Below are 72,089 nucleotides of genomic sequence, written 5' to 3' on the forward strand. Positions count from 1 at the left end.
GATCTTATGGAAACAAGATTCTGAGGAGCTTGACAGGGTGGATGTTGACTAGATCTTCCAGCACCAGTGAAGTCTCAAACAAGGGAACATTCATTTTAGAAAAAGTCAAGATTTTTTTCTCTCAGTGAATGGCTAGAATTTTCTCACCCAAACTTTGTGGAAGTTAAATGTGGGAGGGGAATGGTTGGATTACTCTTCGGAGGGTTGTTCTGGCTTGTTGGGCTGAAGGGCCTGTTTCCACACAGTAGGGAATCTATGATTCTATCTCAAATTATTTTAAAAGAGGGCAGATAGATTTTTGAAATATTGAGCAGTTGAGGGCTATGCGGATCAAGCATAAAAGAGGTGTTGAGGTCTGGGTTGGCCCAGCCATGATCTGACAGAATGGGGGAACAAGCTGAAAGGGATGAATTGCCTACTCCTGCTCCGATTCCTTGAGGCTCCATTTCATTTTTTTTTTTGTCTCCAAAGAAGAGCGTGATACAATGTGCTAAAGATTTTAGACGTTGTGAAAATGGGGTGTTTTTGTACTAATTCAGATAACATTGATTCATCAATCACAGCTATACAGTCATGAGTAGGAAGGCAATTCCCTCCATGAATAAAGGAAATCTACTGCAGAGCTCACGCAAAGGGAATTCTTACCCTCAGTAAACTCTCAACCCACCCTACCTCTTGCAAAAATGCCATCCCGTTTTCCAATTCCTCCGCCTCCGACGTATCTGCTCCCAGGAGGACCAGTTCCACCATAGAACACACCAGATGGCCTCCTTCTTTAGAGACCGCAATTTCCCTTCCCCCGTGGTTAAAGATGCCCTCCAACGCATCTCGTCCACATTCCACACCTCCGCCCACCACACCCCACCCCTCCAACCGTAACAAGGACAGAACGCCCCTGGGGCTCACCTTCCACCCTATAAACCTTCGCATAAACCAAATCATCCACCTCCAAAAAGACCCCACCACCAGGGATATATTTCCTCCCCACCCCTTCCCGCCTTCTGCAAAGACCGTTCCCTCCTTGACTACCTGGTCAGGTCCACGCCCCCTACAACCCACCCTCCCATCCTGGCACTTTCCCCTGCCACCACAGGAACTGTAAAACCTGTGCCCACACCTCCTCCCTCACCTCTAACCAAGGCCCTAAAGGAGCCTTCCACATCCATCAAATTTTACCTGCACATCCACTAATTTCATTTATTGTATCCGTTGCTCCCGATGTGGTCTCCTCTACACTGGGGAGACTGGGGGCGCCTCCTAGCAGAGCGCTTCAGGGAACATCTCCGGGACACCCCCACCAATCCACCACACTGCCCCGTGGCCCAACATTTCAACTCCCCCTCCCACTCTGCCGAGGACATGGAGGTCCTGGGCCTCCTTCACCGCCGCTCCCTCACCACCAGATGCCTGGAGGAAGAACGCCTCATCTTCCGCCTCAGAACACTTCAACCCCAGGGCATCAATGTGGACTTCAACAGTTTCCTCATTTCCCCTTCCCCCACCTCACCCTAGTTCAAACTTCCAGCTCAGCACTGTCCCCATGACTTGTCCGGACTTGCCCTACCTGCCTGTCTTCTTTCCCACCTATCCACTCCACCCTCTCCTCCCTGACCTGTCACCTCCATCCTCTCCCCCACTCACCCATTGGACTCTATGCTACTTTCTCCCCACCCTCCTCTCGCTTATCTCTCCACGCTTCAGGCTCACTGCCTTTATTCCTGATGAAGGGCTTTTTCTCTGCCCTTTGGATGCTGCATGAACTGCTGTGCTCTTCCAGCACCACTGACCCAGAATCTGGGTTCCAGCATCTGCAGTCATTGTTGTTACCTCCCATCACATGACCCAACATCTCAGCACAAGCAGGACACACTGCGCATGCTCCAGCCAACAGTGACCCCGGGTGATTGATGTCAGCACCGGACCAATGAAAGGACGGTGGGCGGAGCTGGAGGACCTAGCGGGAGGTTAGTCCTCCAACCAATCACAGTGAATGAAGGGCGGAGCTAACGTAAACCATGTGATCACCCTCGCGCCTGACTCAGAGTCTGTAATGAAAGCTCGGGGAGTTATAGAGCGAAAGGAGACGGTAAGGAAAGAAATAAACAGGGAAACGGGAGAAAAACTGTGTTGCTATGAGCGGAGAGGATTTACAAACAAATTGTGCATGTCGGAAAACACAAATTTGAACGTCCCAGTCCCGTGTTTGCAGTAAATGGGGAATTGCCTCAGCGGCTGCAGGCCTGAGTGAGCGCCGCCATCTTTATTCGGGACAACGATTCACTGGACACGTGCGGAGCCGCCATCTTTGTAGGGGGCAAGGTGCAGCCAGGCGCATGTGCAGCCTCTCTCTGGTACAGAGTCATTGTGATGACAGCAGCCAATCCTGCTCTGATTCACCTCTGGGCTCCCTCAGGACCACTTTGTCAATGTCTAGCTTCCTCAGTCTCCAACCATGGGGGTATGTTTGGTCTGTTTAGTACTGTATTATTACTTTTATAGACCCTTTGTAAATGAGTTTTTGACGGTGGCCCAGCCCCTGACCATGTGCTGCTCTATTATCAGATTACTTTTATCTTGAATATTTTTGACAGTCAAGAATTCTTTTTTCCAATAAGCAAGTGTATTTTCCTTCCATTTCTGACTATCAAATTCTGCACCATTTTCATTCCCTGTAATTCATTTTGCACTCCCTGAAACATCAACTGTGTTTCTCCTTCCACAGATCCCAGTGATTAATGCCAAAGCCCTGTTGCCTGGGGAGAGGGTGATGTTTGACTTTCTTGTACAGCTGCAGTTTGTGTGGTGAAGGTGCTCCCACAATGTGGTTGGGTAAGAGACATTACAGATTATTCATTACAGCAACAGTGATGATTTGAAGATAATGTCCAAATCAAGAACAGTTTGTAGTTTTATTATCATGCTTTCACAAAAATATTATTGAGGACTTTAGATATGAGGCCAGAGATGGAGATATTTGGTCAGGTGACCAAAAGCATTGCCAAAAAGTAGGTTTTGAGGGATGTCTTAAAAGTGGAAAGCAGACCTGTGAGGTTTTGTCTGCAAATTCCAGAACATGTTGCTTTAGCAACTGTAGAATCAGCCACACAGATGAAGTAATGAATTAACAAATCATTGGGAGTCTCAAAGAAAATGGGTTGTCGAGGTCTCAAAGGATGTGTGGTGAAGGGAGCTAGGGATGATCACAGCCAGGAATTATATGAAGAGTGAGTTTTCTAAATTGTTGTTGCTTATGAATAGGAGCCTTTTGATGGATCAACATGTTTTGGGAGAAGTGAGCACATGGGTGACAGTTTTCAATTTTTCTTGAGATAACAGAGAGGTTGAATTTGGGAGGCTGGCTAGGAGTGTGTTTGGATAATTAAGTCTGGAGATAACACACGATGGATGAGAGTTTCAGTATATGAGCTGAGATAAAGGTGGAATCAGCTAGAAATAGTGGTGTTGGAGTGGGACTGGGCTGTCACCCTCACCTCACCTCTGGGATTCAGCTGGTTGTCAGGTTGTGAATCAGGCGGTAATACAATTGGGAGCTGAGTGGCCCTGGTGGAGCCTAAAATGAGTGTCACTCAGCTGGCTGTTGCTGAGCAGCTGCTGCTTGGTCGTCCTGCTAATGACTACTTCCATCATTTTACTGCTGATCGAGTTGGACTGATGGAGGGAAATTGCCTGGATTGGATTTGCCCTGTGTTTTTATTTGAACATCCCTGGGCAATGTTCCACATTGTCAGTAGATTCCAGTGCTGGAGCGGTACGTGGCTTGGTGGGTGGCAAGTTCTGGAGCACAAGCTATCAGTATTATTGCCAGAATGTTAGCAGGACCCAAAGCCTTTACACTACTTAACCATTTTGTTGATATTATTCAAACTAAATCGAACTGGCTTAAAGCTCACATTTGTGATGTTAGGAACTGATGGAGAATGCTGTCATCTTATCTTTTGCATGGATGTTTGAAACCCCTCCATCAGTAAGGGTGGGGATATCTGTAGTGCTTCCTGCAACTAGTTGTTTAATTGTCCATTACCATTCACAACTGGGTGTGGCAGAACTGCAGAGCCCTGATCCACTCCATTGGATGTAGGATCACTTAGCTCTGTTGCTTGCTGCTGATGCTGTTTGATTATGCAGATAGTCCTGCTTGGTAGCTTCACCAGGTTGGCACTTCATTTTTAGGTATGCCTGGTGCTGCTCATGGCATGCCCTCCTTTCCTGTCCATTGTGATGGGTGAGTGCAGGATGTACAAACCCATGAGATTACAGATTGTGCTGGAGTACAGTTCTGCTGCTGTTGTTATCCCACAGTGCCTCAGAGAGATCCAGTGTGAGTTCCTACATCTGTCCCATTTAACACGGTGATAGTAGCACTCAACACAAGGGAGGTTTTTCTCAACTTTATGGCGAGGCTTTGTCTCCAAAAGGACTGTGGATGGTCGCTCTTACCGACACTGTCATGGACAGATGCATTTGCAGCTGGTAGATTCATAACGATAAGATGTAGTACCTTGTTCCCTCACCACCTGCTGCAAACCCCATTTGAACAGTTATGTCCTTGAGGACTGAGACAGCTCAGTCTGAGCTACTCTCTCAGCTACTGAGTTAGACTCACCTTCCCAGAAGTCCTTCGCTCCTACCTCGCACCTCTAATATTCCATGTCTTTTTTTTCACTGGAGAAGGATGTGGAAGCTAGAGAGTTTGGAGAAATGAATAGTGATAACTTGAAAAGTGTCTGTTACAGAGGAGGAGTTTCAGGATGTCTTAAATTGCATCAAGGTGGATAAAGCCTTGGGACCTGATCAGGTGTATTCCAGAAATTTGTGGGAAGCTCGGGAAGTGATTGCTGGGCCCCTCCCTGACATATTGGTATTATCGTTCGTGACAGGTGAGGTGCTGGAAGACGGGTGCCATTCTTTTTTTTTAAAAAAGGTGGTAACAAAAGGCCAAGGAACACGAGAACAGTGAGCCTGAAGTCAGTGGCAGGCAAGTTGTTGGAAGGGATTCTGAGGGACAGGATTTACATGTATTTGGAAAGACAAGGAATGATTAGAGAGTCAGCATGGCTTTGTGCGTGGGAAATTGTCGCTCTAACCTGATTGAGTTTTTTTTGAAGAAGTGCTAGGAAGATTGATGAAGACAGACTGTGGACATTGTCTATATGGGCATTGAACAAGGTTCCACAGAGCAGACTGGTTAGCAAGGTTAGATAACATGGAATGCAGGGAGAACTATCTATTTGGATACAAAACAGGCTTGAAGGTAGGAGACAGTGGGTGGTGATGAAGGGTTGCTTTGTGGACTGGAAGTCTCTGAAAAGCAGTGTGCTGCAGGAATGGATATTGGGTCCTTAAATAAATGACTTGGATGTGAATATATGAGGTAGGTTTACAGAAAATACAAAATTGTAGGTGTAGTGGACAGTGAAGAAGGTTAGTTTAGAATACAACAGGATCTTGATCAGATGGGCCATTCGAGTGAGGAATGGCAGATGGAGTTCAATTTAGACAAATGTGAGCTGCTGCATTTTGGTAAGGCAAATCAGGACAGGACTTAATGTATTTAATGGTAAGTTCCTGGGGAGTGTTGCTGAAAAAAGAGGTACATTGTTCCTTGAATGTAGAGTCGCAGGTCGGCAGGTAGTGAAGGTGGTGTTTGGTATGCTTATATTTATTGGTCAATGCATTGAATACAGAAGCTGGGACGTTATATTGTGGCTGGATAGGACATTTGACAATGAGAACCTTTTTCCACGTATGGAGTCAGCTATTACGAGGGGGCATAGCTTTAAATTAAGGGGAGGGAGGTATAGGACAGATGTTAGGGGTAGATTCTTTACTCAGCGAGTCGTGAGTTCATGGAATGCCCTGCCAGTAGCAGTGGTGGACTCTCCCTTTTTATGGGCATTTAAACGGGCATTGGATAGGCAAATGGAGGATAGTGGGCTCGTGTAGGTTAGGTGGGCTTGGGTCGGCGCAACATCGAGGGCCAAAGGGCCTGTACTGCGCTGTATTTTTCTGTTCTTTGTTCTATGATAAAGCCATTTCAGGAATTCCGTTTTCAGTTCGAATTTCCTGTTCTGAGAAGGATGTTGTGAAACTTGAAATGGTTCAGACAAGATTTACAAAGATTTGCTACAGTTGGAGGATTTGGGCTACACAGAGAGGCTAAATAGGCTGGGGTTAATTTCCCTTGAGAATCAAAGACTGAGAGGTGACGTTTGGGAGATTTATAAAATCACGAGGGGCGTGGATATGGTGAACAGCTGGGGTCTTTTTTCCCCCCAGGTTAGGTGAGTCCAAAACAAGACCACGTGGGTTTAAGTTGAGAGGGCAAAGATTTAAAAGGGATCAAAGGGGCAACGTTTTCAAGCTGAGTGTGGTGTGTGAATGGAATGAGCTGCCAGATGAAGTAGTGGAGACTGATACAATTACAACATTTAAAAGGCATCCGATTGGGTACGTGATTAGGAAGGGTTTTGAGGAATTCAGACCAATAGCTGGCAAGTGGGACTCCGTTAGTTTAGGATTCCTAGTTGGCATGGGCGAATTGGTCCATTGTTTCTGAGCTGTACATCTCAGCACAGATAATTCTTGGACCTGAGAAGGTTAAGCAGTGATTTCGACCAGGGGGAGATTTGTTTCTAGGATATTTTAATTTGCAGAGAGAGGGGAATTGTTAACAATGTCACAATATTAGTAACTACTTGAAGTTAAATGGAAAATAATGTGAATATGTGACCTATATTTTACTGAGTACATTCTGAGCATCTGGAACAGTCTGAACAGCGGGTGGACACAGATTCAGCAGGTGTTCTCAAACAGATTTGCAATTTTACTTTTTACGGAAAGATTGGGAGGCTGTGGGTAAATGCGAGGGGAGTTGGGACGGATTTGCAGCATCTCCAGAGGGAGAGCGTACAGCCTCAATGGGCTGAATAGCCCCCAGCCCCTGTGCTCTGTGATACTGCCCTATTCACTGTGAATGATGAAGCTCATCCCAAGGCAGAGAGAGCGAGGAGCCCACCACTCACCACACAATGGGGGATGGCTTGATTGATGGCAGCTCCAGACCAATGGGAGGAGAGTCTGTGTGGTCCTGCAGCCAATGGGAGTGAATGAGGGGTGTGGCCAGCAAGACGACACCTGTCCATGAGCTGTGCAGGTGCAGTGTCACTGGGTGGGGGTGGGAGAGACAGCAGAGACTGGGACAGAGGCTGTTGGACCTGAATTACAAACTCCCGGTAAATTAAAACCAAAAGAACTGCAGATGCTGTAAATCAGAAACAACAACCAGGAGGGTCTGGAGAAGCTCAGCAGGTCTGGCAGCATCTGTGACGAGAAATCAGAGTTAACGTTTCAGATCCGGTGTCCCTCCTCACAGCTGATGTTACTGTGAGAACAAATGTTGGTTTATATGCAGAAGGTAGGGTTTAGGGGAGGATGTAAGGAGTAAAGGATAGGTAGGGATAGAGCGAGAAGAACGGTTGGATAAAGGAGTAGATAACGATCTGGCTGGGGGAGGGTGACTAGCTGTTAATGGAGACTATTAGTGGCTAACCATAGGTAGTGTGTAATGACAGGCTGTGAGAACAAGGCCTAGTGTGTGGGGTAGGGGGCTAGGACATGGGGTTGTTAAGCTGTGGTTAACCACTAACTGTCTCCGTTGTAAGCTGTTCCCCACATACATCACTCCACGATTGGAGCTGCAGATGGGCGGCACAGTGGTTAGCACTGTTACATCACAGCGCCAGAGACCCGCGTTCAATTCCCACTTCAGGCAACTGTCTGTGTGGAGTTTGCACATTCTCCCCGTGTCTGTGTGGGTTTCATCCGGGTGCTCCGGTTTCCTCCCACAGTCCAAAAGTGTGCAGATTAGGTGAATTGGCCATGCTAAATTGCCCGTAGTGTTAGATGTAGGGGATTGGGTCTGGGTGGGTTGCTCCTTAGAGGGTTGGTGTGGGCTTGTTGGGCCAAAGGGCTGTTTCCACACTGTAAGTAATCTAATCTAAAAAAAACCTCTTGAATATCTTTCCTAACCCCCTCTGTCCTCCTTTAATATGTATCTTTAGGGCAGCACGGTGGCACAGTGGTTAGCACTGCTGCCTCACAGCACCAGAGACCCGGGTTCAATTCCCGCCTCAGGCGACTGACTGTGTGGAGTTTGCACGTTCTCCCCGTGTCTGCGTGGGTTTCCTCCGGGTGCTCCGGTTTCCTCCCACATTCCAAAGATGTGCGGGTCAGGTGAATTGGCCGTGCTAAATTGCCCGTAGTGTTAGGTAGGGGGTAAATGTAGGGGTATGGGTGGGTTACGCTTCGGCGGGTCGGTGTGGACTTGTTGGGCCGAAGGGCCTGTTTCCACGCTGTAAGTAATCTAATCTAATCTAAAGTTGTTCTCTTTAATCAATGTTTCCAGCATTCGTGAAACACTTTAGGAGAATTGTCAGTGTGAAAGGCTCCATAAAATGCAGGTAGTTGTTGTTAATGTCTGACATCAGGAGAAACAGGAATGAACCCTCACTCTTATACCTCTTATAAGAAGATGGGGCTGGGACTGGAAGACCAGGCAGTGCCTGTCGGTCCTCCAACCAATCGGAGTGAATGAGGGGCGTGGCTATAAGCAACCACGTGATCAGCTTCACTGGCAGCACAGTGTGTGTTGTGACCAAGGCATTGGGAATGTGTGAAGGTGCAGGGCAGGGTTAAGGAAAGACATATTGACCAGGAAGAGAAGGAAATTTTAATGGAACGTGCTGAGACGTTTTACAGAACTTAGTGCACATCGGAAAACACAAATCTGAAATTCCCAGGACCGTGTTTGTGGCAAACGGGAAAATGCTTCAAATGGTGAATGGTGCGAGTGAGCGCCGCCACCTTTATTGGGGGCAGTGATTCATGGGACATGAGTGTGGCAGCCAACTTTGTGAGGGGCAAGCTGCAGGGGGACACATGCACAGCTTTGCCTGGCAGGGAGTGATAGGGCAGGGTTTAGAGTGTCAGAGTCAGGGTGTTTTCAATGTCAGAGTGTGATGCTGGAAAAGCACAGCAGGTCAGGCAGCAGCCAATCGGTGGGAAGGAAGATGGACAAGAAGGTGGTGCCGAGTTGGAAGGCTGGATCTGGGATAAGATGGGGGGGAGTGGAAATGAGGAAACTGGTGAAATCCACATTGATCCCATGTGGTTGGAGGATCCGAACACAGAAGATGAGGCGTTCTTCCTCCAGGCATCAGATGCCTGGGATTTGGCGGTGGAGGTGGCCCAGGACCTGCATGTCCTTGGTGGAGCGGGAAGGGGAGTTAAAGTGTTGGGAAAGAGGGTGTTTTACTGTTCCTTTCACACACCTTTTGTAAGTTAACTTTCCTCTGCTGCCCAACCCCTGACAACGTGCTGCTCTCTAAACGGACTGAATTTTCCACAATCACTTTGCCAGTGAATAATTCCTTTTTACAACAAAAGACTGCATTTTCCTTCCATTTCTGACCATCAAATTCTGCAACATTTTCATTCCCTGTAATGCATTTAGCACTCCCTGAAATATCAACTGTGTTTCTCCTTCCACAGATCCCAGTGATTAATGCCAAAGCCCCATTGCCTGGGGAGAGGGTGATGTTTGACTTCCTTGTACAGCTGCAGTTTGTGTGGTGAAGGTGCTCCCACAATGTGGTTGGGTAAGAGATGTTACAGATTATTCACTCAGCGACAGAGAAAAGTTGAAAATGTATGTGCAAATCAACAACAGTTCGTATTTTTATCATTTTTATAATTTCACAGAAATATTATTGATAATTTCTGACATTAGGCAACAGATGGGTATATTAGGTCAGGTGATCAAAAGAATTGCCAAATAAGCAGGTTTTCAGGAATACCTTAAAGGAGAAAAACAGATATGAAAGGGTTAGGATAGGAATTCCAGACCGTGTTGCCTTGGCAACAGTAGAAACAGCCAATCCGGTGAAGCAATGAATAAACACATCGTTGGGAGTCTGACAGAAAATGAGTTGTCGAGATCTCACAGGTTGTGTGGTGCAGGGAGACAGGGATGTTCACAGCCAGGAATTACATTGAGTGAGAATTTGAAGTTGCTTGTAAACGGGAGCCTTTTGTTGGATCAACAAGTTATAGAGCAAGCAAACACTTGGGCAGTAGAGTTTAAGATATTCTTGAGATTATATGTAAGTTGAATGTGGGAGGCTGGCCAGGAGTGTGTTTGGATAATGAAGTCTGGAGATAACACAGGGATGGACAAGTATTTCAGTAAATGAGCTGAGACTAGGGTGGGGTTGGGTTATCTCACGAATGGAGAAATAGAATGAAGAGTCAGGCTCCTCCTCCTCATCATCATCACTCCCCCTCACCAATTCACAGATATTGTTCCTTGTTCTGTCTGTCTTTTCTGGTTATGTCCTGCTCACCCATTCTGCTACTAACTAATATTTGACTTCAAGGTTGTTGGAAAATCCTTCTCCATCTCCACTCTCCCTTTCCTTTCTGAATTCCTTGTATTTGGTGTAACTCAAAGATCTATCCTTGGTCCCTCCAGTTTCTCACCTACATACTGCCAGGAGGTGACATCGTCCAAAACCACTGTTAGGTTTCACATGTACACTGACCATGTCCAGCTCTACCTCCCCATCATCCCTCTCCATTACTCCACTGTTATTCTGTTATCAAACTGCTTGCCACACTCCCACTACTCGATTAGCTGCAATTTCCTCCAATGAAACATTGCAATGGTTCAACCCATTGCCTTCAGTTGCTATTACAAATTCCTTTCCCTTACTGCAGAGCCCCCTCTCTCACTGGGAACTGAGGCAGAACTACACTCTTCACAATATTGCTCTGCTATTCTGACCCCAAGGTGACCTTCTGCTCAGACATCTACACAATCACCAGCAGCAGGAATTCCAATCTGTAAAATGTTGCTTGTCTCCCCCTCGCCCGTAGGAAGCCGATATGTTTGAAAGAGTTCACTTCTCATTCTTCCCAAATCGAGTGAGTAGAGTCCCGACTTCTTCAGCCTTTTCTTCAAAGAGAATCCCTTCAAACCAAGGATCATCCCAGTCAACCTTCTCTGAATGCCTCCGATGAAGTGATGTATTACCTTAAATAAAGGGACCAAAACTTCTCTCATTACTCCAGATGTGGTCTCACTCACACTGTATAAAGTTGCTCTCAGGTATATACTTTAAACTCTTATACTGCAAATCCCTTGAAATCAGGAGCAATATTCCGTTCCCCTTCCTGATGACCTGGTGTAACTTTGTGCTAGCTTGCTTTGTTTCCTGCACATTTACCTCTTGCTCCCTTTGTGGTGCAGCTTTCTACAGTTTCCACCAATTAAATAGTCCTCTGTTCTTTTTATTATCTCCTCCAAAATGAACAACTTCACATTTTCCCAAGTGATACTCCATTTGCCAACTTGTTGCCCACTTCTCCAATGAATCCCTCTGTGTAAACTGTTTATAATCCTTTTGGAACTTTACTGTTATGCCTTTCCTAGGAGATTTTCCCCATCATTCTTCTAAACTTTTCCTGGGAACACTGAACAGTGGGAAGCATACATAGTTGCTGTCTTTTAAGGGATACTCCATGGAATGACTGGGAGGAGCTTGCTGCCTATTTGGTCAGAATGGAGACAACTTGCCCCTGAAGCTGCATGAGCCTTTCACGCCCCCCCCCCCCCCGCCATGTGTTATTGATGAGGCACAGCGGCAGCACAGAAGGAAAGAAGAAGCAGCAAATCCTGCTCTCCACATCTCACTAACACTTGGAACATTCTCTCCCATGTGTCAAAGATCTGCCCTGTTCAGTCACATGAAGTCCCAAGATGGAAACTGATAGAAACCCACATACATTTCCCCCTGAACTGACTGCTGACCTCCACAAGGGGTAATGTGTCCAGTCATCCTGGGCCAGGAGGAGGGGATGGTGCGAGTTTCTAACCTGATCTGACAGTGACGGATTTTATAAACTTGTATTACAGGTGGACATTCAGATGGTAACCTCAGTATTTGTAACACCAAACTCTGACAGAATTACTCAATTCATCAGGACCTGGATATGTGCATTTAGTTGTGAGTATTGTGTTTCAGCTCATTCCTATTTGATGCATAAAAGTTCTCCTTTCAATCAAACCATCCTGTCAATAGATCTCCCCCAAGTCTTTCATATATGTCTTGTCAACAGTTTATGATGAGCTGATGAGTGTAAGCTTGATTATTCTAATGTATAATTTCTGTGAACCCCTCTGTCACAGGGCAGCCACAATTTCCTCTGCTACAAGGAGAACAACCTCAGTTTCCCCAAACCCCTGATTCCCCAATGTCTGTTTGCTCTCTATAAGGTACACATCAGGATTGTGTTGGAACATTCTCCACTTGCCTGCATCAGTGCAGCCCCCAACAATATTAAAGAAAGTGAACATCCTCCAGGACAAAGCACTGTGCCTGAGTGGTGTCCCATCCCCCACCTTCAGCATTCCCTCTCCCCACCCCCGGGGTACAGTGGCATCACTGTGTAAAAGGGAAAGGCAGCATTGTCCTCCCAGACCATAGGGCTGCTCTCTCATTAGGGAGAAATGTCTGGTGGTGGGTTTAACCTGAAGGTTACCCAGCCCAGGCAAGGGGAGAGGTTAGAAAGGAGAGTCCATCTATTGTAGATGGATATTCTTGATCTGTACCATTAACACCCATGTTCCTGCAACTAAAATCCCCCATGCCTTGAACCATCCTGGTAAATCTCCTGTGCCCCCTCACAGGGACCCTGCCATCCTTCCCAATGTGTGGGCGATCTCTGGTTTGCACAGACCCAGCTGCTCTGTGTTCCTGTGGGTAATGTCATTATAGAACAACAGTTGCACTAAACCTCACTGTCTGTAAGGGTGGGAGACACAAATCCCGAAAACATTTATGATGTATTTAGTGTGCACTTGTGATGCCATGATAGAGGAGACTTTTCCACAAGTACTGGAAAATAGATCAGGATAGTTCGGTGGTAGTTTCCTTTCTCACAGATGGATCACCGGAGTCTCTTTCTGTTCTGTATACAGCTGAGATGTTTATGACAGGAATATGACAGGCTCCATTGGACATCAGCTCAGAAAAGGTGATACTAGAATAGATGACACATGGTTGGTCGATGTTTTTGGGAGGTAAGTGAGACGGAGAGTTTTAAGATGAAATTCAGAAGCTCAGCTCAGGAATCAGAAAGGGCCATCATCAAGTGAGAAATAAAAATTGGGTGTCCTGGAGGCTGGAAATAAAGAAAGGCACATATCGCAAAGTTTTCAGAGAGGGGAGGGGATTAGAGATAGGGAGGATAATGAAGCTGGAGGAGATGAAAGTTGGAAAGTATTCTGAGGATGGAGGATGTTACAAAGATAGATATTTATGATAGAAATTTTTGGGGTTTGAGGCTGGAGAGGAATTATTGAGATATGGAAGAGTTGTAAGGCTGGATGAGGTGGCATTGACAGGGAGAGTTCCGAGCACACAGGAATTTGCAGAGGTAGGAGCGTTAGAGTCATAAAGTTATACAGCACTGACACAGACCCTGTGGTCCAACCAGTCCGTGTTGACCATAATTTTGATCTGAACTAATCGCATTTGCCTCCACTTGGTCCAAATCCATCCTAGCATTCCCGATCGATATACGGGTCCAAATGTTTTTTCCTCTTTAGAATCCCATTCCCCTACCCTTTTTACTCTACATTTACCCCTGACTAATTCACTAAACCCAATCATCCCTGAACACGATGGGCAATTTAGCACGGCCAGTTCACCTACCTTGTATATCTGTGGTTTGTGGGAAGAAATGGGAGCACCTGGAGGAACACACGCTGACATGGGGAGGAATATCCAAACTCCACATGGACAGCCACCCAATGCAGGAATTGAACCTGTGTCCCTGGTGCTGTGAGGCAGCCCTGCTAGCCATTGAGCCACTGTGCCACCCTGAAATTGTAATTGTATTCACAGCTTCCACATCCTCTGCAAGTATATTCCACACGTGAACCACTCTCTATGCAAAAACAAAAAAATAAAATCCCAAACGTCGTTTTAAAGCTTTCCTCCTCTCACTTTAAAATGTATATGCCCAGTCTTGAATCGCACCCCCTCCTGGAAAGGGCACCTGTTGTTCACATTACTGATAGTCTTCAGCATTTTATAAATCTCTAATAAGGTCACCCCTCAGCCTCCTACGCTCCAGTGAAAGAAGTCCCAGCCTATCCAGACTCTGCTTAAAATTCAAACCATCCATTCCCATTAACCTACTGGTAAAACTCTTCTGAACCCGCTCCAGTTTAATAATATCCTTCCCATGACAGTACAACCAGAACTGGGCACAGTATTCCAGAAGAGGCCTCCCCAACGTCCTGTACAACCTCAACATCCCGTCCCAACTCCTATACTCTGAGGTCTGAGCAATGAAGATAAATGTGCTAAACACCTTTTTAACAAACCTGTCTAAATGTGACACGTACTTCAAAAATCTGAACACCGAGGTCTCTTTGTTCTATATCACTTCTCATGGCCTGACTTTTAATGAGTGTAAATCCTGCCTTTTTTTAAAATCAAGATGTAATATTTTGCATTTATTCCAATCCAAAACATCCTTCGAGTATAAAGGCAGTAGGAGTATACTGAAGAGGGAAATCAGGAGGGCAAAAAGGGGACAGGATACAGCTTTGGCGAATGGGGTTAAGGATGGGGTTGGAGGGAGAGAGACAAAACGAGTATTTGGCATCATTGTTTACTGTGGAGAAGGACATGGGAGTTATGGAATGTCGGGAAATAGATGGTGACATCTTGACAAATGTCCATATTACACAGAAGGTGGTACTGGATACCTTGAAACGCATAAAGGTGGATAAATCCCCAGGATCTGATCAGGTGTGCCCTAAAATTCTGTAGGAAGCTAGGGAAGTGATTGCTCGCCCCTTGCTGAGATTTTTGTATCATCGATAGTCACAGCTGAGGTGCCAGAAGACTGGGGTTGGTTAATGTGGTGCTACTGTTTAAGGAAGGCGGTTTGGACAAGCCCGGGAACTACAGACGCGTGACCCTGACGTCGGTGCCAGACAAGTTGTTGGAGGGAACCCTGAGGGCCAGGATTTACATGTATTTAGAAAAGCAAGGACAGACCAAGATTGCTGAAATTGTGCTGGAAATTTTGGAAAACATTAAGATTGATAAGTCCCCATGGCCAGACCAGATTTATCCTCGGCTGCTCCAGGAAGCGAGAAAGGAGGTTGCTAAGCCGCTGGCTTACCGGAGTCGTACCGGAGAATTAGAAGGAGGCGAATTTTGTTCCTCTTTTCAAGTAGGGAAATAGGGAAATTGGTGGCAATTACAGACCAGTCCGTCTTACATCTGTTGTCAGCAAAGTGGTGGAAATAATTCTGAGGGATAGAATTTATGACAGTTTGTCAAAGCATAGTGTGATTATTGAGTTCTTTGAGGAGGTGTCAAGACAGGTCGACGACTGCAGAGCAGTGGATGTGTTATAAATGGATTTCAGCAAGGCATTTGTTAGGGCACCCCATGGTAGGCTCATCCATAAAGTCAGGAAGTATGGGACACAGGGAGATTTGGCTATCTGGATTCAGAATTGGCTGGCTGACAGAAGGCAGAGAGTGGTTGTAGATGGAAAGTATTCTGTCTGGAGGATAGTGTTGAGTGGGGTCCCGCAGAGCTCTGTTCTTGGGTCTCTGTAGGATTTATAAATGACTTGGATGAGGAGGTTGATGGTTAGCTTAGTAAATTTGCTGATGACACAAAGATTGGAAGTGTCGTTGATAATATAGAGGGCTACTGCAGGCTGCAGCGTAACATAGACAGCATGCAGAGCTGGGCTGAGAAATGGCTGGATAAATGGGAACTTGAATGCTGAGTATAGGATTAAAGACAGGATTCTTGGCAGTGTGGAGGAACAGAGGGATCTGGGTGTGCAAGTACATAAATCCCTCAAAGTTGCCAACCAAGTGGATAGGGTTGTTAACAAAGCAAATGTTTTTTTGGCTTTCATTAACAGGGGGATAGAGTTTAAGAGCCGTGAGGTTTTGCTACAGCTCTACAAGTCCCAGGTGAGACCACACTTGGAATTTTGTGTCCAGTCCTGGTCTCAATACTATAGGAAATGTACAGAGGCTTTGGAGAGGGTGCAAACAAGGTTTACTAGCATGCGTCCTGGACTGGAGGGTTCCCTGTCTGAAAAAAATTTGAATAAGCTGGAACTTTTCTCTCTGGAGAAAAAGAGGAAGACAGGAGACCTGAGAGGTGTACAGAGACTTTTCCCCAGGGCAGGATTAACTTGTTTGAGAAGTCATACTATGAAGATATTAGGAGGAAGGTATAAAGGACGCGTCCGAAGTAGGTTTTTTACACAGAGTTGTGAATGCTTGGAATGCGTTACCAGTGGTGGTGGTGGAAGCGAAGTCATTGGGGACAAGACATGCACATAGATAGCAGTGGGTTGAGGTGTGCGTAGGTTAAGTTACTATGTTTTACATTAGGATTAAATCTCGGTATAACATCGTGGATGTAAGGGCCTGTTCTGTGCTGTACTTGTCTATGTTCAATGATTAGGGATAGTCGGCATGGCTTTGTGTGTGGGAAATCATGTGTCTCGTACTTGATTGAGCTGTTTTTGAAGAATTAACAAAGAGGATTGATGAGGGCAGAGTGGTAGATGTGATCTCTATGGACTTCAGTAATGCGTTTGGTAAGGTTCCCCATGGGAGACTGGTTAGCAAGATGAGATCTCACAGAATACCGGGAGAACTAGCCATTTGGATACAGAACTGGCTCAAAGTTAGAAGATAGAGGGTGGTGGAGGTAGATTGTTTTTTGGACTGGAGGCCTGTGATCAGTGTAGTGCCACAAGGATCGGTGCTGGGCCCCTGCTTTTTGTCATTTATATCAATGATTTGGATGTGAACATATGAGATATAGTTAGTAAGTTAGCATTTGAAACTAAAATTGAATGCATAGCAGACAATGTAGTATGTTACCTCGGATTACAATGGGATCTTGATCAGACGGGCAAATGGGCTGAGGAGTGGCAGATGGAGTTTAATTTAGATAAATGTGAGGTGCTGCATTTTGGAAAAGCAAAGCTTAGCAGGACTGATACACATAATGGTCAGGTCCTGGGGAGTGTTGCTGAACAAAGAGACCTTGCAGTGCACATTCATAATTCCTCGAAAGTAGAGGTGCAGGTAGATAGTGCACTTGAAGAAGTGTTGAGATGATCACACCAAGCACTACTGATGCTGCCTGACCTGAACACAATGACCAGGATGGATAAGATGTGGGCATTGCTGGAAGTCAGAGTCTATACAATGTGGACCTGGGGAAGTGCAGCAGGTCAGGCAGTATAAGAGGAGCAGGAAAGTTGATGTTTTGGGTCGGGACTCTTTGTCAGTCCTGATGAATAGTCCTGACCCAGAACGTCTGCTTTCCATCCCCATTGTATTCATGCTGGTCATCCAGCACCTATTTATTCTGGTCCCACGTTCTGGCACTCAGCGTGTAATCGATATTGTAGTGCTCGGTGTGATCATCTCAACACTACTTCCAGGCTGCAATGTTTCCTGCATCTGTCACCAATTCAGATGCTGCCTGACCCGCTGAGGATCTCCAGCACTTTTTGTTTTTATTGTGGATTTCCACCATTTTGCTGAGGCACTTCAAGTCAGAGAGTCATCCAGCACGGAAACAGGCCCTTCAGTCTAACACGTCCATGTCGGCCAGATATCCTAATCTGATCCAGCTCCATTTGGGAGAGTTGGCCTATATCACACATGAACACTTTCTATTCATGTTCCCCTCCAGACACCTTTTAAATTTAATTTGACCTGCGTTCATCATTCCTATAGCATCTCATTCCATACGCTCACCAACCTCTGAGTGAACCGTTTGGCCCTCAGGTCCATTTGAAACATTTCCCCTCTCACCTAAAACCCAACGCCCTGTAGTTTTGAACTCCCCGACACTGGGTGGAAACAAAGACCTTGGCTATTCACCCTGTCTGTGATTCTCCGTAAGGTAACCCGTCAGTCTCTGACGCTCTGGGGAAAAAGCCCCAGCTTATTCAGCCTTTCCCTTTAACTCCACAGTCCTAACAATAGCCTTGCAGATATTATCTGAAACTCTCCTCAAGTTTTGTAAAACAGAGTCACAGAGATGTACAGAATGGAAACAAACCCTCTGTCCTAATCGTCCATGCCAACCAGCTCATTTATGCATGTAGCAAGCAAGTTGTCCCTACGGTCCCCTTGAAGTCTTTCCCCTCTCACTTTAAACCTATGCCCTCTGCTTTTGGACTCCCCTATCCTGGGAATAAAGAAACTGACTAGTCACCATGTTGTTGCTCCTCACAACTATATGAAGTTGTATAAAGCCATCCCACTGCATCTCCTGCTCCAGGGAAAATAGTCTCAGCCCCTCCCTATGGTTCAAATGTTCCAATACTGGGAACACCCTTGTAAATCTTTGATCAACTTGTTCAGGTTTCCCAACATCTTTCCTGTAGCAGGGAGACCAGAATGGAAAGCAGTCTGGGGATTCCAAAAGTGGCCGAGCTAATATACTGTCCAACCGAACCATGATCTCCCAACTCCTATACTCAATGCACTGCCCAATAACAGCTAGCATACCAAACACCACCTTCACCGACCTGTCTACCTTCGACCGCACTTTCAAGGAATTATCAACCCATTCTGCACAGTGCTTTTGTTCTGGTACACTTCCCAGGAACTTGTCATTGAGGTTGAGTCCTATTGTTGTAACATTTTTCTCCAAAATCAGGGAGATTAGAATTGAATGTAGTATTCTAAAGCTGGCCTCACCAATGCCCAGTACAGTCACAACTGTAGCTAATTCCTATACTCAGTGACCAAATCCCTACAGTGTGGAAGCAGGCCATTCGACCCATGAGACTATGCCAACCATCTGAACTTGTGTATTTCCCCTATCCATGCCTCTCATGATTTTGCAAATCTCAATTTTGCAAGCCTCTGACGCTCCAGGTAACACAGCCTATTCAACTTCTCCTGGTAGCTCAAATCCTCCAGTCCTGGCAACATCCTTGTAATTCTTTTCTGACCCCTTTCAAGTTTCACAATATTGTTTTGATAGGAAGGCAACCAGAATTGTATGGATTATTCCAACAGTGGCCTAAGCAATGTCCCGTGCAGCCGCAATATGATCTCCTAACTCCTGTACTCAATGCTTTGACCAATAAAGGAAATCATACCAAATGCTGCCTTCACTATTCTATCTACCTGCGACTCCACTTTCAAGAAGCTATGAATCTGCACTCCATGGTGTCTTTGTTCAGCAATGCTCCCAAGGACCTTATCATTAAGTGGATAAGTCCCTACTGCAGCACCTCACATTTTTCTAAATTAAACTCCATCTGCCACTACTCAGCTCATTCGCCCATCTGATCAAGTTCCCATTGTACTCTGAGGTAATCTTCTTCACTGTCTATTACACCTCCAATGTTGGTGTGATCTGCAAACTTACTAACCATACCTCCTATGTTAGCATTCCAGTCATTTATATAAATGACGAAAAGTAGTGGATCAAGCAGCGATCGTTGTGACACTCCACTGGTCACAGGCCTCAAGTCTGCAAAGCAGCCCTCCACCACTCTGTCTTCTACCTTTGAGTCAGTTCTGTATCCACATGGCTGGTTTCCTCTGTATTCCATGAGACCTAACCTTGCTAACCAGTCTCCCCTGAGGAGCCTTGCGGAACACCTTACTGAAGTCCACGTAGATCATGTCCATCGCTCTGCCCTCATCAATCCTTTGTTACTTCTTCAAAAGACATTCTTCCCTTTGGAAAACGTAACAGTTACAGCACCGGAATAATCGGCCCACCGTGTCTGTGCGGATCATGATGCCATTCCAAACTAATTCCATCTGCCTGTACATGATCCATATCCCTGCCACCCCATGCCTGCTTATGTCTGCCCAAACGCCTCAAAAACATTGTGATTGTTTCTGCTTTTACCATCTCCCAGGAGAGTACATTCTAGTCAACTACCACCTTCTGCTTAAGAAACTTGCCTGACATAACTCCCTTTAAACCTGCACAGATATTGTTGGAAATGCCCAGCAGGTCATGCAGCATCTGTGAAGAAAAATGAGTTAATATTTCGGGACTGGTCCCCCTTCCTCAGATACGTTAACTCTAATTTCTCTTCACAGATGTTGCTGGACCTGCCGAGCGTTTTCAGAAACTTCTGTTTCTCTTTCTGGTTTACAGCATCTGCAGTTGTTTTGATTTTCATTTCCTTTAAACTGCCCCCTCTCCTCTTAAATGTGTGGCTCTAGAATTTGTCACTTCCACCTTGGAAAAAAGATTCACGTTATTCACTCTGTCTGTGCCTCTCGGGTTACCCCGCAGCTACTGACTTGCCAAAGACAAAAGTTTTTCCAGCCTCTCCCAATCCAGACAACATCCTGGTAAACCTGTTTTCACCCTCTCCAAAGCCTCCAAATCCCCTTGAAGTCTTTCCCCTCTCATGTTAAACCTATGCTGTCTACTTTTAGATTCCCATACTCTGGGGTAAAAAAGAAACCATGACTAGTCACCCTATCGTTGCTCCTCATAATTTTATAAAATTCTACAATGCCACCTCAAGCGTCCAGTGATCCAGGGAAAATAGCCTCAGCCTATTCAGCCTCTCCCTATGGTTCTAATGTTCCAATCCTGGCAAGACCCTTGTAAATCTTTTCTGAATTCTTTCAAGTTTCCCAATATCCATCCTATAGCAGGGAGACTGGAATTGAAAGCAGTATGGAAATTCCAAAAGTGGCCGAGCCAATAAACTGTACAACCGAAACATGATCTCCCAACTCCTATCCTCAATGTACTGCCCAATAACAGCTAGCATTACAAACACCACCTCACCGACCTGTCTACCTTCAACCCCACTTTCAAGGAACTATCAACCCACACTGCACGGTCTGTTTATTCGTCAAAATTTCCCAGGACCTTGTTATTGAGGTTGAGTTTATTGTGGTAACGTCTTTCTGAAATCAGGGAGACGAGAATTGAATGTAGTATTCTAAGGTCACCCCTCAGTTTCCGACACTCCAGGTAAAACTCCTGGCAACATCCTTGTAATACCTTTCTGACCTATTTCAAGTTTGAGAACATTCTTCTGATCGGAAGACCAAAATTGCATGGAATATTCCAAAAGTTGCCTAATCAATGTCCTGTACAGCCACATTATGACCTCCCAACCCCTATACTAAACACTCTGACCAATAAAGGCAAGCAGACCAACTGCCACCTTCACTATCTTATCTACCTGCGACTTTACTATCAAGGAACTATGAAGCTGCATAACAAGGTCTCTTTGTTTAGCAGCACTCCCCAGGAACTTACTATTAACTGTACGCGTCCTGCTAAGGTTTGCTTTTCCAAAATGCAGCACCTCGCATGTTTTTCTAAATTGAACTCCTCAGCCCATTTGCCCATGTGATCCAGATGCCTTGTACTCTGAGGTAATCTAATTCACTGGGGGAGGATTTTGCAGAAAGTTAACAGAACACATTTTATGAAAATTCAGGAATGTTATGGAAAGGGACAAGGATGGGCATGCAATTAGAGTTCTAACTTGCTTCATTTCAGTTCAACCAGATATGATTTTGCCAGTGTGCAGGATGCAGTGTGTGCAGGATGGTTCTCTTCAGAGGGTGGAGGTGGGGAATATAAATGAGAGGTTCCAGATTGATTTTTCCCCAATGTGATTCCCACCAGGAAGGAAACCCGGGGACCTGGGGGGAGGATTCACCAACACCCGGGAGGCTCAGAGTCAGAATCATTGATTTGGTTCTTAGTCTGCAGACAAGAGCTAGGTAACTGAATTCAAGGAGAGAAGAGAGATTGTGAAAACTGGGTGTGGAGGGAAGGAGTGAGGAGATTGGTTTGGTCTTCAGTTAACAAGAGAGAGAAATTGTGAGACTGAGATTTAAAGTTTTGGGGGGAACAAGGAAACTACAATTTAATACTATCATTATCTTATAAAGTTCCATCCTGTATTAACAGTGATGAGTTGTTTCCTCTGTTGTAGACTACTGAAAGGGTGGATTTGTGAATAAGAAATTCAAATTGCGCTTCATGTTCAGACCTGATGGTTACTGGATCCGTGCCGATCTGAATATCATTGGCCTTTTCATCTGGAAGGAAAGGTGTATATTCTGTCCGGGGACAATATTTCAAATGTCAGTGTGTCTGGAAAAATTACTGCGACACAGCCAAGTCCATGTTGGCAAAGTTTGTAGCTTTGAATGGAGGCTGTTTATCAGGATTACCTCCATGGCAATGGCAGTTTAAAAAGTCTAGTTCAATTCAGCACATTGTTTTCACATCGCACCCCTCCCCCACACCCCCCGTGGCTCACTTCAGTACCTGACAGGTGCTTCAGTTTCAGTCGGATTGTCTGTCAGGATTCTGATGTGGAGGAGACGGTGTTGGAGTGGGGTGGACAAAGTTATAAATCTCACAACACCAGATTATAGTCCAACAGGTTTTATTTGGAAGCACTAGCTTTCCGGGAACGGCGTAATTTTTAACTTTATCAGGTCTATCTCTATGATGAGAGACTTCTTCAGTTAAGTACTTCAATAAATACTGAGGCCACATATTCCCCTCTAGCAGTATCAACTGCTATTCTGGCCCTCGGGTTAGCTACTCGTCACTTTTTATCCCCAATCCCATCTAGCTTTCTGTTGATCTTTAAAGTTTTTCTAATCTCCTCGTTTCTCGGTGATCATTGCCAATTTGTATGTCTTCTATTACAATTTGATAGACTCCCTTATTTCCTGAGCCACCCATGGCAGATTATTCCTTTTCCTACAGTCCTTCCTTTTCACTGATATAAACTTTTGCTCAGCACTTTGAAAAATTGCTTTGATATTTTCCCACTGGCCGTCAACTACCCCATCGTAAACTCTTTGCTTCCAGTTTACATTAGCCAACTCCTGTCTCATCCTATTGTAGTCTCCTTTGTTTAAGCACAGGATCTTGGGACTGGATTTAATCTTCCCGCTTTCCATCTGTGTTCTAAACTCATCCAGACTTATCACAAGACCTTTATCAGATTACAAGGTGAGGGGACGTTTCCTGGATGTTTTGGTTTTCATTGTCAGAGATCTTAACTTTGTAATAAAGTATAGGATGGATGTTCACAACAGAGTATTCTGGACGGTGTGAATGTCCTCACAGTCTAAAACCATAAATCACTGTCTCCCCTGAGTTTAAAATTGTAAAATCATTATCTCCTACATGCTTCCTCACTATCTAAGTTTGGAACACTAATCCACCTGATTATCCTGCATTTTCCAAAAATCTCCTTGGGTGAATGTGGTGATTTTTGGATTCAGTTTTCCAGTTATTAACGTAAGATGAGCACTGGGCACAGGAGAGGCAGTGTAGCCTTTCGATGATGATTGAGTTAGTTTGGCCAATTCACCTAACCGGCACATATTTGGACTGTTGGAGGAAACTGGAGCACCCAGAGGAAACCCACGCAGACATGGGGAGAACGTGTAAACTCCACACAGTCACCTAAGGCTGGAATCAAACCCGGGTCCCTGACGCTGTGAGGCAGTGGTGCTCGCCACTGAGCCACCTCTGCTTAAAATCTGCTCCCCTTTATTAAACTCCCCACCCCGCAATTGGCTGAATCTGTGTTCTTTACATCAGAAATCAGGTTGTGGAAGCAGGTGTCTCAGTAAAACCCAGTGACAGCCTATATGTTCTGTGTGTCTGAATGGGGATCCTATACACAACACCCTCCACCCCACACTTCTCATTCACTTTCCAGAGACAGGGCTCCAGTAGCTTCATGGGGACTACAACTCCCACAATCCCTGAGGCAGGGACCACACGTGTGTGGGGAAACCTGGCATTGTAAATGTACAGAATGTGGGCCGATTTTGGAGCATGTGCTTTGGGGTAACTAGTGGAAAGTACTTCACACTGTGATTGGCTGGAGGACGAACATATCGGTTGGGGGGGGCGGGAGGTCAAAGTGTCACTACACCCATGTGGGGCCAAAGGCCATCCCCAACTCGTCATAACACTGGGAATCGACCAATGGGAAATAAAGAAGGATCTGACGCATTCTCCCAGACTGAAGGTTCCCCTTCTGTCCAGGATCTGCCACCTCCCTTTCTGTTTCCTTGTGTTTCATTCTGCTGTTACATTATTGACTTGCAGCAACTGAAGGGAAAGGAAGTGAACCCAGAAAGGGCGCAGAGTCTAACCAGGGACGGGAAGTGGTGGCATGGATCTGTTTATCAGTAACTCCATGAGAATGGGGAGGGTGTACACTAGGGGGTAGCAGAGTCAGAATGGTGGGAGAGAGTAAGTGGGCTGGAGCGTTACAACTTTTGCGGAAGAAAGGGGAAAAAAGATATTGTAGAGAAACTAGAATTGTCTGGTATGAATTTCTAACCTGTACGTATTTCTTTATACAGGGTGCTAGACGGTGAAGATTTGCAGACTGAAATCTCAAACTCATATGCAGACCGTGATTAAGTTAACCAGCATTTGAAGAACCAAAGATAGAGAATCACTCGGCCAAAATCCTGAAAAACTCTCCTCACAGCATTGTTGGTCTATTTGTGCCAAATGGACTGTGACTGGTTCAAGACAACAGCTCACTACCATCTTCTCCAGGGTAACTAGAGATGGGGAATAAATGCTGGCTGAGCCAGTGATGCCCATATCCTGGAAATGGTTTCTATCTCTAGTTGCTGAACCCCAGTTGATGTTACTGCAGGATGATGAGGGATGCTGAGTACATCCTCCAGGAGGCAGCACCATCACATTACCCCTGCCTACACCCACACAGGAACACAGCAACGTCACTGGAACAAAAGACAGTGAAACCAAAGGAGGACTGAGATATAGTTCTTCGAGGTAAAATCATGAAAGGGGATTGGAGCACAGCAGGAACAGGAGACTGAGCTGGATGGTCAGCTGTTTCCCATTGAATGGTGGAGCAGGATTGAAAGGCCGAATGGCCTCCTGCTGCTATCTCCCAGGTATGTATATAGCCATGGAGCCTGGGTACGAAGAAGGCAGGGCAGGGATTCTGCAGGCGAATGCGCTTCCACATCAGTTTTCAGTGAGGGACAGTTTGGATTTTATTTAACATTGATCTTTAACACAAGGTTTGTGAATTTGGTTTTAAAATGTTGTAGCTGTTTATTCCACAATAAGTAAAACTAAAAGAAATGAAATGAAACTATCTGAATATAACAGTTTTTAAAAAATTTCAAACACCCTGAAAAATAAGTCCTGTCTATTCCCCCAAAGTAGAGTTATGGGGAGGGGGCAGCGGTGGAGATAAAGCACTATATCCCCTGCGGTGCCCACCTCTATTTAAAGGCATCAAGAGCATTGATACACACCACATGCTCCTTCTCCAAGGACACCCGGCTGTGTCGCCTTTATCCTCAATCATAGAACAGAATCTTGACAGTATGGAAGGAGAGCATTGGCCCATCAAACCCCACCAACTATCCAAAGAGCATCCCACCTGGAGCACTCCACCCCTGTAACACTGCATTTCCCATGGATGATCCAACGAATCTGCACAATCCTGGACACTGTGGACAATTTAGCATGACTGATCCACCTAACCCACAAATCTTTGGAGGAAACCAGACCACCTGGAGTGGACCCACACTATCCTGGGGAGAATGTGAGAACTCCACACAGGCTGTTGACCAAGGCTGGACTCCAACCTTGTACCTGGGGCTGTGAAGCAGCAGTGCTATAGAGCAATTTAAATCAAAACAGATGACCCCTGCTCATTGCTGTTTGTGGAGACTCATTGCCCAGAGAGACATCCTGAGATTCAGAAAGAGACAATATGAATTCAATCAACTCCTGCCGAGTTAATGTGATTAACAACAACATCAATACTTCAACACTATCATCAGACCTTGTACCTATTCTATCATTTACAATTTTTAACCCATGGGAAGTTTGTTACCAGCTTCGATGACAGCCATAATGCTCTGACCACTTTGACAGAGCCAGTGCTAGTCAGTTCTCATAGTTATCAATAGATTGAATCTAAACAGGATGCCCCACAACAGGAAGTGCTCTGACACTCAATGCCCGTAAGTCAAGGTCATTTTCCTAAAATCACTCACGTCTGGCAATACCGTTGAATGTATTTTATACAGTAACCTTTCAGTCTCAATTGCCAGTTCCAGTCCATGAAGCAGCCAGTGACATGCCAGTGAATAGAATTCTAACAGCAGCATTGCCCTGGCAGGAGAGATTGAGGAGCTTGAAGCTGTCTTCTCTGGAGTATCTAAACATGAAACACTTCAAATGAACAAAAATCTTCAAGAGCTCGATAGGATAGATACAAGAAGGAAGTGCTCCCTGGCTGGTGTGCCTGAAATGAAATAAACACTAACTACGGTATCTTTACCCAGCATCCCCTTTAGCTGCATTAATGTTGAAGATTTATTTGCTGCTCTCATTCCACTCTCTCCATCACTCCCATTTTTCACTGCTGTGATGTTGATGACTGTGCAAATGTATAAAATTTAATTTAATCCATCCCAAAGCCTCTCTGTACCTGTGTCTCACTTGTGTTCACCGAGACACTCACTCAATCTGACCTCTTTACAACCCTGCTCTGATATTTCCTTAGAGGGCTCAGAATTAATTATTCACAGAATTGTTACGGTGCAAAAGGAGGCTGATTGGCTGATCAGCTCTCCAAAGGAACACCTCACCGAATGCCATTCTTCTCACTTTACCCCATAAACCTTCCCATTCATCCTCTTCCAGTAACACCGGCAAGTTCACAAGTAACCACAGCGATTGGATTTGTTTTGTTTGTTCATGGGATCACGGCATCACTTGCTGGGGCAGCATTTATCATCCATTCTAACTGCTCAGGAGATGGTTCAGAGTCAACCCCATTATTCAGGGTCTGGATTGACATGTTGGCTGGACCAGGTCAGAGTTAACACAGTTTCCCAGGCCCAATGACATGAAGAGTTGTTTTCTGGACTATTATCCTATTTCAGAACTAATGAATAATGTTTGCAGTTGAATTAAAAGTGAAAGACCAAAAGACCAAGTGAAAGATTGAGCACGTCCTCCTGTTTTCTCAGTTATTATTGACAGTCTCATTCCCCCCGCACCAGAACCTGTTCCAGAGAGGGTTACAGAAACAGCAGAATGGTCAGCTGCAGCTGGTCACCTGACCAGTCACTGGACCCAAAGGTTCACTCTCCACAGATGCTGCCAGACATCCTGAAAATTTCCAGCAATGTTTGGTTTTGTTTCTGATTTCCCAGCATTTGCAGATGCAGTTTTTCAATATTCATCTTGTGTATTGCAGAGGACTTTATTGATGAGTTAGGCCACAAATCAGCCATGATCATCCTGAGTATCAGAGCAGGGTTGAGGGGCTAAATGGTCTCCTCCTGCTCCAATGAAAGTTGTCCATCTGCAGCTTGTGGTAACATTTCCCCTCACTGCTCACTTCACCTCCATGTCTAACACACTGTTACTGACTGAACACACCTCCTGTGTTTGCACCAAACCTGCTGATGTTCAGTGGCTCCCTCTCCTGCGACACGGGTTTAACTCTCATCATGGAATGCTGTCTCGTATTACTGCGGGAATGCCCACAAGGACTCAGCCTGGAGTCTGTATCCCCTGGGATCCAAAAATCCCATTTATTTCCTTCTTCCTATTTCAGCCTGGGTATTGAACTCTCGGTTTCAATCCATTCTCCTGTCATGCTCTTCAACATGCCCATGTGGGTTAACTAGAGGCAGCTGGAATGTAATGAAGGGAAGTTGGGATTAGGCGGAAGCACGAGGAGAGGCGACAGCAAAGACAGTTCTCATTGTAACGGCAGTGTTTCTCCGTTACACAGTGAGTGGTGAGGCACCTGAGATTGTGGGGGAGACAGATTCAGAGATTTGGGAAAACACACAGACACTGAATGACCTATCCATCTGATTGTTAACTCAGACAAAAAGACAGAAAGAAAGAGGCACATTTAAATAGCACCTTTGATGACCTGGGGCAATGAAACATGCTTCAAACCCAATGATTTCAACCTCAAATCTCTGAAAATACAGACACAAAGCTTCCTACTTGTACCAGGCTGTCTCTCCAGCGTCCTTTATTTCTTGAGAAAAGAGTTTTAACTGTGTAGCCATTCCTGGTTATTGTAACCTCTGTGTTCTTGTAAGATATATGACTGAACCTTTATTTTCCTGTTCCCTGTAAGTGACATCAGCAGCAGAAACAGGTCCGGACCTGTGCGGGTTCGGTTGGAGTATTTGTATTGACAAATTCATTCTCACCCTCACATACAGTGTGAAATTGCTGTAAAACAGAAGGAAAGGATTGAGTGAGAACCAACAGAAACACCAAGGCAGCGTGTGTACCTGAGCTGAATGAACCTGGCATGAGGAAAACGTGTCGACAATCACAACTAGTTAGAATCACAGAATCCCTGAGGTGCACAAAGAGACTAATTCGGTCCATCGAATCTGCAATGGCCCTACCACCATAACCCCACATTTAGCATAGCTAAACCAACACACTTAACCTACACACTACAGGCCCTGTTAGCACGGCCAATCCAGCAAACCTGCACATCTGTGGGAGGGTCACATATTATGTCTAAGTGCTCAGGATTGTGGATGAAGGCTCACAAATACTTGACTCTGACACAAATGCTCTTTTTTTTTCAAAATAAAATCTGGGGGAAACTGCAACCGGAAAGATTTCTGATTATCTCAGGAGGAAAAGAATTCAAAACTCGTGCCATTGACCCAGGGGGCGCAGTGAAAGTTACAGAGGTCAGGGAACCATCAGAAATGTAACAGGTTGTGAGCAAGGTGGGGGTGAGACAAGGACAAAAAGACAGTCTGTCACTCGGGTGAAGACCGGAGAGATTAAACAGCAGAAATGGTAGTCCCTCAAGGCCACGGGAAATGGAGTTAGGGCTGGGAACGAAACAAGGAAACAAGTTGAGCAGCTGCCAAAGAAATACATTGAAAAAACAAAGATTATAACAACATAGAGGGCAGAGTACACAGTCTGAAATTGTTGCTGTCATTGGTGAGTACAGAACGCTGTAAAACCTGGATCGTTCTATTACATCCAACACATACAGGATGGACCAAGTAGCCTCGATCTGTGCTGGAACTTACTGACAAATTTAGTCTGACGTTTGGAATTCAGGTCGGATGATACTCATAAATTCTGAAAGTGGACTTGAGTTTAATATTCTGGAGAAATGTCAAATAAATCACAATGATCCCATTCTGCAGACTTTAGTCCATAGTCCTGCATGTTCCAGGGTTTCAGTTACATCCATGTCCTTTTATTCTAATGTGATGCTGGCTACTGCCTCTACCACCCCATCAGTGAGTTCCTGCCCCCCACCATCCACTCCCCTTTATCTGAGAATTAGTTTCAATCTAAAACCTCCAGTTTCTGACCTCTCTGTTATGAATAGCTCCTTCCTATTCACTCGATCTGGATTCCTCAGCATCTTATCACTTCAATTAAATCTCAGCTCATCCTCCTCGGAAAACATGCCCAACTTATCCAACCTTTCCTCAGAGCAGACATTCTCCAATCATGGAAACATTCTGATCAATCTCCTCTGTACCCTCTCTGGTGAGAACACATCAACGTGGGGACTAGGAGTGAGTGCAGTACCTTAACCATGGATTAACTCGTGTTCCTGACATTTCCAGTGTCACCTCCGTGTTCTTGTGGTTGTTGCTGATACAAGAAGTGTCCTGGTTTTCCCACATGGAACTGGATGTGCACTCCATGGGGCTGGGATTCCCTACCATTTGTTAACTAATCCTAACTTAACTTCAGATTAAAACAAGATTATCAGTTACTCAACAATCAACTTCTTCCATTATTCTCAAGTTACTTTTTAAAAATTATTATTATCTAAACACAACAGGCTTTAATTTGCTGAACAAGTATTCAGGTATCTTCTCTGTTAGAATCACTTGAAGATTACTCCCTTCAGCTACATTTGGTGAATTGAACACTGATTGTAAATATATGAATATCAAATGGATTTGAGTTTGATGATAATTAATCTAGTCTGACATTCGTGTTGATTAATATCAATATAAACAGCAATGGGGTTGATTCATACCTGCCCTCTGGGCAATTAGGGATGGGCAGGAAATGCTGCCGGGCCAGCGATACCCTCATCCTGTGAATGAATAAAGGAAAATAAAAGTCTCTACCCAGTGTGAATCTGTACATGTTCAACGTTGTTGTGAACATTTCCAAAGCTAAGTTCTCTATATGCAAAAAACTTTATGAACTGCCAATACCATTGTTCATTACTTGGTGTGAATAAGAAAAAAAAGTCCTTCAACTTGTGGTTATAAGTAAATTCATTGGTGTCTCAGCAGGATGGATGCCTGAGTGAATCCCTTCCCCCCATCCCCACACACACAGAGCAGGTGAACAGCGTCTCCTCAGACTGACTGGTTTGGCCAGTTTCCAGGTGGGATGGGTAAAGAATTCCCTTCTGGCATTCCCCACATTTCCAGAGTCTGTCCCTAGTGTGGCTGCACTAGTGTTTTGATTTCAGATAAGTGCTGGCAGACTGTTATACACACCGTTACACACCCCACCCACCGACCCCCACCCCCCCCCCTCCCAGAACCCAGTATAAAGCAGTAAACATTATCTCCTGCTGTGGAAGGACAGCCTGTATTGATCTGAGTAGGAACACTGAGCAGATTTACCTCAATGACAACTTAATCGGTGACCAGAGCAAGTTAAGCAAGTCCAAATAAAATGCATTATAGCACAGAGAGAGGCCCATCAAATCCAAGCTGGCTCTCTGTAGCAGAATCCAATATTCTCATTCCCCATATGTACCCCAAGTTTATTTCTCTCAGAACTGATCTAATTGTTTTTATCAATCATTCATCTTCTCTGCTTGCACCACCATAATAGGCAGATGTTCTGCATATTTCCAGCCAATACAGTCAGCAGAAACACTTGCTCATCTCCCGCTGTATCAAAACTTTACATCTGATCTTAATTCTTGTGCGATCACCTATCGAATACAGATATTTTTGTCTGCTATATCTAGGTGTGTTATAATCTTATACAGCTCTATCAAAAATATATTCAACTAGTTTACTTCAAAGAAAATACAAATTTCTTCAAATCAATTCAGTGACTGCATTTTCTTCATCAGTGAACCACTCCAGTAAGTCTGTACTCCACACTCTGAAGATCACTCATATCATTCAATATTGATGTCTAATTTGTTCCACAAATCCAGACGATGCAAGTTTTCTGCACAACAGCAGTAGCTTTATTATTGGATAGCCGGCGAGAGTTTTAAAGCGTCTCTAAAGTAGCTGAGTGTCTACTTGCAGAGACTGTTCTTCATGAATCTCTGCCTTACCCACAGAGACAGTATATTTAATAGGAATTAGACAAAGACATATCAGTCACATGGGCGATTGCCATTACATAGTTTAAAGCAGGTAATTATGACCTTACAAAGCTTGATGAATGGCGATGTCCTGTGATAACGTGTGAATGGATTACAGAAACTGATTATCGTATTGTTCATGATTATGTGTTGATGGGAAGAGATTAAGGCAGAAGGGTTCTTCCTTCAGTAAATGGGGGATTCACTTACCTATGCTAATATGGAGGGGAGGTAAGACAATGGGAGCGGGAGGCAGTTTAACAGGGTTGTGCCCAGGGCTCTCAGTCTTGTCTGGAAAGGGCAAATTCCTCTGTCTGGGGTTACGGGGGAATCCACATGTGTGGCTGCAAGAGGTTCTATTTCGAAGGTACAGTCCGCCTCCCCCTACTGAGGTGTTCTGTCTGTATTGTAAGAGTACAGGCCTCGTACTGTTACAATGCAGCAGTAAGTCCTTTGGCAGGAGAATGTTTAACCCTTGAGTCGCCAATGCATCCTGAAAGAAAGCAAAGTATGGAACTGGCCCCTCTGTGGTATTTTAACTTCCCCATTCTGATCAGGAATCTGGTGACCAGAATTGGATGCAATGATTGACTGTGACCTAACTAGAGCTTTGTCAATGGTCAGCATCTATTCCATGAGTTTGTTATCATTCCCTCTATTAATGAAGCCCAGTATCCTATACGTTTACTCAAAACACTTTATGTTCTCTCTCCTTAAATGATTTGTACACATTGTCCCCCATCCTGCTGTCCTGCTCCCTGTGTCTGTTCCAATCAAATATATATTCCCTTTCTACATTGCTTCTCTCAAAATGCATCAACTTACTGTGTGTTCTAAAGAAGAGACATATTCCACTCAAAATATTATCTCTCGCTCTACACATTCTACCCCCTGGAAAACAGAACAGGACAGCACTGGGATAATCGGCCCACCATGTCTGTGCGGATCATGATGCCATTCCAAACTAATTCCATCTGCCTGTATATGATCCATATCCCTGCCAACCCATGCCTGATTATGTGTCTGCCCAAATGCCTCTTAAACATTGTGATTGTTTCTGCTTTTACCATCTCTCAGGCAAGTACATTCTAGTCACTGACCACCTTCTGCATAAGAAACTTGCCTGACACAACTTCCTTTAAACTTGCACAGATGTTGTTGGAAATACTCAGCAGGTCATGCAGCATCTGTGAAGAAAAATCAGTTAATGTTTCGGGTCTGGTCACCCTTCCTCAGAAACGTTATCGCTGATTTCTCTTCACAGATGCTGCTAGACCTGCTGAACTTTTCACAAAAATGTTTTTGTTTCTGGTTTACAGCATCTGCAGTTGTTTTGGTTTTCATTTCCTTTAAACGTCCCCCTCTCCCCTTAAACCTATGGCCTCTAGAATTTGTCTTTCCACCTTGGAAAAAGATTCAGATTATTCCCTCTGTGCCTCTTGGGTCACCCCGCAGCCACTGACTTTCTAGTGACAACAATCCAAGTCGTTCCAACCTCTCCCAATCCAGACAACATCCTGGTAAACCTGTTTTCAACCTCTCCAAAGCCTCCACATCCTCCTTATGCGGTGATCAAAACGGCACACAATACCCCAAAGGTGGCCTGATTACAGTTTTATAATCACTCCCCTGACAGAAGAAGGCAAGCCTGCCATCCACCTCCTTCACCACTTTCAGGGAGCTGTGAACGTGCACCTGAAGATCCCTCTGTACATCAATGCTGCTCAGGGCCCTTCCGTTTAGTGTATACATTCCTCTTGCAATGTGCCTCCCAAAATGCATCACCACACATTTGTCCAAATCAGATCTATCTGTATTTTCTCCGTATAACCTTCTAACTGATCTTTCTTGCTGTGTCCTTTGACAACATTCTTCACTGTTCACAGCTTCATCAATTGTACCATCTACAAACTTGCTAATTCAGTTGTTTACATTTTCTTGCTAATCACTGATATATGTTGCAAACAACAGATGTCCCAGTTCTGATCCTTGTGGAACAGATGCACTGGCCACAGACCTCCAGCCAGCAACATGTCCCTGCACAACTGTTGCTGGGAGAAGTATCAAAGAGGAGCCTGAGTTTAGCAGCGCGGTGACCTTTATTCAGCGCTCCTTACTTAAGCATGGTGGGAGAGTTCCCTCTCGAGAACTCTGTGGCTTCCCCAGCCAAGTACAGCTGGGTTTCCTTCATGCTTTCCGGTAATATTTTCTCCCGACCCGATCTCCTGGGTTTGGAATGTCTGCTCGGATATTTCTGTGCTCCCTTTCCCAGTTTCTGATTCTCTGTCCCTCTGCAACTTCCCCTCTCAGCTCATGCAGTTGCTTTGCCAGTTCATTCAAGAATTGTTTAACGCTATCCTTGCCATTGGACATCTCGGGCACTCCCACTGCCACACCCTGTGGCACCTGCGTAGTCCGTCCGGTCACTAATACAAAGGGGGACTGCCTTGTTCCCTTTGCTGGGGTTGATGTTAATTTAATTAGGATGGTGGGGAGTACTCTAACCCATCTCTGCCTGTCTCTGGGAGGGCCTTAGTCAGACTAGCTTTCAGTGTCTGCTTCATTTCTTCTGCTGTACCTGAGCTCTGGGGGTGGTATGGGAGATGGGGTTTCTGTTCAGTACCAAACAGGCCACAGAGCTGTTTAACTATGTTCCCTGTAACATGTGTCCCTTGGTCAGAATCTGCAGGGGAATGCTTCCACCCACTGCGTAAACCTGTTTATTAAGACCCAGCAGGATTTCCTTCCCTGAGATTGGGATGGGAGTGTATGTAAAATCTGTAATTGTTCCCATGGGCCCCTGGGTCCCTGCTGCTGCCTCCATTTTATCCTGATTGCTTTCCCTGGCTCATGTATTGTTTACAAGACTACACCCCTTCAACAAAAAGCTGCTGTATCTCTCCCTGTTCCAGGCCTCCCCCTGTAGTGGAGCATTGTATCCTGTCCAATATGGGCTGACCCATGATATGTTTTTAATAATGTTTGTCTTATACAGTGTGGTGGCACTGCTGGATCATCCAGACTCTGTCTTGTCCTATTACTGCCCCACCCTTTTCCCATTCCTCTTTCTCCTGTTGTGGGACTGTTTCTGGAATATCTTTAAACCTTCCTCTCTCACTTCTGCAGCTCCTGCCACTGCCATCTCCTCAAATGTCTGCACTGTTTCAGTCAGTATTTTACCTGCCTTACCCACATACTCACTGCCCTGTTGGTGTGGGGTTTCTACTTCCCTGTGAGCTCTAATCTTTATTATTGCTGCTTCACTGGGAAAGTCAGCTGCTTCCACTAACTCTCTGACCGGTTCCTCATGCTCTATGTGGCCCCCAGACAGGGTGATGTACCCTCACCGAGCCCAGACCAACACATGGTCATGAACAATACCAAAGGCATGCTGACTGTCTGTGTATATGCTGACTCCCTGACCCCTGGCTAATGTCCGTGCTTCTGTCAGGGCTTGTGATGGTTCTGCCAATCCTGGCCTCCACAAAAGGCCTCCAATAATTAAACAATCTAAAGTTTGCCTTACCCCTTCGCGATGTGCAGATGGATAGTTTTAAAATCATGGTCTTTCGTTCCAATGGGATTATCCCCTCTGCCTTCCTGATTTGATCTCCCTGATATGATGTCCCAGGTACGCCTCTACCTACCTTCCCAGTTGCACTCTCTGTGGGTTAATTTTAAGCCCGGCCTGCCTGAACTGACACAATACTATGTTTAATATTTGGATATGTTCTTTCTCACCAACTGAGGTAATGAGGTGTTGGTAAGATTAAATAGACTAACTCCATCAGCCTTACATCGGTGGGATATACTGGAATATTATGGGATCCCTGAGGTAACTGGATCCAGGTGTACTGTTTTCCTTTGATAGTAAACACCAGCTTATTCTGCCATTATGGACCAGAACCCATTCACAATATCAAGGGCTGAGACTATATCCTGTTGCGATTTCAATCCATTAAATACAGTGGTGTGGTTTGCTACTGTAGGATACTCTTTAGTGGCGGATTTACTGAGGGAGGTATAATCAATAGTGAGGTGGGATGAGCCGTCTGGATTCAGTGAATTAGTCTGGGATACTGTCGGTCTGACTGTTCCCTGCTTCTCTCAATCTGTTACTGTCACAATGACTGCCTCCTCAGCCCCAGCTTTAATGGGATCCTGTGTGTGTGGGGAGTGAGAGGGCCCTCGATCTTTACAGGATCCACAGATAATAACCCACATTCCTGTTTGAGTTCCCCACACTGCTGTTTGGGTCCTAGCTATAACTCCCCAGATTCCCTGACTGTTCCAGTCTCCCTGCAAGGTAACTACTCTGGAGATGTCGCCTCTCCTTTGCTTCCTGTCTCAGGCCTGTCCAGGTTGTTCCCATATTACAGTTCGGGTCTCTACATCAATAGTTGCTCATAACTGTTCTAAAATGGCAACTCCCAGAATGGTCCCTTCCTCAGTTTCACACTCCCATATCTGAGTATATTTTGCCATATCGGTGATCTGCATCGGATTATTTCATCCAGCTTCCTCGATTCCCTCTCCAACTGCTCTCATTTTAGTAATTGAGAGGGTGGGGGCAAATCCATATCGGTAACTGATATAGCTGCTCCTGTATTAATATTTATTAATACAGCAAACACAGCATCAATAAATATTCATGGGCTCTGCATGTGCCTACGTGAGCACATGCCACACACAATGTGAACATCTATCTTCCTCTCTCTGCCTCCGTTCCTTGGCTATGTGCCCTTTCCTGCTTCCCTTGTAATATTGTGGGTCTGATTACCCTCCCTGTATTGAAGCTATTCCTCTGTGTTTCTGCGTTTGCCTCAGCTCTCATGACCAATTCAGCATTTGGTTAGAATTATCTCCCACTGGGAGTCCCATGTTTATAATTACAGTTAAATGGGGTCCCATGTCATCTTTTAAACACATCAAACCTATTTCATCATCACACTTTGGGGTTTGGTAATCCCCCGTGTTCCTTACACACCTCAGGCTTCCTCTCTGTATGATCCTCGATATTACCCTTGGGTCCCTGAGTCACCAAGGTTATTTTAGCCCATTCAGCCTGTCCCCTCCCCAGTGTGTCCCTGTAATATCTGTAAATGCCTGGAGCCACTGATCGGCTGTGCACTGGGGGGACCGGCTCACACCCCCACCCTCTCATTGCAGGGACAGATTCTGCTGTACACGTCAGGGTATCTTGGCCTGAGAGATCTTGGCTGACACCATCTTCGGTGAGACTGTGTACCTCAATTAATTCATCCATATTGTCTCAATAAGGCCCATTAATACCATTTCTCTATCAGGCTGGGTGGTCATTCACCAACACCTGTCATTCAGCCGGGTAAACGGTTCAGGTTTGGTTTCTGTCAGTTCCCTTTGTTGCTCCCTACTGTCTAGCCACGTTGAGCTTTGATGCCGAGCGGTGCCATGGACACGGCCTTCTGGGCCTTACAGGGCGGTGGGTCATCCCACCCATTGCCGTCCCTCTGTCCATACGTGGGCGCTTCACCATCTAACCCGTTCTACCCAGTGTCACCATCCTCACTGCCTTCTGAGGAGAGCGGGGCACTAGGTACATCCCCCACTGTAACTACCAGCTGGCCTTTGGCTTTAAGGCCTCACGTCTGAGAGGCACCACCTTCACTTGTTCCTGTTTCTCATAATAATGTAACATATTCATTCCTGGAATAAAACAGAACAAAATGTGAATTTGGTTTTACTTGAAATATTTATAACTTGACATTCACTTTACAGATCTATAGAGGTGAGAATTGTACTGTGATTATTTAAGTGAATTTAACATGATCATACAGTGAAAATAACTCTTAACGTCAATGACAATGAATGAACTGAATAATATGTGATCATTTGTACCAGTTCTTGCAATGAAAATTCGATTTTATTTTAATGCTTGTCACCCATTACACCATGGGCATTGTTATTAGGGAATAAAGTAATGGAAGGATATCAGAGAAAATAAATAGACTTTAATTTTAGCTTCACTGCAATAATGAACCAAAACAATATTTGGAAATATGGTTAAACTACATAACAAAGTTTCCAGTGTCATTATTGACATGAAAACTATTTTAGTTTGCAAGTTGTTTGGCTCTAAGAATAACTGGAAATGAAATGTGATTATGAATTGACCATTTAAAATGTACTTTGAAGAGAATAATTAGATATATTTTTGGAGGAAATTAGGGATTAATAGTTTAAAAATGTTTGGAGGTTGAATGGGATTATTTGATTGAGAGAGGCTGCATGATTATAAAGACTAATTCACCTTTTTCATTGCATTGTTGGTTTCACTAGAATCTGTTGTGGTCTAAGCTCTTGTTGTGTGCAATGGACTGTCACTAATAGCTTCATTAACCTGCGAGTCTCAGATCAGGTTTCCTTTGTCTGTAAGGCAGTCTGTAAGTACGCGACACACCTGCTTTTCTGAGGGGAAACAGAGACTCTTTTCAAAGGAAATAAGTGGCAGTTCACACACCATCGGCAGGGAAGGGTTTTTCTGAAGAATTTCATTGTCTATCTATAAACCGATGGTACCTGTGTTTGTCAGTTTGTGGAGAATTTAGCCCCTTTGTGCTGAGCTGTTTTATACAAGCAGTAGCTTCATTATGTCTTTGCCAAGAATGTTGTTTACTTTCCCCTTTTACTGTGATTGTGCAGGTTAGAATATTCTGTGAATCAATAATGTTGAATAACTGAACATTGAATAGTTTAGACTCTAACAGAGCAGTTGCCTTGTTTTCAGCTAATTATTCATTTTTTTATTTCCTGGTTGTGTTGATTGTTACAGAAACAGGCTCTGAGCAATGTTTCCATTCACTTGTGTTGGAGTCACTGACAGCCACGTGGTCAGTCAGTTTCAGGCTGATAGATCAGTTTCTCTGTCCAATTAGATGGTGCTCACTTGCTCAGTTTCCGATGGCTCACCTCAGCGTCAGTCCGTCAGCTGCTGAAACCCTGTATCCAGCATTTGTTCCCTCTCACCATGACTATTCCAATACAGTCCCAGCTTGTCTCCCACATTCTACCTCCATTACCTCATGATCACTTCAGATTCTACTGTCTGTGTCCTTGCAGCAAGTTGTGTCAGACACCTGCCTCAGTTTTAAGCTGATCTACATTATGTTCATGAAGAAAATTTCAAAATTTGGTTCACTGCTTTTAAACCTACCCGTGCCTTCACCCTGTCCTCCCTGTGTAGTTCCACACCTCCCTGGGGTATCTGCACTTATCCAATTCCAGCTGTGTGAGGGTTTCTTACTTTGTTCTCCTCCCTGTTTGTGGCTTTAGTTTCAGTTGCCTTGAACCTAAACTTGGTCATTCTCTTCCCCCGTTCCCTTCAACACTGCTTAATTCTCGCAGTTTGATCAAGGTTTTGGTTTCCATCCTTTGTAGCTCGGTAACAGTCCTGTGGTATCATTGCTGAACTGTTAATGCAGAGACCCAGAGAATATTCTGGATTCGAATCCCACCACGGCAGATGTGGAACTTGAATTTAATAATCATCTAGAATTATGAGTCTATTGATGAAATTATTCTCCATTGTCAGGAAAAACCCATCTGGGTCACTGATGTCCTTTAGGGAAGGAAGCTGCCATCCTGACCTGGTCTGGCCTACATGTGACTCCTGACCCACAGCAATGTGGTTGGCCCTTACCTGCCCGCTGGGTAATAAATGTTGCCCACAGCCAGTGGCACCTACACCCAGTGAATGAATTTTAAACAAAGCTCTCATTCCTTGGATCATGTGAGAGAGAAGCAGAAGGTGACCATTCGGCCCCTCGAGCCCAACCATTCAATAAGGCCAGGCCTGATCTGTTAGTGATTTGTCTTCCATCTCCCCCCAACGTCCCTTCACAAGAATCTATCAACTTGTGTCTTAAAAATACTCAGTGAGCCCACCTTCTGTGGCAGAGAGTTCCAAATTTGCACAGCCCTCTGATGGGAAACAAATATCATCATCGCTGTCCTGAAAGGGTGAACCCAATTTTAAAGCAGTTCCCTCTAGTTCAGGAATGACTCACAAGTGGAAACATCCTTTCCACATCCACCTTATCAAACCATTCAGGATGTTAGATACTTCAGTCATGTCACCCCTCACTCTCCCAAACTCTAACTGTAACAAACCTATCCTGTCCAACCCATCCACATTTTATTTCTGTCACTCCGGGTGTGAGTGGGGTTGAAATGTTATGTTATGTTTATTATGCAGTGAATGTGTTGCTTCACTGTGTGGGGTCTAAGAGTCAACATGAGCCATACTCGCTTCCCTGTCTCACTGTATTACATATATCTTACATCACTGTCGTGTTTCCATCCCTTCCTACCTCATCGAACTAAAAAGAATGACAAAGATCGAGAAAAGTTGTTAGAAAATTTGTTGTTGCATAAAAGGTATTTGATCTGTTTGTACAGAGTGCATTGTAATTGGAGTAACCAGTTAATTAAAAGTTACTGACAAAATATTTTAAGAGGATCTACTGTTGGTGGTGGAAATGCTGCTGGTTCATATAAGAGAGGGCTGGGGTGAATACTGTCCTTGGTTTTGATGAGAAAGTTGAGCAAGGTCAGATTAATTTATCTTTGTCAATAAGAGGCAGAGATTGCAGCTAGGACAGTGTGGAGCTGTGTGGATCTTGTAGACATTTTGAAAATCTTTATTTGATGTGATGTGGGTGTCACTGGCTGGGCCCAGCATTTATTGCCCATCCCTAGTTGCCCTTGAGAAATTGGTGGTGAGCTGTCTTCTTGAGCCGCTGCAGCCTACCTGCTGTGGGTATACAGCACAATACCTTTGGGTGGGGATTTCCAGGATTTTGGCCCAGCGGCAGTGAAGGAACAGCTATATATTTCCAATTCAAGGTGATCAGTACCTTATAGGGGAACTTGAAGATAGTTGTCTTTCCATCTCGCTGCTGCCCTTGTCCTTCTCGATGGAAGTGGCCATGGGTTTGAAAGATGCTGGTTCCTGATTTCCTGCAGTGCATCTTGTAGATAGTATACACTGCTGCTACGGAGCATCAGTGGTGGTGCGGGGGTGGATACTTGTGGATGCTGTGCCAATCAAGCTGGCTGCTTTGTTCCGGATGGTATCAAGTTTCTTGAGTGTTGTTAGGGCAGCACTATCCAGGCAAGTGGGGAGTATTCCATCACACTCCTGACTTGTGTCTGGTAGCTGTTGGACAGGCTTTCAGGAGACAGCAGTTGAATTACTCTTGTAGCCACTGTGTTTATGTGGTGAGACCAATTCAGTTTCTGATCAATGATTATTCCCAGGATGTTGATATTGGGTGTTCAGTGATGGCAACACCATCGAATGTCAAGGGATGGTGGTTAGGTTATTTCTTATACGTGATGGTCATTGCCTGCATTTGTGTGGGATGTATGTTACTTGCCCCTTGTCAGCCCAAACCTGGATATTGTCCAGATCTTGTTGTACTTGGACTTGGACTGCTTCAGTTCCTGCGGAGGTAATTAATTATTCACGTTCAGTAACCATGAAATTATGCAAATTCCTTTTTCTATCACATGTCATGGACTGTATCTTGTGGTCACTCTGATATTCACTTTGGGTATCTCTTTACTCTCTTCCTGATTCAGACACAAATGTTGGATCATCGATCAGGATAAAATTACAGAAATTTCTCCTTCTTCACGATGCACTGATAGATTTTCAAAATCTAAGTGTTGCTAACATCTAATTATTGTTCAGTTCAGTAGGGGGTATAAATGTGTAATAATAGCTCAGTACATGAAGTAATGTGAAGATATGGCAGTGTACAAACTCACAATGATTGTGAATATCAATTTTTATTTTAACCATATAAACACAGTTGAATTGATTTAATTATATTTGACTTCAATGCTCACATTCATTGTATTTCTGATCACAATAAGAGTGAACTATTTCTTGTGACAAAATTATTTAAAATTCATGTCACTTTTTTATGGACACAAAATAGAATTAACACCCGTTTGTTCCCTCCTTTACCAATCACAGTCAAGTTTGAATTGTACAATGCTAGCTTGGCACAGCACGGAAAGAGGCCATTCAGGCAGCCCGGCCAGGTTCCCTAAACTAAACTAGCCCCATTTTGTTCCATATCCCTCTGGACGTTTTCTCTCCATGTAACTGTCCAAAACTTTTTTAGATGTTATAATTGTACCAGCCACCGCCTTTCCTCTCACAGCTCATTCCATGTGAGCCAAACACACTTTGTGAAAAAACGTTGCCCCTCAGATCCCTTTTAAATCTTTCCTCCTTACCTTAAATGTAATTTACACTGTAGAATCTTTATGACTGCAAAGTTATTAAAAGTTGAGAGGTACTTAGAAGCAGCATAAGAACATTCATGGTTTAGTCAGTGAACGGAAGCAAATAAATTCAAGATATTGTAAACATTACAATGAACAACAGATACAAGTTGAGAAAATGTTGGATTGAAAAACAATTCAGAAGACACTTAGATATTTTCTAATCAACTCTGAGGTACTTTGACACATCTCTGTTGAAGGTTGGAATTGAACCCATACCTCCTGGTCTTTCAGTACAGACATTACCAGAGCCCTTCCTATGCAAGAAGGGCAGGACTATAATCACTTACTTACTGTGGTTACTCACAGGGAAAACTGCTCAAATATTTATTGTGATAATCAGACTGGGTTGTATTCGACAATTCCAGTGTGTAATGAACCAATAAAAGGAATTAGTAATTTCTAAAGTTTTGGAACGAAGGGACAGTGATCTGAAATAAATATAAATCTCATGATAATCAAGTAATTAAATATGTTTGAAGCACTTATTTATGTACTCAAAATTAAACTGCTTTGTAATGCTCATGACTTGGAAGTAAAGCATTAGTCATTCAATGTGACTATTAATCGAAAGATAATTTCCCTCATTTTCACAAAATTGTGATTTCTAAGAATTCAAGATTTATTGTAAAAGAATAGAGCAAACATTTGTTAATTCTGGTTTGTATACACAAGAAACACGTGAAATTAATACAATGTTTAACATGAAAAATACTTAGCTCTTATTGTAATAATTAGAAATATAGAAATGTTAGCATTGAAATGAAATACAATTAATACAAGGACGCAAAAAACTGTGGATACTGGAAATCAGACACAAAAATAGCTGATAACAAATTTAAGAATGATGAGAAACCCTTACTGCAATGTAATTGTACAATATGTTGGAAAGAACTGAAATATTGATGTGAAAACTAGTTAGTCATCTCTTAATTGATAAGACTGATTAATGATCATTTAATTAAAATGAGAATTCAAATGAAAGAGAATGAGATAGTTACTATGAGTGTTGGGTGAGAAAACTTTGCTTGATTGCAGGTGTGTTGACCTGAAACGAGTGTAAATATTTCATCATGATACTGGCACTAAGAAATAATAGATTCAACTCTCATGATGGTGTGATAATTGAAATTACAATTAAAGAATAATTAATGTTGGAACTAAACACTTAAAACGATTCAATATTTTCACAGCAGTTTGTACTAGATATTCAATAAGATCAGTAAACTGAGAAATAAAATATTGGGTTAATTTCAAAACAAAAATCACACCTTCAGAGATTATTCATCAGAATAGTTTTGTCATTGAAAGAAACCTCATTTATTCAAGAATTCTGCATTTTCCTCATTTTCTGTCTTTTTCCCACAGGGATCTGCACTGGAACCCTTCTGTTTGCGGGACAAATATATATAAGAGACATGGATTAAAATCTAATTTGGTGAGTTAATAAGTTTGCAGATGATACAAAGTTCAGTGCAGTTGTGGATAATGTAGAGGGTTGTCAAAGAATGAAGCTGGAAAAAGATAAATTGCAGATATGGGCAGAGAAATTAAAGGCAAAGTTTAATCTATACAACTGTGAGGTGTCTCACTTCGGGAGCTCAAATATTAAGGAAAAGTAGGTAATGGCAGGACCCTGAACAGCTTTGTTGTTCAAAGGGATCTTGGCGTTCAAGACCATGGCTCCCTGAAAGTGACCATGCAAGTAGATAGGGTGGTCAGGAAGGCAAATGGCATGCTTGCCTTTATTGGTCAGGGAACTGATTACACGAGTAAGGATGGCATGTTGCAACTTTATAAGACTTTGGTTAAGGCATACTTAAAGTATTGTATTCACTTCTATTCGCCACATTATAGGACGGGTATGGAGGCTTTGGAGAGGGTACAGAAGGCGTTTACCAGGATGCTGCCTGGATTTGGAGACGTGAGAAAAACTCAGGTTGCTTTTTTGTAGAGTGGTGGAGGATGGAGGAAGAATTGATGCAAGTCTATACAATCAGGAGATACGGAAATAGGGTTGACAGTCAAAATGCTTTTCCCAGAGTTGAAACGTCAAAAGTATGTGACATGCGTTTAAGGTTAGGGGAGACAGTTCAAGGGGCATGTGAGGGGCAATTTGTTTTTTACAAAAGGAGTGGTAGGTGTCTGGAATGAACTTCCAGGGTTGGTGGTAGAGGCAGATACATTAGGGCTTTTTAAATGTTCATTTAGATAATTTGGAAGGATATGGACCAAGGGTAGACAGAAGGGGTGAGTTTATTTTGCATTATGTTCCGCACAACGTTATGGGCCAAAGGGCCCATTCCTGTGTTGCACAGATCGTTGAGAGAAAACTCATGTCTAACACATATGACATTTAATCTAATCAATATTTAGTCACTGGCGTCAAAAATAGGAATAAAATAAGTAGAGAATGAACTTGACTCTAATCTAAAGATATATTTTATCATTTGGTATTGCTTTGGTATTTTTTTCTGAATTATCAGCTTTGATGGAGATGTGTTGAAAATGTTTGCAGTTACTGATCTGCTGAACCAAAATGACCCCTTTTAAACTGATGATTGGACTAGACACCTTTGAGAAAACTTGAAAATATTCGGTAAGGTGAGATGCACATCATAATTTAATCCTATATTTCTTATTGACAATACTCCAATAAAACTTTTTTTTTACGTCTATACCAAAAAGATTGATTTTCCATCCCATGCTCATTGGAAATATCTGAATGCCACTCATTTCAACAATCAAAGTAACCATAGCCTCATCGATTCAGAGATATCTAATGACATTTCACCAATAATTACTGTTTATTTTAGAACATTGTATGTTCAAACAGCAATGTGAGATTTCTCTTTAATATTCAGTTCACTGTCAGCATATTAATAATTTAGTTATTGCTAATATCTAATAACTGATCAATCCAGTAAGGGATAGAAAAGTGGAATTATGGCTCAGTACATCAACTGATGGAAAGATATTGCAGTGTTCACTCTCCCAATTATTGTGAATATCGATGTATATTTTGATTTGATTTGATTACATTTTTCTTCAACGTGAAGGCTTATTGTATTTCTGATCTCAGCAAGGGTTAAATATTTTAAAGCTAAAAATATTCAAATTTGTGACTTTTTTTGTAAACACGAGAAAAAAACATACATGTGTTTGTTCTTCCCTTTATCAATCAGAGTACATTTTGAATTGTTGGAAGTTGTACATTTGTGTGAGGAAGGGGAGCTGCCTGCAGCTGCATAGTCAAAGTGACTAATTTTTGTTTTGGTAATTCCACCTGGTGCTAAGCATTCTAATTATCTTTTCATTATCAGAAAAATTGCTTTAAACATATTCAGCAGTTGTATTTTTCATGAATTTACAATAAGCGCATGATATATCTATTTACTTTTCCTTCAATTGTCACGATAGTAATTTTTACGTAAGAGCCTATATACTTAGTACCATCATTATTGTGAATTACCATTTCATTCTCAGTCCATTGCATAGAAACAGTCAAATTAATTCCCAGCCCAATTATCAGAGTGAACACTGGTTAATTTTCATTTGAGTAATCACAATTAATTATAATCCCACCCTTCCTTGGTGGGAACATAATGAAAGGAACCTGTGGAGCTCCAGTAGAGTGTCTCCCACGAGACCAGGAAGTGTGCGTTGAGTTCCCATCTTCAACAGAGATGCACCAAAACAGCTTAGAATGGTGATTAGAAAATATCTAAGCAGAGTTTGAATTGCTTTTCAATCCAATTTTGGATTTGCTCTGTCTGTTGTTCATTCCAATAATCACAGATTCTGCAATTTATTATCTTCAGGTCATTAATAAATGTATGTATCACATTACATTGTCTCTAAATTTTAGATTTGAGGACACTGTAGGGTTTTTCAAATTTAAAATATCACAATACTACTTCCACTTATCTCACTTTGTGTATGACGGCTTCAATGCATTTTGCTAAGCAATTCTACTAAACATAAAGATTTTGTTGACTTTAAATAGTATCTTTAGCACTCGCTTATCAATCTATTCCTAAATCAAAGAATCATAGAGTCATAGAATCCCTACAGTGTTGAAACAGGCTACTTGTCTCAACAAGTCCACACCGACCCTCCGAAGAGTAACCCACCCAGACACATTCCCTTGTTCTATTACTCAACATTTCCCCTGACTAATGCACCTAACCTACACATCCATAAACACTATTGGCCATTTAGCATGGCCAACTCACCTAACCTGTAGACTTGTATACTATGGCATTGTTATTGAAATCAATGCTCACACAAAACACTATTCATAAAGCCAGACAATGGTCTCATGATCATTTAATTACTGTTCAGTGGAATAATCTGAGTAACTGTCTTATTGTTCCTGAGATCAATCACCACAGTAAGCATCTGATTATCATTCCCTCCAGTAAATACAATGAGTGTCTTCTGAAATTTCTGTTCTGTAATTACCCAAGATACGTATTGCTCACAGCAGTGTTTATTCTTCATTACGAGTGGCCAAGGATTCTAACAGCCATTGATCTTGATCTTATTGCTACAGAATGCAGTAACCACAGTAAACATTTCATTATAATTCTTGCCAATAAATACAAGAGCTATCCTCTTACTTTTCAGCCCAGCAATTACACATGATTGTCAATGCTACTATATTAATACATATTTGTTCAGGCCAATCCAAAGACAAAATGACCAATAATATCCCTTGCAAAATTATTTGTAAATATCTGATTTTTGCTCAGGTGAAACATAACAATTATCTCAGCCTTTGAAATTCAGAGAGCTCCAATTATGTTTCCCTGCAATATTATTCTTCATTTCTATATATTACTCAGTCTAATATCAAGATGAGATAAATCATTATTCTCAAATTCACGAATATGATTTTTAAAATCCCTTTGTTGCTAATATATCTTATATATAATAATTGTGCAATCCAGTAAGGGGTATAAATGTGGAATTATGTTTCCGTACAATAAATACTGCAAGGACATTGCAATGTGCAATCTCTCAATCATTGTGAATATTGTATTTATTTTAAACTTGGAAACATTTTTGAATTGATTTGATTATAATGTACTTCGATGCTGACATTTACTGTATATCCAATCACAATATCAGTAGATTATAAGGAGGTATCATCGTTCATTCCAATAATCACAGTATCTGCTATATACTTTCATCTGGTCACTAATAGCAAGATGTATCTAATTCCACTCAATCAATATTCCTCAGAAAATATTTGAGAATGTTGCAGTCATAAAGCTGAAATATACAAATCATGATACTCATTAATTTTCTCTTGTTCTGTCGATCTTAGTTAAAACAACACATAGAATTTTATGTTCCAGTGCTATAAATATGAGAAAAGATCAATTTATTCTTCAGTAAAATCAACAAATGTCACATGATATTATTTATCATTTTTTAAATTACTGGTCAATTTATGAATTGTGTGAGATTTGATTTTAGCTTTCCAGTCATTTATTTATATTAAATGTGACATTGAAATGGTGTGAAAATATCAGGTAGTGTTCATTTGAAAGTTGGATTTGCCAACTCTCACTTATCCCATTGATTGCATGATGGTTTCAGAACGTTTCACTCAGCAATCGTAGTAAATATAAAAAACTGTCAGATTTTAAATCAGATCATTCGCATCCAATTATCAATCTGTTCCTAATTCAAGTAAATGTATCAATTTTATTGAAACCAATGTCCACGCTAAACAGTACACATAGAGCTACACAAAGACGTCCATTACCATCTGATTAATGTTCAGTAGAATAACCTGAGTAAGTACCTTATTGCTCCTGAAACCAATGATAACAGTAAACATTTATTTACTATACCATGCAACAAGTGCAATTGATATCTTCTATTTCAGTTCAGGAGTTACAGATGATTTATGTTGCTTAAAACAATGCTTCTACTTTATCACGGATATTGACTGTAATACAATCATGCACACAACAAACGTTTTGTCATTCTAAAAATCTTTAAGTTTACTTATTTTATATTTGTGTGCAAGAGATATTTCAAATTACAACAATTTTTGTTGTATAATTCAGCAAACTTAAACTTTGAATTTGGCAAAGTCTCCATTTTTGCAAAATGGAATTCGTTTTCAGTTTATATAACACAGTAAATGACTTTTTTTTCCAAATCACGCTTTCTACAAAATGATTATTGATTTCAGTTAATTGTAAGAAAAGAACTGCTTTGAACACGTTGATTATTTTTGTCTTTTCTATTCCAACATTATTCATCACTGTACAATAATGACACAATTATTATAATTCCTTGATGTGCCAAATGTCTGCATCATTTGTTCACTTTCATGCTCACTTTCATTATCTATTAACTTTCTTCCAAATTTTGACACAAATGTCTGAAATCTGATCATAATATTAATTACCTGAATTAAAATAACATGTCTCGATGAGGAAACCATTTTAATAGAAATTCATATTTCTTGTGTTACCTGTATTTGGTAAAGAAAAAAAAGTTCTATAATCACTGAATGGCCCATTTGTACTTCAATTCATAAAGCTAGTTACTATATTGTATTCCACAATTTACCAATTTTAATAAATATTCAATCAACAAAACAGCAAAGTGTTTTTGAAATATTGAATCATTTTAATTGCTCATATAACAACATTATCAAGTCATTGTCATGATAATAATTGTGCAATTATTTAAGAAAGTCTTGAACAAGTAACGTGAGATTCACATTTTAATTTAACCAATTGTTTCTGAGTACCAACACTGCAATATGAAACTTTATTTTCAGGTCAAGTTTCCCATGATGGATCCAAGGACTTCCCATCCAACATTAATTATGAATGTCTGATGTTTGCTTATTTGAATGATCTCCATAATCACAGACTTTAAATTCACAGACCTGCAATTACTTTTCACTGCAATAATTCCTGTTTGTTTGCACATTCCTCAGTCACATAGCAAAACGAGATTTCTCACTATTTCTAAATTCATTGATCGAATTTTATAATTCAGTTGTTGCTCATACCTAATAATCATTCAATCCAGTGTTTGCTGTAAATGTGGAATTACAGCTCTTTACATAAATAACTGAATATATTGCAGTGTACAATCTCTCAATCATTGTTAAATATTAATTCTTATTTTACCCACAGAAACATAGTTGAATTCATTTAAAGATATTTCACTTCAATGCAAACATTTATTGTACTTCTAATCACAATAAGATTTAAGTATTTTTCATGCAACAAAATCATTTAAAATGTTTGCGTTTTGTTAAGTCAAATGAAAAAGAATTAACATCTCTGTATTGTTTCATTAAACAATGACAATGAATTTTGAATTTTTCGAAGTTGAGCATTTTTGCAAAGAAGGGATGTTGTCTTCAGCTGAATAATCGCATTGAATAACTAATTCACAGAATCTGCTGTTTATTCTCTTCGAGTTCCCAAGCAACCAAATTAACTAATTTTGCTGGTTCAAAATTCCTGGAAAGTATTTGATATTGTTGCAGTCTTAAAGATGAAGAAGTCATTCTGATTTCACTGATTTATTTTATTAGAAAGAGCTTAATTCAAACATTTCAGGCACATAAATTGCTATTCTGCAGTGTTAAAAAGATGAAAAGAAAATTAATTTCTTCATCAGTGAAATAAACAAATGTCACTTCCCATTATTCGTTAGTTATCTCATTCCCAAATTTGTAATTAAACAATGCAATTCACCTGAATATTGTTGTGTCCTTTGATCATATTAATTTTCTAATTATTGTTCATTCATGATTTGTTAGAGATTTTTATTTTTTGTTTTGCATGTCTCTTACTTATTTTACTTCTTGCATGGGGGCTGGGCATTGAGAACAGAGGATCAGTGGTTAGCACTTGCGTCTTACAGTGTTATGCACTTGGGTTTGATTCCATCCTCGGCCACATGTTTGTGTGGAGTTTGCATGTTCTGGTTTTCTCCCACAATCCAAAGATGCGCAGATTAGGTAAATTGGCCATGCTAAACTGCACGTTCTATTAAGTGATGTGTAGATTAGGTGCATTAGTCAGGGGTAAATGTCCAGAGATTTGACTGCAGAATGGTGCTGAGTGGATTATTCTTTGGAACGTCAGTGTAGACCTGTTTCTACACAGTAGGGATTCCGTATAATTAGAATTGTGTTTCGCTAAACAAAACTGACATTTTAAAAAAAAGTTGCCTTTAAAACTTATCTTTAACAGTCAATTGTCAATCTTGTAAAATATCTCAATGTTACTGAAATCAATGTTCAAACAAAACACTGCACAGGAAGCCACACAAAGATCTTCATCTGTGGGTTTCCTCCGGTGCTCCGGTTTCCTCCCACTGTCCAAAGATGTGCGGTCAGGTGAATTGGCCATGCTAAATTGCCCGTAGTGTTAGGTAAGGGGTAAATGTAGGGGTATGGGTGGGTTGCGCTTCGGCGGGTCGGTGTGGACTTGTTGGGCCGAAGGGCCTGTTTCCACACTGTAAGTCTAATCTAAGTCTAATCTAATCTAATTACTGTTCAGTGGAATAATCACAGTAAATATCTTATTGTTTCTGAGATTAATCACCACTATCACAGAAAGGATCTGGTTATCATTCCCTCCAATAAATGCAATCGTTATCCCTCTGGTATTTCAGTTCAGTAGTTATACACCACACTGGTTGTTCACCGCATGGTTATTCTTTATTATGAATGGCCAAGGGTTCTAGCGGCAAGAGATGTTTTTCGATCTGATTTGTTGCATGTTCGCAAACAGGTTTTCTCTATAAATATTGCAAAAAAATGTGTTAACTTGGTCTTGTTCAAGTGCTGATGCTAACCTTTTCAGTTCACGTTCATTAAACTTATTTGGAGAAAGTGGGGAAAGCTGAAGCTGAAGATCAGAGCCAAGAGTGTGGCATTGGAAAAGGGCAGGCACATCCAAAGAGCAGGAGGATCGACCTTTCGGGCATTAGACCGTCATCAGAAAAGATTCCTGATGAAGGGCTTATGCCCAAAACGTCGATTCTGCTTCTCCTCGAATGCTGCCTGACCTGCTGTGCTTTTCCAGCACCACGCTCTCGACATTAGAAAAATTTGAATATTCAGAGATTATACTAAAAGTTGCTTCTGTCAATTTAATTTACTTTGCTTTCTATTCACTAAAGTTTTCATGTTAATTGTTTATCCTTTTCTTCTTAAATCGGATACAAATCTCAAAATACAGAACACATTAAAATTCACATGAACTATAAATCTGCATTCTCGACAAGAAAACCAATGGAAGGCGAGATAGAATTCTTGAACAGTCTACACATTTAAATGAAAAAGTAATGCCTTCCAAAAATGTTTGCCCATCTGTATCTCTCCTTCAATTCAATAATCATGCAAATAGTTTATAATTGTTAATTGATCTTTCTGAATGAGTACCTAATCAATGTCAATGTAACCCGCTGTAACATTAACAACAGATTGATAACTGGGTGCTATAGATCTTATTTGAAGTCAACAAATGTTTGGAATTTACTCGAATTCCACCAGGAAGCATTCTTCAATCACAATACAAGAAATGAGATATGTGAGAGATGTGCAAACCTTATTTTTAAATGAACAAACTCCAATATTTTCAAAACATTTCAATCTATCGGTCAAAATGAACAGGTGAATGGAAAAGTAAAAACAAGTTTGACAATTCATAAACCGAACAATTACAAATTCACTTTGATAAAAGGACAGAGTAATATTTAGATTAATCACAACATTTAGTTACAAAGTAGGTAACCAGCTGACTGACATGTAATTGGTGGTAGCACTTGTTAGTTTACTGAAGATATCAACTTTATTTCAAATTTATAGCACAAGAGAATAATGTTTAATGTGTTTCAATTGTTTGGTCTTGCCCCTTCATAACAAAAAAAGATCAATCTCATTACTTAGGCATCGTAATCTTTAATTCTGCAACAATTTCAAATATTCTCCAGGAACTTATAAGCAACAGAATTAGATACAGGTATCCCCACTATCCGAAAGTAGAGCGTTATTATGAAACCTCACATAAACGGAAAAGGGGCAAATCGAAGACGCATTAATTTAAATGGGAAACATCTCCCCTTTTTTCGTAAAAGTGAAAATCCTCTTCAGATTTCTTTCAGTTAGAGAAAACAGGGACAGATGTAAGTCTTTTGTAAAAGCAATGTGGCTAAAGTGAAGTTTCCAACAATATTTCTTGGTAACCTGACACAAATAAATATCAGATTTTGTGATTATTGATATAATAGATAATAGATAAAAGCAGATCTAATGTTGAATTGAAAAGCAGTTCAGTCTGTGCTTAGGTACTCTCTAATCACCATTCAGATAGCTCTTGATATATTTCTGGTGAAGGTGTGATTTGAAACCTTCCCTCGGGTCTAGTAATAGAGACACTGCCACAGCTCCACAAGCTCCTTTCATAATGTTCCCACTCAGGACGGGCAGGACTGCAATATTATGTTTAATGTGGTTACACAAATGAAAACTAATCAGCTGTTTATTGTAATAATTCGAATTAGGTAGTTTCTGTCTGTAATGGACTGGAAATTAAACAATATTTAACAATAACAATACAATGGTGGTCTTAAATAAAGAGGAATCTCATGACAATTCTTTGAAGGACAAATTGATAAAACTGCATGATCATTGTACTTTGATTTAAAAATGCAATTTCCCTTCCTTTCAACAATGTACAACTTCCACAAATTCAAAATGAACAGTCATCGATAAAGAAAGGAACAAGCAGATGTTAATTCTATTATCTGTACATAAACGTGCGATGAATTTTAAGTAAGTTATATATATGTAAAAATGAAACTGTTGTTGTGCTTGGAAACACAATAAATGTTAGTATGAAGTGAAATATAATCAAATCAATTCAACTGTATTTTCTCAGTTAAAATACAACTCAATATTCAAAGTAATCGAGTGATTGTACACTGCAATATCTTTACATTAATTCACTGCTAAGATTTAATTCCACATTAATACCCCTTATAGTGAAGCAAACTTGTGCCAGGAGTCAGAGGGGATGGGGAGGTCCTTAATGAGTACTTTGCTTCAGTATTCATGAGTGAGTGGGACCTTGTTCCTGTGAGGACAGCGCGAAACAGGCTGATATGGCCGAACAGTTTGATGTTAAGGCAAAGAATGTGCTGAAAACATTGAAACATCACAGGGATAGATGTCCGCTGGGCCAGAAAGGATATAACTTAGGTTGTTATGGGAAGGGAGGCAAGTGATTACTGTGTTTTGGCAATGATCTTTGCATCCTCACTGTCCACTGGAGTCATACCAGATGATTGGAGGGTGGCAAACATTATTCCCTTATTCAAGATAGGCAATTGAGATAATCCTGATAATCATCGATGAGTCAGTCTTACATCGGTTGTTGGCAAATTATTGGAGAGGAGTCTGAAAGACAGAATTTATGATTATTTGGAAAAGTATTGATTGATTAGAGATGGTCAGCACGGCTTTGTGAGCCGCAGGTTATGCCTCACAAACCTTACTGAATTATTTTGAGGATGTGACAAACACATTGGTGAGCACAGAGCAGTGGATGTGGAGTATATGGATTTTAGCAAGGTGTTTGATTAGGTTCCTCATGGTAGGCTCATTTAGAAAGTAATGAAGCATGGGATACAGGGAAACCTGCCTGATTAGAGAATAAATTAGATGGCCCAAAGAAGACAGGGTGAGATTACATGGATAGTTTTCAGCTTGGAGCACGGTGACCAGTAGTATTCTGAAGGGATTAGTTCTGGGACCTCTGCTTCTTGTGATTTTTATAAATGACTTGGATGAGGAACTAGAAGGGTGGGTTAGGAAGTTTGACAATGACACGAGGGTTGGTGGAGTTGTTGATAGTGTGGAGGGCTTTTGTAGTTGCTAGAGGACATTGGCAGAGCTGGGCTGAGAAGTGGCAGATGGAGTACGACCTGGGAAAGTGTGAAGTTATTCATTTTGCAATTTCAAATTTGAGTGCATATTTTCGGATTAAATGCAGGATTCGTGACAATGTGGAGGAACAGAGGGATCGTGGGGTGCACGTCCATACATCCCTCATGGCTGACATCCAAGGTGATAGGTTTATTGAGACGGTATATGCTGTGTTGGCTTTCATTCGCAGGAAAATTGAGTTTAAGAGCCATGAGGTTATGCTGCAGCTCTATGGATCCCTGGTGAGAATACACTTGGAATAATGTGTTCGGTTCTGATCACCTCATTATACATAGGATGAGGAAGCTTTAGAAAAGGTGCAGATGAGATTTACCAAGATGCTGCCTGAACTAGAAGGCATGTCTTATGAAAAAAACGTTGAGGGAGCTGGGGCTTTGGTCATTGCAGTGAAAGAGGGTGAGAGTTTACTTGATAGATTTTTATAAGATGATGAGAGACATAGATAGAATGGGTAATGAAAGAGTTTTCCCCACAAAGTGGCATAATTTTAAGGTGAATGGGGGAAGTTGTGGGGAGATGTCAGAGATAGATTCTTTATAGATAGTTGTGGGTGAGTGGAATGCACTGCCAGTGGTGGCAGTAGATTCAGATCCATCAGCGACTCTTGGATAGGCACATGGATGATAGTAAATGAAGGGCGTGTTGGTTAGTTTGATCTTAGAGTAGGAGAAAAGGTCGGAACAACATCGTGGCCAAAGGGACTGTACTGTGCTGTACTGTTCTATATTCTATGGAATGAAATGAATAATTATTATATATTAGCAACATATAGATTTTCAAAATTCTATTAGCATACTTAAGAATAATGATAAATTTCATCTTGGTATTTTACTGTGCTATCTGCAAAAACGAACTGGAATTGTTGCAGGGAGAAGTAATTAGGTTTTTCTAAATTTATAAGGCTGGGATTACACAGATCATTCAAATGAGCAAAATTCATATTTTTAACAGTGATGTCAGAGATAGTTTCTTTATAGATAGTGGTGGGTGCATGGAATGCCCTGCCAGTGGTGGTAGGAGATTCAGATCCATCAGCGACTCTAAGCGACTCTTGGATAGGCACATGGATGATAGTAAATGAAGGGCGTGTTTGTTAGTTTGATCTTAGAGTAGGTTATTCAACTCAGATACATATGTTTCCTTTATGGTTCTGTGGGTGCTCACTCACTCCTTCCCTTCAGTTTTACATCAATTTCACACTGAATGTGAGGGTGGGAATGAATTTGCAAATATAAGTACTCCAACCGAAACCCCTCACAGGTCAGGAACTGTTTTTGCTACTTTCATCACTCGCAAGGAAGAGGAAAATAAAAGGTTCAGTCACAAATCTTACAGGAACATAGCGGTTATAATCACCAGGAAAGGCTGAACAACTCAAAACGCTTTTCTCAAGGAAACAGGAGGCTCAGAGACAGCCTGGTACAAGTAGGAAGCTTTGTGTCTGTGTTTTCAGAGATTAGAGGTTGAAATCATTGGGTTGGAAGCATGTTTCATTGTCCCAGATCATCAAAGGTGCTATCTAAATGTGCATCTTGCTTACTATCTGTCTGAGTTAACAATGAGATGGACAGGTCAATGTCTGAGTGTCTTACCAAATCCTTGATTGAATCTGTCTCCCCCAACAAACTCAGGTGCCTCACCACTCACTGGGTCACGGAGAAACTCTGCCGTTACAATGAGAACTATCTTTGCTGTCACCGCTCCTCGTGCTTCCGCCTAATCCGCATTTCTCTTCATTAAATCCCAGCTGCCTCTAGCCCACCCACATGGGCATGTTAAAGAGCTTGACAGGAGAATGGATTGAAACCGAGAGTTCAATAGCCAGAATGGAAGAGGAAGAGGGAAATAAACGGTGATTGTGGATCCCAGCGGATACAGACTCCAGGATTTATCCTTGTGGGCATTCCTGCAGTAATATGAGAGAGCGCTCCATGGTGAGAGTTAAACCCGGGAGGCAGGAGAGGGAGCCACTGAACATGAGCAGGTTTAGTTCAAACACAGGAGGTTTGTTCAGTCAGTAACAGTGTGTTAGACATGGAGGTGAAGTGAGCAGTGAGGGGAAATGTTACCACAAGCTGCCGATGGACAACTTTCATTGGAACAGGAGGAGGCCATTCAGCCCCTCGACTTTGCTCTGCCACCCATGATGATCATAGCTGATGTGTGACCTAACGTACAATTTTGGAAACCCTTTAATTTCATCAATAAACTCCTCTGTAACAGACAAGATGAATATTGAAAAGCTAACCATCTGCAAATGCTGGGAAATCGGAAACAAAACCAGACATTGCTGGAAATTTTCAGGAGGTCTGGCAGCCTCTGTGGAGAGTGAACCTTTGGGACCAGTGACCGGTCAGGTGACCAGCTGCAGCTGACCATTCTGCTGTTTCTGTAACACTCTCTGGAACAGGTTCTGGTGCAGGGGGGGATGAGATTGTCAATAACAACTGAGAGAAACAGGAGGACGGGCTCAATCAGAATAAGGAATTCGCTTACCCCTCCCAGTGGGACACTCACCGACACAGTCACAATGCAGAAAGGCCGCTCACCTGCCCCACGTATGGGAAGGGATTTACTCGATCTTACAACCTGCTGAGGCACCAGAGATGGCACAGTGGGTTTAGACCCTTCACCTGCTCCATGTGTGAGAAAGGATTCATTCAAATCTCTCACCAGCGGAGACATCAGTGCATTCCCACTGGGGAGAGGCCATTCACCTGCTCAGTGTGTGGGATAGCATTCACTCAGTCCTCTGACCTGCTTAAACAGCAGTGAGCTCACTCTGGGGAAGTCATTCACTTGTTCCCAGTATGGGGGGAAATTTACTCAACTGCACCAACTGCGGAGCCCCCAGTGAGCCCACACAGGGGGAGAGGCCATTCAGATGCTCAGTGAGTGAGAGGGGATTCAGTGATTCATCCTGCCCCCCCTGAGACCCCAGTGAGTCCACACCGGGGAGGACCATTCAGATGCTCAGTGCGAGAGAGGGGATTCAGTGATTCATCCTGCCCCCCTGACACCCCAGTGAGGCCACACAGGGGAGAGGCCATTCAGATGCTCAGTGTGGGAGAAGGGATGCTGTGATTCATCCCGCCCCCTGAGACCCCAGCGGGTTCACACTGGGTAGGAGCTGTTCACCCCTCTGTGTGACAAGGGATTTGCTGCGTCTTCAACACGATTGAGAGCCCAGTGAGTGCTCACAGGGAAGTGGTCATCCACCTGCTCCGTGTGGACTGCAGGACTCTGATTCTAATGTTACTGTTCAGCAGAGTCAGGAGTGGGCCTTGTACATGATGACATTATTGATGTTGTGGTTGTTAATCACATCAACTGGGCTGGAGTTGACTGAACTTACATTGCCATTTTCTGAACCTCAGGGTGTCTCTCTGGGCAGGACATCTGTACAAACAGCAATGGGACAATAAACAGGGGTCGTCTGTCTTGATTTAAATTGTGATTGTAGCACGGCTGCTTCACAGCATTAGGCACAAGGTTGTAGTCCAGCCTTGGCCCACAGCCTGTGTGGAGTTCCCACATTCTCCCCAGGATAGTGTGGGTCCCCTCCAGGTGCTCTGGTTTACTCTACAGTCCAAAGATGTGCCGGATAGGTGGATCAGTAGTGCTAAATTGTCCAGTATCCAGGATTGTGCAGAATAGGTGGATCAGCCATGGGAAATGCAGTGTTATAGTGATAGAGTGCTCTGGACGTGATGTTCTTCAGATGATGGGTGCGGTTTGTTGGACAAATGCTCTCCTCCCACACTGTAGGGATTTTATTCTATGAGTGAGGATAAAGACTACACAACAGAGTGTCCTCGGAGAAGGAGCATGTGGTGTATATCAATGCTCTCGATGCCTTTAGATAGAGGTGGGCACCGCAGGGGATACAGTGCTTTATCTCCACCGCTGCCCCCTCCCCACAACTCTACTTTGATTTAGTCCCTTCTCACTCTGTCACTTGTAATGGTTTGCTTGGCCCGTAATGGGCTCTGTTTGGAAATATTAAATTGGTTACACAAATGGTTTACTGCTGGTGATTATATGTCTAGATTAGAGTGGTGCTGGAAAAGCACAGCAGGTCAGGTAGGATCGGAGGAGCCGGAAAATCAATGTTTTGGCAAAAGCCCTTTTCCAGCACCACTCTAATCTAGGCTCTGGTTTCCAGCATCTGCAGTCCTCACTTTTGCACTCCTGGTGATTATATGTTAACCAAAAGCAAAATGGTGTAATGATGATTTTGATGGTGGGAAGGTTGCTGTGATAACATTTCTGTGTCAGAGAAATGGGGAAAAAAAACGCTTCGCAGCTCACAGACCGAGAACTGAAAGACAGTTAAATCAAACCAAAGGTTCAGACAGGGAGGGAATATTTCCCTGGAGTTTGAGTAGCTGGAAAGTGATGGTGCCCGGGAATAGACAGGATTTTTTTTAATAGGAGATTAAATACAGTTTTAAAACTTGCAGAGTGTTTAATTTATTTTCTTTAATTTTATTTGCTGTGCAAAAAAACTTGTACAACATTTTTAAGCCAAAATTTACAAATCTAGTGTTAAAGATAAATGTTAAATAAAATCGATCAAACCATCCCTCCACTGTTGTGGAAGTGCAATCTCTGGAGAATCCCTGCCCACTCCTTCCTACCTGGGCTCCATGACTATATACATACCTGGGAGATAGCAGCAGGAGGAGACCATTCAGCCTTTCAATCCTGCTTCACCACTCAATGGGAAACAGCTGACCATCCAGCTCAGTCTCCTGTTCCTGCTGTGTTCCAATCCCCTTTACCTCAAAGAACTATATCTAAGTCCTCCTTTGGTTTCACTGCCTTTTGTTCCAGTGACGTTGCGGTGTTACTGTGTGGGTGTAGGCAGGGGTAATGTGATGGTGCTGCCTCCTGGAGGATGCACTCAGCATCCCTCACCATCCTGCAGTAACATCAGCTGGGGTTCAGCAACTAGAGATAGAAACCATTTCCAGGATATGGGCATCACTGGCTCAGCCAGCATTTATTCCCCATCTCTAGTTACCCTTGAGAAGATGGTAGTGAGCTGCTGTCTTGTGCCATTCACAGTCCATTTGGTGCAGAGAGACCGACAATGCTGCGAGGGAGAGTGTTGCAGGATTTTGGCGGAGTCATTCTCCATCTTTGGTTCTTCAAATGCTGGTTAACTTAATCACAATCTGCACATGAGTTTGAGATTTCAGTCTGCAAATCCTCACCATCTAGCACCCTGTATAAAGGAATATGTACAGGTTAGAAATTCAGAGCAGACAATTCTAGTTTCTCTGGAATATCTTTTTCCCCTTTCTTCCCCCAAAGCTGTAACCCTCCAGCCCACTTACTCTCTCCCACCATTCTGACTCTGCTACCCCCTAGTGTACACCCTCCCCATTCTCATGGAGTTACTGATAAACAGATCCATTCCACCACTTCCTGTCCCTGGTTAGACTCTGCACCCTTTCTGGGTTCACTTCCTTTCCCTTCAGTTGCTGCAAGTCAATAATGTAACAGCAGAATGAAACAAAAGGAAACAGAAAGGGAGGTGGCAGATCCTGGACAGAAGAGGGTCCTTCAGGCCGGGAGAATGGGTCAGATTCTTCTTTGATGCCCATTGGTCGATTCCCAGCATTACAATGAATTGGGGATGGAGAGTGGTCCTACATGGGTGTGGTGACACTTTGACCCCCCAGCAGATCAATACAATAAGCAGATGCATTCCTCCTCCAGCCAGTGTGAAAAACTTTCCGCAAAGTATACTTACCCAAAGCATATGTTCCAAAACGTGCCCACATTCTGTACATGTACACACGCGTGGTCCCTGCCTCAGGGATTGTGGGAGTTGTAGTCCCCATGAAGCCACTGGAGCCCTGTCTCTAGAAAGTGAATGAAAAGTGTGGGCTGGAGGGTGTTGTGTATACGATCCCCATTCTGACAGACAGGACCTGTGGGCTGTCACTGGGTTTTACTGAGACATCTGCTTCCACAACCTGATTTTCTGATGTAAGGAATATAGATTCAGTCAACTGGGGGGTGGGGAGGTTCATAGGAGGAGCAGATTTTAAGTAGAGGTGGCTCAATGGTTAGCATTGCTTACTCACAGCGTCAGGGACCTGGATTTGATTCCAGCCTTAGGCGACCCTGTGGAATTTACATGTTCTCCCCGTGTCTGTGGGGTTTCCTCTGGGTGCTCCAGTTTCATCTCACAGTCCAAATATGTGCAGGTAAAGTGGATCGGCGATGCTAGATTGCCCACAGTATCCATGCATGCGCAGGTTAAACCATTAACCATGGGAAATACAGGGAATGGGTGAGTCTGAATGGGATGCTCATTATAGGGTTGGTGTGGACTCCATGGACGAATACCCTGTTTCTGCACTGTAGGGATTCTATTCTATTCTCTGTGGAAGAATGTACCTATCTCAATGTGCTGTGAATCTGTGGAATTCCTCTTCAAAATACAGTGGATGCCAGGACAAAGAGGAAATTTACTGAAGAGATACAGATGTTGAATTTGCAATGAGATGAAGGGTGAGAGAGAGCAGGTGGGAAAATCCAGCTGAGACCGAGGTGAGCTCAATCATCACCGTATTAAATGGTGGGGCTGGTTCGAAGGGCTGCATTGCCTCTCCTGTGCCCAGTGCTCATCTTCTTACGGTAATAACTGGAAAGCTGAATCCAAAACTCACCACCTTCACCAAAGGAGATTTTTGGAAAAGCAGGATAGTCAGGTGGATTAGTGTTCCAAACTTAGATAGTGAGGAAGCATGTAGGAGATAATGATTTTGCAATTTTAAACTGAGATGAGTTAAAAATCACACAACAGGTTATAGTCCAACAGGTGTAATTGGATCATGATGAAGGAGAAACGCTCCGAAATCTAGTGTACTTCCAATTAAACCTGAAGGACTATAACCTGGTGTTGTGTGATTTTTAACTTTGTACACCCCAGTTGACAGACAGTGGAGAAATATCAAAGGATATTTCAAACTGCTCAGCAAAAGTATATATCAGGGAAAAGGAAGGACTGTAGGAAAAGGAGTAATCTGCCCTGGGTGGCTCAGGAAATAAGGGAGTCTTATCAAATTGAAATAGAAAACACACAAATTGGCAAAGAGCAAGGAGAAAGTAGGAGATTAGAAAAACTTTAAAGATCAGTAGAACGTTAAATGGGATTGGGGGAGTCAAGTGATGAGTAGCTGTCCCCAGGGCCAGAATAGCAGTTTGCACTGCTAGAGGGGAACCTATTGTGTGGGGAACATATGGCCTCTGTCATTTTTGAAACACGAAACTGTGACAATAGAGATAATCCTGATCAAGTTCAAAATCACAGCACATGCCTAAAGCTTGTACTTCCAAATAATCCTGTTGGACTATAACCTGGTGATGTGTGTTTTTTTTTAAACTTTGCCCACCCCGCTCTAACACCAGTTCTTCCACATCAGAATCCTGACAGACAGCCCAGCTGAAACTGAAGTGCCTGTCAGATACCTCACTGAGCCACAGGGGCGTGGGGGAGGGGTATGTGGTTTAACCACAAAGTGCTGAGCTGAACTCGACTTTTTAACTGCCATCGCCATGGAGAGAATACTGAGAGGCAGCATCCATTCAAAACCACAAACCACAAAGGTATAAGAATGGGAGCCATACATCGGACAAGCGAGGAGTTACCTGATGCTGCCTGGAGGTGTTCTGCATGTACACTATCCAGGTAACTGCCATGGCTCATCAATAAAGACTCAAAGAAGACCTCTCAGAGTTCTGCTAATGTAGTTATTCCTACCCAGCAGGGTTCAGGAATAGGAGTACACAGCAGTCAGTCTTTACAGTGGATGATACGAAGAACATGTCAAGAATTGATAAAGAAACTGGGGAAGGTGAGGAAAAAGAAATAACCATTATCACAAAAGCGTTAGAGCTGGGCAAGCTAATGGAGCTAAAGGTAGATAAGTCTCTTTGCACAGATGGAATACATCCCAGGGTGCTCCCAGAGATAGCAGGAGAAATAGTAAATAGACTTGGAGTCAGAGCCCTACAGCAGAGACAGGCCCTTTGGCCCAAACTGACCAGAATGTCCATCCACACTAACCCCATTTCCCTGCACTTGGCCCATCTGCTTCTGACCCTTTGCTATCCATGTATTTGTCCAAATGTCTTTTACCTGTTGTTAATGTACCCACCTCAACCACTTCCACTGGCAGCTCAGTCCTTATACATACCACCCTCTGTGTAAACCTGTTGCCCCCTCAGCTTCCCTTTTATTCTTTCTCCTCTAACCTTCAACTGATTCCTCCACTCCTTGATTTCCTGGGAAAGAGACTGAGTGCATTCACCTTACCCAAGCCTCTCATGATCTTATACACTTCTAGAAAAGATCCCCCCTCTGTTTCCTCTGCTCTAAACAAAAAACAAAAATCCTCGCCTGTCCAACCTCTCCCTATAATTCAGACCCCTGAGCCCTGGCAAAACTTCTTGTAAGTTTCGTCTGCACTTTTTCCAGTTTAATAACTGAAACCTACGTTACATTCATCACATTTCCAGTATTTCCCCATGGCACTGGAACCGACGTGACAACACTAATGGATAAAAAACCATGATCAAGAATCAACTCCTTTACAACAATTCCATTTTCATTGCATTTTCCATGCTGCAGGTATCCTTGTGTCTTTCTGATTGCATGGTTAATTTAAAACTTATCCTCATACAAATCTGTGACTTAATTGTCCCTTGGAAATGTGCCATGTTTTTTCAGACTTTTAAAAGCAAATTAAATCTCTCTCCACAGTCACCACGCTAACATGGACTTGGCTGTGTCTCAGTATTTTTTCCAGACACACTGACATTTGAAATATTTGCCCACGGACAGAATACACACCTTTCCTTCCACATGAAAAGGCCAATGATATTCAGATCGGCACGGATCAAGTAACCATCGGGTCTGAACATGAAGCTCAATTTGAATTTCTCATCCACAAATCTGCCCGTTCAGTACCCGACAACTGAAAAAACAAGTCACCACCGTTAACACAGGATGGAAATTCATGAGACAATTATAGTATTAAATTGTAGTTTCTTTGTTCCCCCAAAACATTAAATCTCAGTCTCACAATTTCTCTCTTCTGTGAACTGAAATCCAAACCAATCTCCTCACTCCTTTCCTTCACACCCAGCTCTAACTCACTCTCCTCTCTTTGAATTCAGCTTCCTAGCTCCTGCCTGCAGACAAAGAACCAAAAAAAAGGGTGGCATGACAGCACTAGGGTCCCAGGTTCAATTCTCCCCGTGCCTGCGTGGGTTGCCTCCGGGTGCTCCGGTTTCCTCCCACAATCCAAAGATGCACAGGCCAGGTGAATTGGCCAAGCTAAATTGCCCAGTGTTAGGTGCATTAGTCAGAGGGAAATGGGTCTGGGTGGGTTACTCTTCCGATGGTCAGTGTGGGCTGGTTGGGCCGAAAGGCCTGTTTCCACACTGTAGGAAATCTAATCTAATCAAGTCAAATCAATGAGTCTGACTCGGAGCCTCCTGGGTGTTAGTGAATCCTCCCCAAACCTCTCAGGGGAATGGGTGTTAGTGAATCCTCCCCAAACCTCTCAGGGTTCCCTTCTGGGGCAGAACGAACTGTTTTTTTTCCCACAATCTGGAACCTCTTATTTATTTTCCCCACTCCCATCCTCTGATGAGAACCATCCTGCACACACTGGCCAAAATCATATCTGGTTGAACTAAAATGAATCAAGTTTGAACTTTAATTGCAGGCCCATCTTTGTTCATTTCCATAACATTCCCGAGTTCTGATAACTTTCTGCAAAATGCTCCCCACACTGATACGCTGACCACTTGTCATGATACCGGGGGAGGGGCCATTCCCCTGGGTCCTGTTCTCAGAGGGAGGAAGGGAGGGAGCTGCCAATGACAGATTAATCCCACACACCCACAGCCTCCCTTCCTGGTACTGACCCATACTGCACATACGCCACCAATTGCCCAGCACTGTGCCTGTGCACTGGTCTCCCTTCCTACAGAGCATGCTCCAGATCACACAGGAGCCCTGGTGATTGACAGCAGCTGCTGCCCAATAGGGTGAAGGGGCGGGGCTGGAGGACTGGGACAATGGGATTGTAAACAATGAATGAATGTGGAGGGACACGGGGAATGGACAGGTCAGTGAGGGACAGGAGCAGTGCAGCTGCAGGAGGGGATCCTGGACAAACTGAGCAATGGGAGAGTCTAACAGGAGAGAAACTACAGGAAGGTTCTGTTTGGAGGCTCAGGCAGGGACAGCTGGGAGACAGTATGGCCTGGTTGCTTGGGCTTGGGCCTTTTCAAAGATGCTGTTACTCAACCCTGAACCCGATCCTCCTGGCCCAGAGGTAAGGACACGACCACCATTTCCTGGTGGGCTAGTGGAAAGAAGGGAAGATGTTCTCAATCTCACTCACATGGAAACTCCATGAGCTCCTCCCACTTACTGTCGACGGTGGGGATGGAGGAGGCACAGCAGATGGGAGGGGGGTTAGGGATATAGGGACTGCCTTTCCAAAGGAACCCACGTGTGTTGGTGATATTAACAAGATACAATACAAAGTCACTAACACAAAGCTGGTGTACATGAACTTCATCCAGAATATTAACACCTATAACTGGGTGACACCGACCCCAATGTACAGAATTAAGTCGTGGATATTAATAATGGCATTGTGTGTGAGAAATCACGTCTCATGAATTTGAGTCAATTCTTCTGAAGTAACAACAAAGAGGATTGACAGTGCAAAGCGGTGGAGATGAACTACATGGTCTTCAGTAAGACATTCATCAAGGTTCCCCATGGGAAACCGGTTAGCAAGATTAGATCTCATGGAATACAGAGAGAACTAGCCATTTGGATACAAAACTGGCTCAAAAATAGAATACAGAGGGTGGTGGCGGAAGGTTGATTTTCAGATTGGAGACCTGTGACCAGTGGGGTGTCACAAAGGATCGGTGCTGGATCCACTAATTTTCATAATTTATATTAATGATTTGGATGTGAATATAGGAAGTAATGTTAGTAAGATGACATCAAAATTGGAGGTGTAGTGGACAGTGAAGAGGATTACCTCAGATTACAACAGGATCTTGATCAGATGGTTGAATGTGCTGAGAAGTGGCAGATGGACTTTAATTTAGATAAATGTGAGGTGCTGCATTTTGGAAAAGCAAATATTAGCAGGGAGTATACACTTAATGGTAAGGTCCTCGGGAGTGCTGCTGAACAAAGAGACCTTGGAGTGCAGGTTCATAGCTCCTTGAAAGCAGAATCGCAGGTAGATAGATTAGTGAAGATGTTTAGTATGCTTTCCTTTATTGGTCAGAGCACGGAGTATAGGAGTTTGGAAGTCATATTGCGGCTGTACAGGACATTGGTTAGGTCACGCTTAGAATATTGTGTGCAATTCTGGTCTCCTTCCTATCAAAACAATTTTGTGAACCTTGAAAGGGGTCAGAAAAGTATTACAGGCATGTTGCCAGGGTTGGAGGATTTGAGCTACAGGGAGACGCTGAATACACCGTTTTCCCTGGAACGTTAGAGGCTGATGGGTGACCTTATAGAGGTTTATAAAATCAGTAGGGGCATGGATAAGGTAAATACACAAGGTCTTTTCCCTGCGGTGGGGAGGAGGTATGATGGGAGGTGGGAGACAGAGGGGGGAGACCAAAAGCGGAGGGTGACGGTTAGTTTGTAGATCTACAACACAACCCTGTTCCTGTTTTCTCCCCAACTCCTTCAAGCCCTCTGAAGGGCTCAGCACAAGTGCACAGTCCCTGGACAGTAGAGCTTCAGGGTGACCAAGTGCTGAAGGTTGCATTTGGGACACTGACCTTTATTGTTCTGTGCACGCATCAATAAATGGACCTGGGTTCAATTCCACTGTCCTGGATTCATGTCTGTGGCCACAGACGCGCCTGTCTCTGACCCTGACTACTGGATCCCCTGTCACTATAGCTCTGCCATTCTCCTTCCTCCCGTTCTGTGCAGCGGAGCTCTCTGTGGGGTCATGAACCTGGCTGTTGCTGATTTCCCCTGAGAGTCCACCCCACCTGTTCCCCCCATTATAGAATCCCAAGCAGTGCACAATATCTGTCTGAGAAGGGGGAATGATTACTGGGGAGTCCTGCACTCCCTTCCTGAGCCTTTTCGTTGATCTGATGGTCACCCATTCCCTTTCTGCCTGTGTAACCCTCACCTGCAGTGTGACTAACTCACTGAACGTGCTGCCCATAACATTCTCAGTATTGCTCCACAGTGAGTCCACTCTCAGCTCCAGGTCTGAAAAGCAGTTTCCCAGTAGCTGCAGATGGGCACTCATCCTGCACACATAGCCGTCACGGACACTGGAAGTGTCCCTTATTTCCCACATTGTACAAGAGGAGCATACCACGGGTCTGAGGTCTCCTGTCACAACGTCTCTCTAGTTTCAGCTAGTTACTCCCATTAAGAGAATTTAAATGAGTAGCAACTATCTTTCACTTCAAACATTTCCATTACATTCAAAAGCCATTCCCTGTGAATTTCTAGTCAGATCCATGTTCCCCACCAACCCACCGTCCCCTCCCAGCACCTTCATTTGCCACTGCAAGAGGTGTAAAACCTGTGCCCACACCTCAAAAGGGCCCTTCCACATCCAGCAGAGATTTTCCTGCGCATCCAAACACCTCACCTATTATGGCCTTTGCTTTCGATGTGGTCTCCTCTCTACTGGGGAGTTGACAAAGAACACCAACTTGCAGAATGTTTCAGGGAACATTTCTGGGATGCATGCACCAACCAACTCCACCATCCTGTGGCCGACCACTTCAACTTCCCCACCCACTCCGCCAAGGACATTCACATCCTGGGCCACCTCCACCACCAAATCCCAGCCACCCGACGCCTGGAGAAAGAAAACCTCATCTTCCACATTGAGACCCTTTAACCACAGAATCAAGGTTTCCTCATCTCCCCTCCCCTGCCTTATCCCAGATCCAACCCTCCAACTCGACACCACCCTCTTGAACTGTCCCACCTGTCCATCGTCCTTTCCAATTATCCACTCCACCCTCTCTCCATTACCCTCCACCTACATCTACCTATTGCCTTCCTAGCTCCCTTCCCACCAACCGGACCCACCCTTCTTATTTATCTCTCAACCCTCTTACTCCCTCCCACCCCACCCAATCCCGGCATTCCTGATAAAAGGAATATGCCGAAAACGTTGATTCTCCTGTTCCTGGGATGCTGCCTGATCTGCTGTGCTTTTCCAGTGCCACACGTTAACACAAGCTGGAAGAACAACACCTCATCTTCTACTTGGGGACCCTGCACACCTCTATCCCCAGTATCAAATTCAATAATTTTACGTCCTGAACTCTCCAATGTCCTAGCGCCCTAGCCTCTTAACCCACACACAAGGCCTTGTTATCACATAGCCTGCCATTACACATTAGCTATAGTTAGCCACGAACAGTCCCCAGAAACAGCTATTCACCCTCCCCCAGCCAGATCGTTATCCACTCCTTTGTCCAACTGCTCTTGGACTATATTACCACCTATCATTTACTCCTTAACCCCTACCTTCTGCATATAAACCGACATTAATTTTCAGTAACATCAGTTCTGAGGAAGGGTCAGCGGATCCAAAATGTTAACTCTGATTTCTCTTCACAGATGCTGCCAGACCTGCTGAGTTTTACCAGTACCTTCTGGTTGTTGTGCGAGATTTACAGCATCCGCAGTTCTTTTGGTTCTAATTTACCAGGAATTTCTAATTCAGGTCTAGCAGCCTAAAACTGTGCGTTTATAAACCCTCCCAGTCCACAATAGCTCCATTTCTTCCCCAGACTTTGCAGTCTCTCCCACTCCCTTCATACTCACTAGGTCCCCCCCGCCCTCACCGTGACACTGCGCCTGCACAGCTCATGGCCATGTGTTGGCCTGCTGGACCCACCCCAATTCACTCCCATTGGCTGGAGGATCACCAATTCTCCTATTGGTCTGAAGCTGCTGTCAATCACCCGGGCCCCATTGTGACATGAGTGGGCTCCTCCCAAGAGCATCGGATGCTGAGGGGTGACCTCATAGAACTTTATAAAATCATGAGGAGTATGGATGGGAAAAATAGACAAGGCTTTTCCCTGGGGTGGGGGAGTCTAGAACGAGAGGGTGTAGGTTTAAGGTGAGAGGGGAAAGATTTAAAAGGGACCCAAGAGGCAACTTTTTTTCACACTGAGATGGGTGCCTGTATGGAATCTTCTGTTCAGGAAAGTGGTGGAGGCTGGTACAGTTACACCATTCGGCATCTGGATGGGTATGTGAATAGGAAGGGTGTAGAGGGATATGTGCCAAATGTTGGGATATCTGGTCGGCATGGACCAGTTCGACCAAAGGGTCTAATTCCATGCTGTATGTCTCTATGACTCTGCCCTGGGATAAGCTTCATCATTCACAGTGAATGGGGCAGTAACACAGAGGACAAGGGTTTGGGGCTATTCAGCTGTACTGGCCGCTCTGGACATGGTGCCAGTCTATCCCAACTCACCTCCCATTTGTCTGTAGACCTCCAAATCCTTCCTTAAAAAAGTTACATTCTAAATTCGTTTTCTCAATAACTACTGGATCTGCATCCAGCTGGCGGACAAACTGTTCCAGATGCTCAGAACTTAGTGAGTACAATAATCTTCACATTTTTAACCTATTTTATTAGCCATTTACCTGAAGGTAGTTACTCAAAATTGTGACGTTAATAATTTCTCCCTCTGTCTCTCTGTAAATTAAATATCCTGGAAAGAAATCTGCTCCTGGTCGAAATTCCTGCCTAACCTTCTCAGCTCCAAGAAGAATTAGTTGATCTTCTGCTAACTCTCCATAAAATAGAAACCCATCTTAATTTTAGTAGTGCCATAAAGATGTACAGCAGAGAAACAGACCCTTCGATCCAAAACTTGTCCATGCTGACCAGATATCCTAAATTAATCTCATCCCATCCACCAGCTCTTGGCGTATATCCTTCTAAACTTTTGCTAATCACATACAACATCTCAAAGGCATAATTGGGTAATTGTACCAGCCTCCACACTTTCTCTGGCAGCTCCTTCCACACACGTACCATGTTCAGCTGGAAACATTGCCCTTAGATCTCTTTTCAATCTTTTCCCTCACACCTGAAGCCTGTGCCCTAAGCTTTGGACTCACATATCCTGGGAATAAGACCCTGGGATTTCACCCTATCCTTGCCCCTCACAACTGTATCCGATGCTCCAGGGGAAACAGCCCCAGCCTATTCACCCTCTACCTATATAGCTCAAACCCTCAAACCTGGCAACATCTTTGCACATCTTTTCCGAACCCTTGCAAGTTTCACAATATCATTCCGATAGCAGGGAGACCAGGACTGAAAGCAGAATTCCAGAAGTGGATGAATCAATGTGCTGTGCCGCTGCAAAATGACGTCCCAACTTCACTACTCAAATGTACTGACCAGTAAAGGCAAGTACACTAAACACCTTCTTCACTACCCTGCCTATGATTCCACTTTCAAGGAACTATGAATCTGCACTCCAAGGTCTCTTTGTTCAGCAACACTCCCAGGACCTTCCCATTAAATGTATAATTCCTGCCCTCATTTGCTTTTCCAAAATGGAGGATCTCACATTTATCTGAAATAAACTCGATCTGACAATCCTCAGCCCATTTGATTGAAGTCCCATTGTACTCTGAGTTAACCTTCTTCGCTGTCCAGTACACCTCAAATTTTGATGTCTACTGTAAACCTACTAACTATACCTCATATATTCACAGAAATCATTGATATAAATGATGAAAAGCAGTAGACCTAGCACCGATCCTTACACCATATTGCTCATCACAGGCCTCCAGTCCGAAAAGCACTATCCTCCGTCCCCAACCTTCCCGCCAATTTGTATATAATAGCTGGTTCTCTCTGCATCCCATGGTGTCTAACTTGCTAACCAGTCTGTTATGTGGACCTTTTTGAATGTCTTTCTGAAGTCCAAGTTAGTGATGTATGTACAAAGCCATTGCTGACTATTCCTAATCACTTCTTACATTTCCAATTACATATAAACCTGTCCTTCAGAATTCCTTCCAACACCTTGTCTGCCACTACCCTCAGGCTCACCGGTGTATTGTTCCCTGGCCTTTCCTCATCACCTTTCTCAAATAATGGTGCCTGTCTTGCAGCACCTCACCTGTGGCTATCGGTGGTAGAAATATCTCAGCGAGGGACCCGAAAATCACTTCCCTAACTTCCCACAAAGATTTGGCATACACCTGATCAGGTCCCACAGATTTACTCAGCTTTCTGTATAAGACATCCCGTACAACCTCCTCTGTAATATGGACAGTTGTCAAGATATCACTATTTATTTCTCCAAACTCTCTAGCTTCCATATCCTCTTTCAGTAAAAGCTGACATGAAATCCTTGGGTAGTATCTCTCCCACCTTCTGTGGTTCCACAGACAGCCTTGTTGATCTTTGAGGGTCCCTATTCTCTGCCTGGTTACTCTTTTGTCCTTAGTGTTTGGTAGAATCTCTTTGGATTGTCCTTAAACCTCTTTCCCCCCCAAAGCTATCTCTTGTAGCCTTTTTGCCCTCCTGTTTTCCCTCGAGTGTACTCCTATTGCCCCTATACTCTGAGGGATTCATTAAAACCCAGCTGTCTGTACCTGCCATATCCCTCCATCTTTTTGACCAGTCCCTCAATTTCTCTAGACACACAGCATTCCTACACCTACCAGACTTGGCCTTAACAGGAACATACTGTCTATGTACTCTTGTTGTCTCATTTTCACAGGCGTATGGAGGCAATCGCAGATGAGGACATGGAAACAGTCATTCTCAGTAAAGAGGTAGTGTTGGGAAAGATAACAGCCCAAAAGTACATGGGTCTCCTGGCCGTGATGGAATGCATCCCAGGGGACTAGAGAGATGGTGAAGGGTGCATTGTCCTTCCTTGCTAGAGGGATAGTTATGCTGCAGCTGTACAGGGTGCTGGTGAGGCCACACCTGGAGTACTGGAATACAGGTTTGGTCTCCTGACACTGGAGGGGGTGCAGAGGAGGGTCACTAGTTTGAGTTGGGAGTTGAGAGGGATGGTGTATGTGGAGAGATTGAATAGACTGGGACTATACTTGTTGGAATTTAGAAGAATGGGAAGTTGTATTGGAAAAAATAAAATTAAGAAGTGAATAGATAAGATAGAAGCAGGGAGGTTATTTCCACTGGGAGGTGGGTCAACCTAGAGAGCACAGCGTCAAAGTAAGGGGGTATCTGATTTAGGACAGAGTTGAGGAGGAACTTCTTCAGCTAAAGGGTTATGAATCTGTGGAATTCCCTGCTGAGTGTAGCAGTTGACGTTATCAACTTGAATGTCTTTAAGGCAAAATGTAGATTTGCAAACAGGAAAGGAATTAAGGGTTATGGTGAGAGAGCAGGAATGTGGAGCTGAGGCCATGAAAAGATCAGCCCTGATCTTATTGAATAGCAGAGCAGGCTTGACGGGCCAGATGGCCTACCCCTGCTCCTATTCCTTCTGTTCTTATGTTCCCACTTTCCAGCCGTCCCTTTGCCTGGGGTTGCAAAGAAATATTGAAAGTTCTCGCCTTGTACCGTCAAAATTCACCTGTGTCCAATTTTGAACACCAGCTTTTAGATCTGGTCTATTATTTTCTGCAACTATTTTAAAACTAGTAGAATTATTGTCAGAGAATCCCAAGTGTGGAAGCAGGCCATTCGGCCCATCACATCCACACTGACCCTCACAGCCTCCTATCCTACCATTGTAACGCTGCATTTCCCAAGGCCAATCCACATAGCCTGCACATCCCTGAACATTATGGGCAATTCAGCCTGGATTATCCACCAAACCTGCACATCTTGGACTGTGGGAGGAAACCAGAGCACCTGGACGAAACCTACACAGACAACCTCAATGAGGTATCATCCTGTTCTTATTTCCCAGTTCCACCCAAGTAATTTCAACGGGCGAACCCCCATGAATATCCTCGCTAAGCACAACAATAATGTTATCCCAAATCAAAAACACCATCCCACCTTCTCTCTTATCCCCCTTTCTATCCTTCCTCTTACATCTATTCCCTGGAACATTAAGCTACCTGTCCTGTCCAACCTAAGCCACGTTTCTGTAATGCATACTATATCCAGTCCCATGTTCAAAACCATATCTGAAG

General features: G+C 43.2%; 2 long non-coding RNA genes across 3 annotated transcripts; one reads left to right on the top strand and one right to left on the bottom strand.

Annotated features, from left to right (window-relative positions):
* Nucleotides 1-2,015: 2,015 nt before the first annotated feature.
* LOC132828935 (uncharacterized) lies at nt 2,016-26,609 on the top strand. 2 transcript variants are annotated; one of them, XR_009646182.1, is made up of 6 exons: nt 2,016-2,086; nt 2,723-2,829; nt 9,571-9,677; nt 11,993-12,083; nt 13,058-13,159; nt 24,512-26,609. It is a non-coding gene; the product is annotated as an uncharacterized LOC132828935 (long non-coding RNA). The 2 variants fall into 2 exon arrangements; XR_009646183.1 differs by lacking the exon at nt 13,058-13,159.
* A 31,873-nt stretch (nt 26,610-58,482) lies between these two features.
* Nucleotides 58,483-62,845, bottom strand: LOC132829154 (uncharacterized). The gene is made up of 3 exons (XR_009646216.1): nt 62,739-62,845; nt 59,628-59,739; nt 58,483-59,096 (listed from the first exon to the last, which is right to left on the bottom strand). It is a non-coding gene; the product is annotated as an uncharacterized LOC132829154 (long non-coding RNA).
* Nucleotides 62,846-72,089: the final 9,244 nt, after the last annotated feature.

This window comes from Hemiscyllium ocellatum, chromosome 28 (genome assembly GCF_020745735.1).
Source record: "Hemiscyllium ocellatum isolate sHemOce1 chromosome 28, sHemOce1.pat.X.cur, whole genome shotgun sequence".
Taxonomy (NCBI): domain Eukaryota; kingdom Metazoa; phylum Chordata; class Chondrichthyes; order Orectolobiformes; family Hemiscylliidae; genus Hemiscyllium; species Hemiscyllium ocellatum.